Consider the following 72,089-nt stretch of genomic DNA (forward strand, 5'->3'; position numbering starts at 1 on the left):
TCTCACCATTTACAAAACTTGCAATGAAAGCCACTGAAAAAAGTATCTGACTTTGCAGCTTTAAGGCACAACTAGGGGCTGCATTGAACAGCATTCGCTTTTAGTAAAAGGCAGCATTCATGTTTACTCCTGGTATCGGTAGCTCTAGACTGTAGTATGGATATTGGAGTGGGGCATGGAGTCCAAGGTGATGGAAGTAGACTGGTTACGGATCCCTCATTCTCTTCCACACCTTCCCATAGTGTTCCTCCATGCCATCCTGATACAGCCATGCAGGGCTCTTACCTCTGCACTTCTAACATATGTTGCATGCTTAAGATAATACATGTGAACGAATGACCCAGTAACAGAAAACCACAAAGTCATCTCAGAGATTACATTTTTAGTGTCATTTCAAGGTAAACAATTCATTTCACCTACACCCCAAGACGTATATAACCTCCTCCCCAGCCGCTCCTCAACACTCAGGCCATCATGTCACCCCCTTACCACGGGAATCGATAGATGCTGTTTGCCCTTATACTCCCCGCCACCCTGCACAGCTGCACCTCTCCTCTGTGCCTCTCTGCATCCTACCCACTGCTATATCTGTTCTGTTGTTACCTCTGAAAAGAACACTGTTGTGCATCTATACTGTTGTATACCTCTGTAAAGCGTTCCATTGTGTATCTGTATTGTTGTATACCTCTCTAAAGTGCTCTGTTGCTTCTCGAAGCAAAGTTTTGACCTATTTCTCTCCTCCTAGAGTGTGGTCTAAGTACAGATATCTCCCCACTTAAATTTACACTCACATCTGCCTTTTCTTCAATCTAGTTTCCCTCCTGCACACTCTACTGAGACTGCCCTTCTGAGCATCACCAACTCTCATCTCTCTGCATGTCACTCTAAGCAATCCTCTATGCTTATCCTTCTGGATCTGTCTGTGACTATGACATTGTTAATGACTCTATCCTTCTGTCATCACTCTCCTTCCTCAGGTTCTCTGGCTCAGGGTTCTATGTTGTTTTGCCAACAGCCATTCCTTCGACGTTATTTACGTCTTAGGAATTCTGACAAAAATCATCACATTTTTTCTTTATTTGGGGGCGGGGTTCCCCACATGTTCCCCCTTTCCCAACACCACTCACCCTTTCCCTACAATAGCCCGGCCCTTTTACCCCTCTGCCGCCATGCCCATATATTTTAGTGAGTTTTAATGGAATTCTATCGAAGTAAAGTACTTTGATAGAATTCCCGTCAATTAAAGGACGTCGTACCCAGCCGCAGTACTTGGATGATACATTTGTATTTGTCGGACAGCTGCTACTCAATCACCTCTCCCCCGGGCCTTTACACCATGGGTCCCCTCAAGGCTCAGTTCTTGCCCCCTTCTTTTTTCTCTTTATACTAACCCACTATCTAATCTAATGTCTTCTTTCAATCTATCATGCCACTTCTACCCACAAGGCACTCAAATCTTCTTTTCTTTCTCATCATTCCCTGACTCTCTCCAATCTACTGTCTATAGCTGCCTCTCTGCCATGCAATCTTGGATGAACTCCCACTTTTCATCCCAACTCTACTGAAACTCTACTCTGCAAACACTCGGCCATCCCATCTTAATGTATCTCCTTTGCTTTTCCCTCCTACCTTGCTTGTCTTTTCTATTATCCCTTCTTGCTTATCTATCTATCTAGTTTTTTCTATTGCGCGACTAACCCGAATGCCTCAGGGCGCTCACAGGAGAATCAGATAGAAGACAGTTAGCGGAGGGGCAAAGGCTGAAGCCCTAAAAAGCAAGCCGCATATTGGAGAAAAGGTATATGAGGGAGGCTTAATGAGGAATACATGAATAAGATTGAAACCAGTCAACCGCATTCAGCATCAAACAAGAAAGTGTTCAGATGCTTCTTAAAGAGGACTGTTGAATCAACGTCAGCAACGTTTTTGGGGAGGGTATTCCATAGGAGGGTGACCAAGAATTAAACCAGATACCACCAATTTTGTTGAGGGTGAGGCGTGCTTGTATCAGATGTGTGGTGACATTTGAATGCAGAGAGCGTGCAATGGGTTTCTTTGTAATCCTGGTGATCAAGTAGGAGGGAGCTTCATCATGAAGACACTTGAATACTGTGACTAAGCCCTTGAGTTGTAGTGTGTGTTGAATAGGCAGCCACAGTAAGCTCCTTCTGGCTTCCGTGACATGTGCCTTGTATTTGAGACTGCAGACAGCACGGTTGGCCACATTTTGGATTACTTGCAATTTTGTTATGTTCGTCTGAGATGTGCCTATTAAAAGACTATTGCAATAATCTAGTTTGCAATTTATGATAGTGTCTGGTATCATAGCAAGATTTATTTTAGAAAAGAAAGTGTGGATAAGCCAAAGTAGCTGTATATAGTAAGTTGATAACTGACCTGATGATTGGGGGTAAAAAAAAAACACCCAGAGTCTTAGAAGTTTTGGAGACAGAAATAGCGTGTTGAGCAATTATAAATTTGTTATAGCTAGCATCAAGGTTTTTCAGTTTATGTGGGGTGCCCAAAATAAGAAGCCCGGTTTTGCACTATAAAGAGCTAATGAGTTCAAGCACATCAATTTTTGGATCTCGGTGAAGATGTGGTTGATGTACTTAGCGTCATCTGTATACACACCAGAGAGTTTAAAAACAATCTGTTTGTCGTCGGCATAATTTGAAAAATAGATGCCCATTTTAGCCAAAAGATCACATACGAGTGTTGAAAATACATTGAATAACAACAGGGAAAGACAAGACCCCTAGGGAACGCCACAAGTAAGAATAGAACTGTTGGAGTTAGCATTATCCTTAGTAACTCTCCTTCTTGAGCCCAAAAAAGAACTGAACCAAGCTGAAGCTGAGTGGGAGCATCTATCCATCGTAGATAGTCTATCCGCCAAACGTTGATGATCAACAAGATTAAAGGTGGTGGATAGATCTAATAACAGAAGTAATGCTGTGTTACCCGCCAAGTTGAGTAAAGTCGATTTGGTCCCATGATTCCGCTGAAAGCCCGTCCATCTCTTTTCCTTCCTTTGACTCCCGTCTCTGATTTCACTTTCTTGTTATTGTGTTTAAGTGTTTCTATAGACTTGCTCCTACTTTTCTTTTCTCTTTTAAATCATTAGATACCCTACCCACACTCCATGCTCACAATCCGAATTCTTCCTTGCTGCTCCCTCTGCTCCTTGTGCCTCTTCTTGTTTCCACTCTTTCTTGCTCTTTGAACCTAAACTCGGAACGCACTTGCCTCAAAGCCCATCTTCTCTCTAGACTTTATAACTGATTACATTTGGTTTTGTATCATTATATTTTAAGTACAACACTTGGCGGAATTGATTCATGAGCTCAAATAAATACAAAAATGCAAACACAAACCCATCCAGTGGAATAAGTTCAAATCTCTGTCAAAAGTCTATTGCTGGTCCCTTTCCTCCTTCTGCCTCTTCTCGTTTCTGCTCTTTCTTGTTGAATGAATCTAAAGTGTGGGCCTCTTTCCCTATAATGATCCACTCTAGTCCTTTGCTGCATCAATTATGGCAATTGAATCATTACATACTGTTTTGTACCTATACATTTAAATGCAGCACTTCTGGTGAAGGCGATTTATGAGCTTAAATAAATACAAAAATACAAAACCATTAAGTGGAAAATGTTAAAATCTCTGTCAAAGTCTATTGCTTCTATGAGCTATTCCCCTAAAAGCAATCTACTGACAGGGATAAAAAATAATTAGAGGTAAAGCATTTTACATCTCACTGCCAGGATTTCTTTTCCCTCCATCTTTCGTTCGATGGATCAGCCAAAGAAATAAAAGACAAAAGATAAAAGGGTGACACATTATAGGTAGTTGCAATATCTCACACGATGATCGTTAAATAACGCTTTCTTTCATAGTGTGTACTATGAGCCAAATGCCTGAGTTGGCCCCACTTTAAATCAAAGACAAATGCCTGTGACACATGTAAGGGAGGAGAGAAGTCCACACACTACACTTATTTGTGCGCAGGTCTTGACTTTCAGAGCCAGTGATGTTATCAGTTTTAATTTGGTCACAGTATTGCTTTGTAATTGCGATTATAATATCCAAATTGGACAAAAGTTTGACTCCATATAACTTTTATCTTCTTTTATCCTAGTCCTTCTATCAACTACTTTCAGAGTATTTTGGCTTTTATCTTTGCAGTAGAGGAGATCAACAGAAATCCTGAAATCTTACCAAACATGACGGTGGGTTACCAGATTTATGACTCTTGCTCCAGTGAGCTAAAAGCTCTACAAGGCACTCTGAGTATAATCTCTCATAAATCAGAACCTTTCCCAAACTACAGCTGTCAGGCAAAGGGTGCACTGGCAGGAATCATTGGAGACCTGTCATCAGCCACCTCCTATATAATCGCCCAACTTGTGGGACTCTACAAATATCCACAGGTAAGAGGACTGATGAGATTATTATAGTCAGAATATAAGGATTATTGGTGTATCTTAGTTCAGAGGATATGTTATTGTTTCAGTGAAATTAGACAATTAACGAGAATGGATGCCTTTATAATCAGAACTACTAAACATTACAACTAAATTGAACATGTGTGAGAAGCTCATTTGAACATTAATTGTGGGACTGATTAAAACGATCTGCAGTGACTCACTAATGCAGAATACAGGTGGGGTTGATGGCATCTTCTCAGAGGCAATCACTCTTGTTTCACAATTTCCATTCTTGCTACTCTAGGCGGGTGTCATCACTCTGCTCCTTTCCCACTTCAACACCTCCCCGGAGACAGCCAAAGGCATTTCAAGTGAAGTCAAGTCAAGCTTATTACTATGTCCACAGTGTGGGATGTTTTTACCCATGCATCCAAGCCCTACCTCAAAAACTGTGCAGTACTGGCATTGAAAACATCATGATGGCCAGAGCTTCCCAGAAAATGCCCAAGGAAGGGCATGAAGAATAGGCTGCCACTCATTTTTGCCGATGTTATGGGCACAGAAGTGCACTGCCTAAAACCACCATTGGACTACCTACACAGTAGTCTGAAACCATTGGGAATGGCAATGCTGATTGCCAAAAGCAACCTAGAATTGTGGGGAAATTTCTTAAATCCCAAAAAGGGGTGCAGTACCAGTACTCTCCACTATCAGAAAGCCGGTGTTTTAAAACCACCAGATGTTGTTTAAAACTGAATAAATGAACCCAAGGCAAGCCAAAGAAAGACTTACTGAGAGGTGGATACAATCTAAAGTTATATTCTGAAGTGACTTGAAGGTTTATAACAAGACTGGCTGAGTTGTGGATTTCAGCAGTTTAAGTAAATTTGGACTGAAAGACACTAAACAATCTAAATGTTTAAAAGAAATGAGTGACCTACTTTTGAGTGTCACATAGGTTGCAATTGTTTAAACGTCATAGTTTTAAACTTAGAATCAGCCTCCTAGCTGCATATGTAAAAAATTGTCTTGACTTAAACTGGGGAACAAAAGTGACATTAGCTGGGGCCTGGCTTAAGGAACTGAATTCTGCCCACCAGCTACCCCCGACAGGAGTTAAGACTTGCACAACAGCTGTGTTCCCAGGCCGACCTGCATTTTGCTGCTCCCACCAAAAGGGATATGACACTTCTCTGATTGAATTACCTGGGCTCTGCAGGAAATTGAACAAAGCCCTGTCCTGACTCAGGCAAATGTTTTATTATGGGGGCCATAAATGGCTTCCTCTTGAACAATGGGCCTTCCAGGGCCCAAGCAGATGGTTTATTGCAGGGGTAATAAAAATGGCTTCCTCTTGGCAGAACTGGAAAAACCAGAAATTCAACCTTGTGCTGGGGGGAAACCACACCCCTGTGGCCAGAATATGGTTTTAGAAAAAGATGAATAACTCATAGTACGGACTTGTCATAATTATTTAAATGATACCATAATTCTTGTGATTTTTCTGCCCACATTTTAAGAGGTTTTTAGAACCGGTGGCATGATCTGGGGGCAAACTAGCAGTTAAGAGGGTATTACTTAAAATGTATGCAAGTTAAAAGTCTGACACTTCATCAAGTAATGTCCATACTCCTTGCGCACATGTGTATAAATTTGGGGTAATGTCCGATATTGCGAAACCAGTTAAAAAGTGCAAATGTCACCATTTCTGAATGCAAGCTCCCAGGAAGAGCAGATTTGGACAGGGTATACCTCCTGTGATACGTGAAGGGTGCATGTAATTTTAAACAAATGTGTACCTGTGCAAATATGTCTTTTGGGTCAAAATATAGATTGTGTGTAAGTTGACAGGGGTGGGTTCTCTGTACCATAAACAGACCTCATCATGATGACACTTCATTTCATTCCCCCAATCAAGGGGAAGCGGATGAAGTGGCCAATGACAAGTGGAGAGGGGTAGAGCTTAGTGATGCTGCACACACACCCATTTTCAAAACACATAAAAGCAGACAGACAGGACAGATAGGGACCTTCAAATCCATTTGCTGCGGGACGCTCTGCCGGGAAAATCCATACTTTACCTCCATCAATCTCTAGAGAAAGCTGTGCAGAAAGATCCAGACTTCAAATCCATCAATCTCCAGAATCCAGAGAGAGAGAGAGCTGACCCAGATCACTGTGAAGTGCAGAGACCAGACCAGAGTCCAGTCTAAAACCGGACCAGATCCGTGGCGAGGCCCAATTAATTCAAGAATATAGTGTGAGTACCTAGCAGAACTGTGCAGAACCAATCTCTTAGTTAAAATAATCTAATCCAAGCTATTTTAATCTAAGTAGAACTGCCTTCTAACTGTCACCTGTCATTTGTAAAGCTGTCACCTGTCATTTTCTAGTTGCAAGCTGCACTTGTCACTTTGAATTTTAACATTCCAAATCCGAAAAACTACCTTTATTTAATCGCTCATATCTCCGTAACCGTTTGTGCTAGAGACTTGCAGTAACTTTCCTCTGAAAGCAAAGCTGGGAATCGTGGCTTTTCAACGAACCTAGAACCACGTTCCTACCCCCGATACTTTTGCCGCAATCGCAAAAAACGCACTCGCGAATTTGCCACGATTTGCAAATTTCTCAACGTGTGAAAACAGCAGTTTTCTTGCTTTCAGTTGCCAAAAATTCGTTTAACCTGCTAGTTACTCCTAGATCCTTGCTAAAGTGAGCCTGGACTAATATTAACTTGATACCACTCACCCTGAACCTCTAGAGGGAATTAAAAGCATTTTAGCATATTTTTCACTTCATTGCCAGCACATATAAAAGCATTTTGGGCCTGTGTTTCCAACTTCTGTAGTCTAAGCTTGCTGGGGTGAACTGAATTACAGTTGATTTCATTTCTGAGAACTGTGTGCTCTCCTTCCATTTCCTTGCATTGCATAAAGGGGGGAGGGGATTGCCAGAGAAAAGTGATTACATTGTTTTGTTGAACGCATATTGAGTATTTTCTGTACTGCATTTTTCATTCCACCTTGCATCCATTTGAAACCATAAAGTATTGTTGCTATCTTATCCATCCTATAACCACTCATCATTGATTATAAAGAAGTGTGCTAGTGCCAGACTATCCATTATTGATTACTGCTCAGATTCAGTGTGATATTCAATTATTAATTTATTATAAAGCGTGATATATATATATCTATTGTTTAAATTATCAAATAAACCTTTTAACTTGCAAAACAGAACTACTTCTTGGCTCAGTGGGGTCAGGGGGATTCCAAGGGAGGGGTGTTATATAGGGGTAGTCATCCAGAACGCATGAACTGGACATAAAGATATTTCAATAAGGGTTTCCATTCAGTATCCCAGACTAGGCATTGACTTAGCTGTAGTGTTGAATTGAATCCTCTTACAAATTGGGGGCTCGTGCTGGACGTTTGGATTAGATTTATCACTTGTGCAGATTAATACAGCGTGCCAGCTGACCAGATACACATATCCGGTCGGATCACATGCTGTGTTACGCTGTAAAGCACTCCTCAAAGGAACGCTCTAAGGAAAAGGTCTGTTTTGCTAAAATAAAATACTAATTTCTGTAAGTCAGGACAGAGACCAATCTCTAGAATGACGACCTTAGTAGACATGAAAATAGCCAAAGAGCACTTCTTACATAAGTTATTTGTGAGAGGTGAGTGGACTCACCAGGACCGCATGGTCTGGTTGCAGGCCATCACGCAACAGGTCACTGAAACAGGGTCAGATATATGGGGAGATCAGGGTCCCCTACATGTGGCCCTGAGTGAACTATACATGGCTCCTAAAGCTAAGGATGAACAAGACAAGATGGTTAGGATAGCCGCATACCTGTACCTATATATGGGAGACATGCAGGATAAATGTACTGAAAGCCAAGATCTGGCGAATAAGCGACAGATGGCGTTAGAGAAGGTCCAATCTGACCTGGTCTCTTCTGAGCAGAGGCTGCAGGGGAGCCAGGAGTCAGAAAATGAGAGTAGACAGCACATCATTAAAATAAAGAGGGATATGGACATCCTGCAACAGGAAAAGGCTGACCAGGATACCAGATTTCTGGCCTTGCAGAAGGAGTACCAAGAAGGTTTGGACTCCCTACTGCAGAGCCAGAAAAAGCTGGAGCAACAATTAGACTTTAACAGGGCATGCACAGAGCAGGTAGCCACCCCTGCAAAGTCATCTAGATAGAGTGAAGGCAGAGAGCAACAAGCTGATTTTGAAAGACCTGGATACCCAGGCAGAGTTTGATGAAGAACGCCAGAAAGCTGGTGCCTTTCAAAGGCAGAGGGACGACCTGGCGGCACAAATGCAGGCTCTTAGCCAGGAAAGAGACGCCTTAGGCCAGGAAGTCTGCCATTTAAAAAGAAAAACAGAAGAAAATCACCTGGCCCACCAGGGACTGGGTGACCTCCAAAAAGAACACCAGGACTTGCTAGAGCACACCAGGAGGGTGGAGGAGGCTCTGGCAAGACAGGAGCAGGCCAATAGGGACACAGCTCAGGAGGTAACCCTCCTGCAGCAAAGACTGGCCCAGTGCTCCAGGACCAATCAGGAAACACAGAGAGAGAATGAGGCTCTCTGCCAGCACAATGATAGGCTCCAACAACAGGTAGCGATGCAGGAGAGACTGATAGAGTCTAGTAAGGCCTTAACTGAGGAACTGAAGGCGCAGGCTCTTGCATTGCAACAGGGAGCAGGGGTGGATAGAGACCAAGTTCGCTGGGAAAGGGAAACTCCTGAGCATAACCTCAGGAGCCCTAGTACCAGAGGCCTTTATTTCTCTCAGTCCCTGGACTCTGCCACCCCCATGTCCCCTGGCGCACATGAGCACAGGGCCACAGGGATGGCAGATTACTATCCAGCCAGAAGCATGGGGCTCATAGGCCAGTACCACCCAGGAATGGAGGGGCGGGCATCCGGGTATGGGCACCCAAGCACAGTGCAATTTGATGGGGAACCCCAGGTGAGTAGGCCCATTAAGGACATCCTGAAAACCTCTGCGCAGTTAGGTCAGTGGGGGGGTACCCATCAAATCCTGGCAGCAAGGAGGGATCTGAAGACTCCTCTGAGCGGTACAGGACACAGGAGACCAGGTCCCCACATTCTGCCAGCCATTCCCAGGCTCACAGAATCCGGGAAAACCTGGAAGAACAGACGGGAACCTCTGGGAGCAGTGCCTCTGAGTCAGAAGATGAATGGGCAAGGGTTACCCGAACCAAAAAGACCAATAAGGCAAAAAGGGCCTTGATTAAGGACCCATTGAAACAGATTAAGGCAATCAGGAGTGTCATCACGCCTTATTATAAGAACGCCAAGTAATCTGTTTGGGAACACTTGGAGCTCTATGAGCAAATGATGGAGACTTTTCATTTGAAGGACAGCCAAAGCTGTATCCAATATGTAAAGTGGACATTCTCCCCAGAGTACTCCAGTTTCTTTGCAGGGCTGGAGGACCAAAATCATTCCAGGTGGTCCACCTATAGGGCGGCCATATTAAAACATTTTTCTGTTCACAGAAATCCCCAAGAGGCTCGCAAGGCAGCCTACAATTTGCAGTGTGGGGAGGATCAGGCCCCACAAGAGATTGTGCAAGAACTGAAACGTGCCTTTGCGCAGACCACCAGAAGGGTGCGCACAGACAGCAGAGAATTTGTTAATACATTTTTCCATGCCTTGCCCAAATACATAATGACCCAGCTCGTGAGAGATTTTCATGAGAAAAGATCTTTAGAATGGGTCATTGGACAAGCCACCCGCATCTACGAGGTGCAGAAACCGGTGGAAAACAAAAACCAGCCCAAAAACCCCAAAACTAACAGCACCCCTGCTGCTGCCAAGGTGGCAGAGGTAAAGGTTGCCCCCGTTTTGGATTTGGAGATGGGGGGGCCTAAAAACCTACCTGCACCTAATAATGCTAGGTCCAGAAGGTCCTCGGGCCAGTCACAAACAGGGAGTCAAGGAGGTAGTCCCACAAATGGGGTCCCTCGCTCTCCTGACTATGTAAGTCCCTGTTACAAGGGAAATCGACCCATCCTGGGTTATGTGTGGACTCCTCCAGCCCAAGGGGGGGGATCCAGCCAAGCACCTAACCCAGAGAACTTCCCTCCCAACTTCTCACAGGGGGGCAGAAACTCACCAAATCCTGGGCAGAACTTTTTCCCCAGGTATCCACCCAATTTCCAGCCCCAAAATCCTCCACCCTTCTTTCCCCAATTCCCTGAGCCCAGACAACCGAATCCGGGAGAGGGGAGGCCAAGGGCGGAGGGGTACCCAAATCTTCCCAACCAGGGGTACTACCAAAGAAGGGATAGCTACCCTTCCCGGGATCAGCCCAGGGGAGAAAACAGGGCCCCGTATCAGCCTGAGCGGGTTTCCCAGTTAGAGCGCCAGGTCCAAAATATGGCACGGGATCTGGGTCACGTACTGAGGGCTCAACAGAACCCTCAGATGAGCGTGCCACCGCAGAATGCCCCAAACTCTGGACCTGGTGCTCCAGAACAATGACGGGGGCAGCACCCCGATAACTCACCGGTTCCCAGGGAGGAGGCACAAAGGGAAGGGGGGTGTAAAGCCTTGGAGGAAGCTTCCTTCCTCACTGGTAAACAGCCCCTGGAAACCCAGGAACCGGAAACAAGATCTCTTGCCCCTGAAAGTCTGCCTCCTAAGGAGCAGGGGGGGGTAGGAGAAACAAAAGACCCAAACAGACTCAGTTTGAGGAGGAGGTACAGATCTTCCAATCTGAGGGAGAGGGATCCTCAGAAGATCCTGGGAAAAGGATCTTCTCCTTCAGAGAGGGGGGAACTCCTCCCAAAGAAAAATGGGTCCTTAGGGATGCAAATCCAGACTGGGGAGATGTGGAGACTGAGCTACCGCCGCCCACCATCTCATCCCAGAACCAACAGCAAGAAAATCCCCTGGTTCAAACCCATCCTGGTGACTGCCTCCAAAAAGGGGGGGGCGGCCCGGAACCGGAGCCAGGGGAACCCACAATGGCTCTGATCTCCAGCTGCCAACTTTTTCTTTCAGATTCCCAAGGCTCTCCACAGAATTCTGCCCAAATCTCCTCGCTAGCGAGATCCAAAATCAGAAAGTTAGCCCACCAGTTGTCCAAAAATGTGCATTATCTGTGCCCCCTTGAGGAGAAGGAGCGAAGATACTATGCCCCGGTACGAGTACAGGGGCAGGGTACAATTTTGGCACTGGTGGACACTGGATCTCAAGCTACCCTTCTGTCCAGAAGGGCCTTTGATGAACTGAATGCAGGAAGGGGAGGGAATTACCAAATTCCTCTCACCTAACGTCCTGGACAACTCCAGAACTTCGACGGGAAGGAAATTCCTGTTGAGGGGACTGCAGACTTGGACATTAAAATTGGGCGACACAAGTTGAAACACCCGGTCATAGTTGTGACTCCAGAGGGCACCCCTTGTTTACTAGGGAATGACCTCCTGAGAAGGTTGTCACCCCTAATAGATTGCGTAAACAAGGTCCTCTGGACCCAGACTAGCCGACCAATAAAATTAAAACAGAGTGTCAACCATGTTAGTTTAAACGGCACCTGCCACATGGTTGAACAAAAATCTGACCAAGTAGAATTTCACTTCCAGAATAGCCAAATTCCAGACGTGACAGTAATAGCAGTAGGACAACAGACTGGTGATGGGGGGTCCTCTCTATTTCTGAAAATCAACCTTCCTTCCAGTTTAAGGTGGTATTCCACACTGGAAGGAAACACCCTGAAATTCTTTACTAATCCATAATCAGAAACTCCCACTCCTATAGTCCAGAAAGATGTGAAATCAGCTCAGTTGTTCATCCCTGTTCAGTTAAATGATGGGAAGGACTCTGTTCTCGCTCGAGTGTGTGTGAACAACGGTAAGAGCTTCATCAGCGAAGCCACGTTCCGCCAACTCCCAAAAGATCCAGCCATTCCAACCTTCAAACTGATAGACAAATGGGAAATGGACCTGGAAGCACCTAATTCCAAACATCTCCTGCCAGGCAGGTGTATGCTCAAAATCTCCATTGGCAACAAGAGCAGAGTCCATAATTGTTGGGTCGTGCGAGACGTCACTGCCGCCTTTTACTTAGGCAGTGACATTCTCAATCGCTTTGCCATTAGTTTGGACCTAATAAACTTCAAAGCTTGGTCCCGATTAGCGGATAATCCCATGGGCTTTGATGATCCAGAAAAAGCAATTAGGTCAGCTCAATTGCTACCTTATGCAGTTGAAATTCAGATCAAAGAGGAAGTCACCATCCCAGAAAGGACCCGACAATTCTCCCTGGAAGTGAAAGTTAAAAGAGGACAATATTTGCAAAACCCTGATGCTTACATACATCTAAACGCTTCTCTCCAACAGCAAGGGTTGGGAGTAAACCCAACTCCATTAGTCAACATAGAACATGACACCATTCTAATAGAGGTGGATAACAGCGACTTAAAGAGTATTACTCTAGCCGCAGGCACCATTATTGGAATGGCGGTTGATGACCGACATTTTTCCATCGATTTAGGTAATGAACTGTTAGGGCCAATCCGCAAGGAATGCTTTGACAGTGACAGTGATGACAATCCAACACCAGACAGGATCTTTACCCGCCATGGGGGGAACTTCCTTGTGTACACTTCTTGCCCTTATGGTAAGGAAGATATGACTTGTGACTTCAGGAGGGATGAGGTGATTTTCCAGGTCCATGAGGGCTGCCTTTCCCACCTGAAGCCTCCAGTCCAAATCAGCACTCTGACCAGGGACTTCTCCACCCAGCTGGAGGAGGCCGCGGAGATAGCCAAACCAGAAGTCTTTCCAGGCTTCAGGCAGATGGTGGAAGAGAGAGTCAACCTAGCTGATGCCTGTGTGACTCTGGAACAAAAGCAAAAGTTGAAACAAGTTTTCTTGGATTTCCAAGATCTCTTTGCGGTAGACTCATATGACTGTGGTCGCACTGACATCCACACAACAACAATCCCCACGGACCCTGGCATGACTCCTGTGTTTGTGAAGCAATATCGCTTGCCTCTCGCATAAATGGAGTCCCTTACTGAAATAATTAAGAACCTTGAGTCGCGGGCAATAATCCGTCCAGTCCACAGCACCTTCAATAATCCGGTGCTGGGAATATTGAAGCCTAACGGCCAGTGGAGACGCTGCGCCGACCTCAGGGAGCTCAACAAACGGGTCCATACTACCCGATGGCCTCTGCCCTACATTGACGAAGGGCTGGCCCAGATCCAGGGGTCACAGGTATTCACTGCAATAGACCTGACCAATGGATACTGGACTGTGCCTGTCAGTAGGGAGGACCAATACAAGCTGGCTTTTACCTTTGGGGGCCAGCAATACACATGGACCCGGACTCCCTTCGGATGCCTCAACTCCGGCAATGAATTCAACATTTTCCTACATAAGGCCATGCCCGACCTGGGTGCGAGGGGTAACCTGGCTTATGTAGATGATGTCCTCATCAAAAGTTCATCTGTGGAGGAACACATAGCGGAGATCCGTTATGTTCTGACGCAGTTGAGGGCCGCTGGAGCAAAACTTTCTTACTGAGATTACTCCTCAGGGTCTCTGTCCCCAGGAAAAGAAGGTGGAAGCACTCCAAAAACTGAAAGACCCCACAACTCTGCGGGAACTAAGGAGCCTCCTTGGACTGACTAATTACAGCAGAAAGTTCATTGAGGGCTACGCAGAGATCACCAGACCCCTGATTCATCTCTTGAAGCGGGGGGTCAAGTGGGAATGGGGTCCAGAACAAGCCGAGGCAGTAAAACAACTCAAAAGAAGCCTCTCACAAGCGCCTTGCCTAGCTTACCCTGTCAGAAACAAGGAGTTCTTCCTGGAGACGGGGTTCTCTAATACGTGCTTGACAGCAGTATTATACCAAAAGCATGACAAGGTCAATAAAGTAATCTCCTATGCGAGCAAAACTTTATCCTCTGTGGAGGAAAAATTCAACGATTGTGAGAAGGCACTCCTGGCAACGGTGTGGGCATTGAAGAATTACCGCCCGTTTATCCAGGGGGAACACATCATAGTGGAGACTCCACACCAGCCTCTGCAATATCTCCAAAGTGACAGAATCCGAGCCCGGAATGTGAGTAATTCCCGAATTACTTCCTGGATTCTGTCAATGCAAGGCTTTCCTGTGGAGGTCAGATATGGCCAAAACAAGAAGAGTCCCCTCGCGCAAGGTCTGTCTGACTTGCATGATTGTGCCAAAGAAAACTGTCTCGAGGACGAAAGTCTAAAAATAAAGGACAACATGGAGGCATACCTTAATTCCCCCCACAAAGTCTTTGTAACGCTCACCTGGTTCCCTCGGAGGCGCTGGTCTTGGGCTGGGCGCTGCAAACGTCTTCAAAGTTAGGCGTAGGGTTCGTTTGGCTCCCGGATTTGGCCCCTTACTCACCGAAAGCTTGACCTGCAGAGTGAGGTGTCTGCAAGTGGAAAATCAAGGTATTAGTGGCTGGAAGGATGGGAGAAGTTCCTAGCCCCTCTCTCCCTTTCTCCCCGTGGTACTCAGATGATTGTTGTGCTCACCTTAAGTAAGTGAATGCTGAGCTCTCCATCCTGCGTCTTGTGCAGGGGCGCTGGGTCCAGTTACTTCACTGGATGTGCGTTCCGCCTCTTGATTGCAGAGGGTAGGTGAGAGCGATGCCGCCGTTTTGCTGCACGAGCGTGACTTGTAAGTATTAAAGTTCTCTTTGCATTGCTCTCTTTAAATGTCTTTTTCCTTATGTCTATGTCTTTTGCTTTTAGGATGCTGTCGATGCCAAAGAAGATGCTCTCCCAGATTCGTGGCAGAGAGCGTAACAAGAAGATGGTGAATTCGAAGGCACGTAAGTAGGAAGACTGCTTTAGGGCCGTAGAATGCACCTTAATGTCCCCTTTTGTTTTTACAGGTGCCGGAATGCAGCGCGAACAAAGTTGGAGCAAGCGCAACACAGGTAAGCAGTATTGTAACTGAACGTTACTAACCAATGTTCTTTGTCTTTGCAGGCCCGATGCCGGACGCGGAATGCAGAAAAGAAAACGACTTGGATGCTGCCGATGGCTCGGGTGAGTTGAAGCGCTAACTTTGCCTTTGTCTAACCTGTGCCTTTGGTTTTGCAGGAGCTGCTGAAGATTGAAGATTGGTTCCCAGCAGGTAATTTTCGTAACTACAGGATCCGGAGCTGAAGATTCGCTGGAGCTGACACGGTGAGCGTCCTGCTGCAGATGCAGAATAACGCGAAGCATGTGGTACCAATCGGGTGTGGTTTAAATAGCCCATAGGAGTACTTAGGTGTCTTCTTCCACAGCAGCCGCGCCCAGGTAAAAGAGTTCCTGCTTCCAGAAGAGTTCCAGTATCAGTGATCCAGGGAGTGGTGCCTGCCCCACCCAGAAAGAAAAGTAGTTCCTGTTAGAAGAGAGTAAAGCATCATCTGGCTGGTAAGTAAGCAGCATGGTCTGCTTCAGGTAGGTTCACCCAAGCACTTTTACACTTGATATGAGCCCGGCGCTTCCTGTGCCGGGACGGGTCCTTACTATGAGCCTGGCACCACCGGTGCCAGGACAAGGTCCAAAAGGTCCCTATTGGGACTTGCTGGTGCCGATAAGGCATGTTATGAGCCTGTTTCCAAGGGTGTTGGGTAGGTCCTGACTCCTTGAAAGCAGTGGTCATGACAGCACCCCCCCTCAAGGCCCCTCCCAAATTTGTTCCCTCCGGGGGTCTTGGTTTATCAGGAAAAGTTCGATGAAATTTCTTAACCAGACGGGGTGCATGAACATGTTCCGACGGTTCCCAAGATCGTTCCTGGGGGCCATAACCTTTCCAGTCAATCAGATAGTATAATTTAGATTTGGAAATCTTGGAGTCTAATATGTCTTGTATTTCGAATTCTAGTTCTCCGTCCACGAGAATAGGGTCTGGAGATTTTGTCAAACGGGTTCCAGGTTGCATGGGTTTCAGTAGTGAAACGTGGAAAACTGGATGTATTTTCATATGAGCAGGTAGGCCCAATTTTACCGCCACTGGATTGATTATGGCAGTGATTGGGTAAGGCCCCAGGTATCGTGGATTGAAAGTACGCGGTCCTTTTAGGGGTAAATGTTTGGTGGATAGCCAGACCTGATCTCCCACAAGATATTGAGGAGCTTCCTTTCGATGTAGATCCGCACTCTTTTTATATTGTTCCTTGGCCTGCTTAAGGTGAGATGTGGCCTCCTTAAAGGCTTGAGTGATTGTTGAATGCAGATGATCTACAGCGGGTGTTCCAAGAGTCTGAGGTGGGTCAAGATTTGAGGTGCGAGGGTGGATTCCATATGAAAGAAAAAACTGAGTTTTTCCTGTTCCGGCGTGGACTGAATTATTATAAGCGTACTCCGCAATCCAGAGAATGTCTTTCCAAGTGCCCTCTGATTGTTGTAACATGCAGCGTAGATACTGTTCCAAGGTTTGATTGGTCCTCTCGGTCTGCCCGTCGGTCTGGGGATGGTGGCTGGTCGAAAGCCTTATGTCAATTTGGGCTAGACGACAACAACTCCGCCAGAAGTGAGAAATAAATTGACTCCCTCTATCTGAGATTAAAATTGAAGGAAAGCCGTGCAACCGAACGATGTTTTCGAGGAATTCTCGGGCCAAAATTGGAGCTGTAGGTAACCCTTTCAATGGGATGAAATGAGCCATTTTCGAGAATAGGTCCACAATCACTAAGATTGTATTAAATCCGGAGCATGGTGGTAAATCCGTGATGAAGTCCATGGAGAGAGTATGCCATGGATGTGGAGGAATGTCTATTGGATGTAGGAGGCCTGCTGGTTTCTCCTTCTGGCTTTTGCTTTGAGCGCACACGCCACAAGAATTAATGAAGTCCTTAATGTCCTTTCTCCAAGATGGCCACCAAAAATGTCTCTTTATCTTTTCCAACGTTTTGGTAATGCCGGGATGTCCTTCCATTAAGGAGTCATGGTAACAAGAGATCACCTGTCTTTGTAAATCGGTACATGGTAGATATAATCTTCCTCGAAAGTATAATAGGTTCTTATCCATTGTGAAATCATTTCCCTTGAGCTGCCAGTCTTGCACTTCTGCTGGAGTCAGAAGATCTTTAACTTTAGTTTCAATGTCTTCAATGGATTGTGCATCTATTAAACCCAGGATTCTCTGTTCCGGAATTATAGGTACGGGTTCAAGATTGGTCGTGAGTTCATCTACTCCAATTCGGGAGAGAGCGTCTGCTTTACCATTCTTGTTGCCTGGTCGGTAAGTTATCACAAAGTCGAATTCGGCGAAAAACAATGCCCAGCGAAGTTGTCTAGAGGATTCAGCTTTGGCTGATTTAAGGTACTGTAAATTACGATGATCCGTGATGACGGTGACTGTGTGTCGGGCTCCCAAGAGATAATGCCGCCAAGCTTTAAAGGCGGACTTAATCGCCAAAAGTTCCTTATCTGTAATGGTATAGTTGATTTCAGGAGCTGAAAATTTGCGGGACCAAAATGCCACTGGGTGTAACTGATTTGTTTCCGGGTCTCTTTGCGAAAGCACTGCTCCCATTGCGAGACTGGAAGCATCAGTCTCTACGATATAGGGAAGTTCCGGGCGAGGATGTTTTAGAACTGGAGCCGAGGTGAATTTTGTTTTTAGTTCCAGAAAGGCTTGTTCAGCCTCTGTAGACCACTCGAAACGTTTATTCTTTCTGAGGAGGGCTGTAATGGGTTGGACAACTCGAGAAAAATCTGGGATAAATCTTCGATAAAAGTTAGCAAAGCCCAACATGCTTTGAACTCCTTTCACTGACGTTGGTGAGGGCCACTTAATGATAGCGTCCACTTTTCTTGAGTCCATGTGGACTCCATTTGGTGACAAAATGAATCCCAAAAATTCGACCTCCGTGACGTGAAAAACGCATTTTTCCAATTTTGCAAAGAGTCTGTGTTTTCGGAGCCGCTCCAGTACTGCTGTGACATGTTTTCGATGTTCCGCCTCAGAGGACGAGTAGACCAGAATGTCATCAATATAGACAACTACACATACATCAATGAGCTCTCTGAGGACGTCATTCATAAAATACTGAAAGGCTGCCGGAGCGTTGCAAAGCCCAAAGGGCATTACTTGATACTCGAACAGTCCATATTTAGTACGAAAGGCCGTCTTCCATTCATCGCCCTCTTTTATTCGTACTAAATGGTAAGCTCCTCTGAGGTCCAGCTTTGTGTAGATACAGGCACTTTTAACTTGGTCAAGAAGTTCAGGGATTAATGGTAACGGATATCTGTTCTTAATCGTAATCTGGTTCAGGGCACGGTAATCTATGCATGTTCTTAGGTCTCCGTCTTTTTTTGGCACGAAGAACAAAGCTGAAGAGGCTGGGGACTTCGAGGGACGGATAAATCCATTAGCCAGGTACTGATCCAAATACTGCCTTAGGTGAAGATTTTCAGGTTCTGTGAGGGCATAAATTCGACTGCATGGAGGAGTGGATCCTGGAACCAAGTCTATTTGGCATTCGTATGATCTGTGAGGAGGCAGTGAATTAGCTTGATCTTTTCGAAAGACATCCTGAAATTTCCGGTATTCAGGAGGCAGGTGAGGACTCTCAGAAGCAGTTGCAGCCAGTTTCGTGGGGGGCTGCAGATAGCAGGTAGGTGCGCATTCTGGAAACCGGATTGTCTTTGCTCGCCAATCAATTTGAGGATTGTGTTTTTCCAGCCAAGGGATTCCCAGGATAACTTGAAACTGTGGAGCCTTGATCACGTCAAACACGATTTTCTCTTGATGTCCATCTTGGCTTACCAACGTCACTTCCATGGTGGTGTGAGTAACTGGTCCGGAAGCTATTTCCGTACCATCCACGGTGGTGATGACGTCTTTCACCGACTTAGGACAAAGAGACAGATTCATCCTGGCGGCCAATTCACAGTCCGCGTAATTGCCGATTGCGCCACTATCAATGTATGCTTTAATGGCATGCATACGATTGGGTTGTTCCGGACTCACGAGGACCATGGGCATGGTAAAATGCGAGGTCAAAGAACTGGTTTTTACGCTCGGCAAGCGGACCTCTACACTTGTCGTGCGAGGTCGTTTTCCGACTCTGAACCTTTGGCACCCTTATCGGAAGCTCCTACTGTCTTCTTCTTTGGTTTCACTGGGCAATCTTGGAGGAAGTGCCCTGAGTTCCCGCAATAGAGGCACAATTGTAGTTGTCTTCTCCTTTCTCTTTCCTTTTGGGTTAGAGGTCCTTTCACCACCCCAATCTGCATGGGTTCCACGGTATCATTTCCTTTAACGGAGCTCTGTGGTCTTGAAAAAACTCGATTTTCAAACCTGGAACGATCGGCTTTTCGATTTTGTATTCTATGATCTAATTGCACCACCAGATCAATGTATTCGGAACAGTCTTGTGGTGGATTCACCACCTGGGCCAGAACGTCTTTAAGTTCTCCACGAAGGCCTCTATAGAAAAGGGTGATTCTCTTATCCTCAGGCCATCCGGTTTCAACCACTAGTCTGTTAAATGATGCAATGTAGGCCAGAAGATCTTGATTGCCCTGTCGTAGTGAAAGAAGTTCATTGTCCAGAACCTGTCCCTGAGAATGCCTTGCGAACAATCTTTCCATACTAGCTTGGAAGTCCTGGAAATTATAAAGGATAGGGTTATCCTGAGTCACTAAAGGAATAGACCAATCTGCGGCGCTGCCACTAAGATATGAGAGCACAAAGGCTACCTTAGCCTGGTCTGTTGGAAAAGCGGCAGGTCTACACATAAAGTGCAAACGACACTGATTGATGAACACAGCAAACCTTTTCGGATCACCTGAAAAGCGTTCGGGCGGAGCCAAAGGTACATTTCCTGGTAGATTAATTTGCACCGGATTAGAGGAAGCCGTTGGGGCATGGCTTCCACCAGGGGTAGGCAGAGGAGTCTGTCCCGCTTGGGCTTGTAACAATTGTCTAGCCAAGTCGTCTGTTCGCTCCTTAGAAACCACTAGCTCTCTCCTTAGGGCATTTGTTTCCTGGCGTGCTGCGTGTACTTCTGCTCTCAACTCCCCGATCAACTGGGCCAATTGGTCTGTGTCTGAAGTCTCCATTGCGCCTGGGCGGGAAATGTTTGGGAGGCTTCGCGTTCTGTAACGCTCACCTGGTTCCCTCGGAGGCGCTGGTCTTGGGCTGGGCGCTGCAAACGTCTTCAAAGTTAGGCGTAGGGTTCGTTTGACTCCCGGATTTGGCCCCTTACTCACCAAAAGCTTGACCTGCAGAGTGAGGTGTCTGCAAGTGGAAAATCAAGGTATTAGTGGCTGGAAGGATGGGAGAAGTTCCTAGCCCCTCTCTCCCTTTCTCCCCGTGGTACTCAGATGATTGTTGTGCTCACCTTAAGTAAGTGAATGCTGAGCTCTCCATCCTGCGTCTTGTGCAGGGGCGCTGGGTCCAGTTACTTCACTGGATGTGCGTTCCGCCTCTTGATTGCAGAGGGTAGGTGAGAGCGATGCCGCCGTTTTGCTGCACGAGCGTGACTTGTAAGTATTAAAGTTCTCTTTGGATTGCTCTCTTTAAATGTCTTTTTCCTTATGTCTATGTCTTTTGCTTTTAGGATGCTGTCGATGCCAAAGAAGATGCTCTCCCAGATTCGTGGCAGAGAGCGTAACAAGAAGATGGTGAATTCGAAGGCACGTAAGTAGGAAGACTGTTTTAGGGCCGTAGAATGCACCTTAATGTCCCCTTTTGTTTTTACAGGTGCCGGAATGCAGCGCGAACAAAGTTGGAGCAAGCGCAACACAGGTAAGCAGTATTGTAACTGAACGTTACTAACCAATGTTCTTTGTCTTTGCAGGCCCGATGCCGGACGCGGAATGCAGAAAAGAAAACGACTTGGATGCTGCCGATGGCTCGGGTGAGTTGAAGCGCTAACTTTGCCTTTGTCTAACCTGTGCCTTTGGTTTTGCAGGAGCTGCTGAAGATTGAAGATTGGTTCCCAGCAGGTAATTTTCGTAACTACAGGATCCGGAGCTGAAGATTCGCTGGAGCTGACACGGTGAGCGTCCTGCTGCAGGTGCAGAATAACGCGAAGCATGTGGTACCAATCGGGTGTGGTTTAAATAGCCCATAGGAGTACTTAGGTGTCTTCTTCCACAGCAGCCGCGCCCAGGTAAAAGAGTTCCTGCTTCCAGAAGAGTTCCAGTATCAGTGATCCAGGGAGTGGTGCCTGCCCCACCCAGAAAGAAAAGTAGTTCCTGTTAGAAGAGAGTAAAGCATCATCTGGCTGGTAAGTAAGCAGCATGGTCTGCTTCAGGTAGGTTCACCCAAGCACTTTTACACTTGATATGAGCCCGGCGCTTCCTGTGCCGCGACGGGTCCTTACTATGAGCCTGGCACCACCGGTGCCAGGACAAGGCCCAAAAGTTCCCTATTGGGACTTGCTGGTGCCGATAATGCATGTTATGAGCCTGTTTCCAAGGGTGTTGGGTAGGTCCTGACTCCTTGAAAGCAGTGGTCATGACAGTCTTTGAAGAGGACAAGTGTGAGGGAATGCTCACTGTCTATGTGGATGGATGCTCTTACCATGTTGACAACAACGGGGAGAAAGAACTGGTGGCCGGCGTAGGGAATGCATGGGTGAAGGAGTTCCCAGAACCCTCCGCTGGGTACAAAATTGGTCCCTGAAGTAGTCAGGTGGCAGAATTGATGGCTGTGCATCAGGCCATCCTCACTGCTGTCCAGCATCAACTCCGCGAACTGGTCATAATCACAGATTCGGATTATGTACGGAACGGGTTCGTGGAGCACCTGGTTAATTGGAAAACCAGAGGCATGTTATGTGCTAACAACAAACCCTTGAAACATGGGAAGTTGATCCAAAACATTGATGATCTGGTCACCTCGAATGAGATGACCATCTATTGGAAAAAGATCAAGGGTCATTCCAAAGTAGAGGGACCAGACAAAACTGGAAATGACTTAGCTGATCAGTTGGCCAAAACCGGGGCCATCCAAAGGGATATAATTGAGATTGAGTCCCTGTTGGGGGAAATCCAGGTCGCTGCTATCACTAGGTCCCAGACAAATGCTCACAAAGACCTTTCAATTGCCCAATGGAGCAAGGAGACACCTGATGCTGATTTGATTACAGCTCAGAAGGGGGATCCAATTATTGGTAAGTTTTACCAACACCTTGAGGACCCTGAGAACTTTCCCCTGACGGATACCGATTACATTGGGAAAGAGGACCTAAGAGTGTTGATGAAATGTCCAAAAATGTTCCGAATCCAAGACGGTTTGTTGGTAAGGAAATCCAAAGCTGGCCACGATCAGTGGGTGGTTCCTACCTCATTCCGAAGCCTGATGTTAAGTCACGCCCATGATGCGGCCACGCCGGTCATAGGGGGTTTCACACAACATTGGAAATCTTAAGAGAGGTTGCATACTGGCCACACATGGGACAGGACCTCGACCAATACTTGAAGGGGTGTCTTGTGTGTGCACAATTTCAGCCGACGTCCCTCACACACCGCGCGCCTCTCCAAAAGAGGGGGATGACACTGCCATGGTCAGATTTGCAAATCGACTTTGTAGGCCCTGTAATTCGCTCGTCTAGAGGAAACAAGTACATGTTGACCGTTACATGCTTGTTTACCAAGTGGGTGGAATGTCTCCCAGCCCCAAATTGCAAGGCAGAAACTGCAGCTGCCCTGATGATTAACCACATCTTTTCCCGTTTCGGTCTACCTCAAAGGATTGAGTCAGACATGGGTAGCCTCTTCACCAGTGAAGTAATGACAAAGATGTGGGAGATACTGGGGGTCAAAAGGAAGTTGCATATTGCTTACCGGCCAGCTTCTTCTGGGGCAGTTGAGAGATATAACCGAACCATTGTGAGCATATTAAAGAAGTTTGTGGCAGATTCTGGGCCAAGTTGGGATATCCGATTACCTCTGGTCCTAATGGCCATCAGATCTACCCCTTCATCTGCAACCAAAATGTCACCATTCGAGTTGATGACTGGACGCAAGATGGTGCTTCCTCAGCATTTGCTCTACAGGACCCAAGAGCAGACACTAATAAATGCCTCCACAACTCACGAGTATGTGGAGAATTTAAGGAAACACCTTCAACATGCTTTTGCTTATGCTCAGCGGAATCTAGAAAGATCAGCTGATAGCATGAAGACCCACTATGACCTGAAAACTTCCAGGAAGGAATATCAGGTGGGGGACCGGGTCTATCTATACAATTTCCAAAGGAACCAGGCCAAACAGCGAAATGTTTTGCCTACATGGAAGGGACCCTTTGAAATTATAGACAAAATCTCCCCTGTGGTCTACAAGATGCGCATCCCCAAAGGCGGTTTGGCAGAGGAGGAAGACAAGTGGGTCCACATAAACCAGTTGAAGTGTTGCCATCCCAGGCACACTCTGCAACAACTGGAGGAATCCTCTGGAATCCTAGAGGGTACTGTCTCAGATTAATTCAGTTTAACTTAAAATATCCTACATATCGCCTATCAAATTCTGAGTCTCTCAATGTGGGTGTTTTTGTTGTTGAAGGGAAAAAGAAATGTGCATGTTCATATGTTTTGACTATAAATTTATATGCCACCCCACTATATCAATGGCGGGGGAAAAATGTCTATGAATAGGTATTGCCGCTCTTCCTTTGTCGTCCTAGGAGAAAGAAAACCGGGAGACGGGCAAAGGAGGACGATCCAGAGACCGGGAGCAGAGACGCAGGGGGCCCAGGGTACCGCCCAATATTCCCATCCGGACTGGCGAGGAGAACCGATCGATTAGTACCGGATAGAGGAAAAGATGCTGAACTGTGCAATCTATTGGAAGAAGATGAGGAAACATCCCAGGTCTTGCGAGTTCCATTAGTGAAATAGAATGGCCATCGCAAGAGGGGGGCTTGTGGGATGTTTTTACCCATGCATCCAAGCCCTACCTCAAAAACTGTGCAGTAATGGCATTGAAAACATCATGATGGCCAGAGCTTCCCAGAAAATGCCCAAGGAAGGGCATGAAGAATAGGCTGCCACTCATTTTTGCCGATGTTATGGGCACAGAAGGGCACTGCCTAAAACCACCATTGGACTACCTACACAGTAGTCTGAAACCATTGGGAATGGCAATGCTGATTGCCAAAAGCAACCTAGAATTGTGGGGAATTTTCTTAAATCCCAAAAAGGGGTGCAGTACCAGTACTCACCACTATCAGAAAGCCGGCATTTTAAAACCACCAGATTTTGTTTAAAACTGAATAAATGAACCCAGGGCAAGCCAAAGAAATACTTACTGAGAGGTGGATACAATCTAAAGTTATATTCTGAAGTGACTTGAAGGTTATAACAAGACTGGCTGAGCTGTGGATTTCAGCAGTTTAAGTAAATTTGGACTGAAAGACACTAAACAATCTAAATGTTTAAAAGAAATGAGTGACCTACTTTTGAGTGTCACATAGGTTGCAATTGTTTAAACGTCATAGTTTTAAACTTAGAATCAGCATCCTAGCTGCATATGTAAAAAATTGTCTTGACTTAAACTGGGGAACAAAAGTGACATTAGCTGGGGCCTGGCTTAAGGAACTGAATTCTGCCCACCAGCTACCCCCGACAGGAGTTGAGACTTGCACAACAGCTGTGTTCCCAGGCCAACCTGCATTTTGCTGCTCCCACCAAAAGGGATATGACACTTCTCTGATTGAATTACCTGGGCTCTGCAGGAAATTGAACAAAGCCCTGTCCTGACTCTGGCAAATGTTTTATTATGGGGGCCATAAATGGCTTCCTCTTGAACAATGGGCCTTCCAGGGCCCAAGCAGATGGTTTATTGCAGGGGTAATAAAAATGGCTTCCTCTTGGCAGAACTGGAAAAACCAGAAATTCAACCTTGTGCTGGGGGGAAACCACACCCCTGTGGCCAGAATATGGTTTTAGAAAAAGATGAATAACTCATAGTACGGACTTGTCATAATTATTTAAATGATACCATAATTCTTGTGATTTTTCTGCCCACATATTAAGAGGTTTTTAGAACCGGTGGCATGATCTGGGGGCAAACTAGCAGTTAAGAGGGTATTACTTAAAATGTATGCAAGTTAAAAGTCTGACACTTCATCAAGTAATGTCCATACTCCTTGCGCACATGTGTATAAATTTGGGGTAATGTCCGATATTGCGAAACCAGTTAAAAAGTGCAAATGTCGCCATTTCTGAATGCAAGCTCCCAGGAAGAGCAGATTTGGACAGGGTATACCTCCTGTGATATGTGAAGGGTGCATGTAATTTTAAACAAATGTGTACCTGTGCAAATATGTCTTTTGGGTCAAAATATAGATTGTGTGTAATTTGACAGGGGTGGGTTCTCTGTACCATAAACAGACCTCATCATGATGACACTTCATTTCATTCCCCCAATCAAGGGGAAGCGGATGAAGTGGCCAATGACAAGTGGAGAGGGGTAGAGCTTAGTGATGCTGCACACACACCCATTTTCAAAACACATAAAAGCAGACAGACAGGACAGATAGGGACCTTCAAATCCATTTGCTGCGGGACGCTCTGCCGGGAAAATCCATACTTTACCTCCATCAATCTCTAGAGAAAGCTGTGCAGAAAGATCCAGACTTCAAATCCATCAATCTCCAGAATCCAGAGAGAGAGAGAGCTGACCCAGATCACTGTGAAGTGCAGAGACCAGACCAGAGTCCAGTCTAAAACCTGACCAGATCCGTGGCGAGGCCCATTTAATTCAAGAATATAGTGTGAGTACCTAGCAGAACTGTGCAGAACCAATCTCTTAGTTAAAATAATCTAATCCAAGCTATTTTAATCTAAGTAGAACTGCCTCCTAACTGTCACCTGTCATTTGTAAAGCTGTCACCTGTCATTTTCTAGTTGCAAGCTGCACTTGTCACTTTGAATTTTAACATTCCAAATCCGAAAAACTAACTTTATTTAATCGCTCATATCTCCGTAACCGTTTTCGCACTCGCGAAATTGCCGCGATTTGCAAATTTCTCAACGTGTGAAAACAGCAGTTTTCTTGCTTTCAGTTGCCAAAAATTCGTTTAACCTGCTAGTTACTCCTAGATCCTTGCAAAGTGAGCCTGGACTAATATTAACATGATACCACTCACCCTGAACCTCTAGAGGGAATTAAAAGCATTTTAGCATATTTTTCACTTCATTGCCAGCACATATAAAAGCATTTTGGGCCTGTGTTTCCAACTTCTGTAGTCTAAGCTTGCTGGGGTGAACTGAATTACAGTTGATTTCATTTCTGAGAACTGTGTGCTCTCCTTCCATTTCCTTGCATTGCATAAAGGGGGGAGGGGATTGCCAGAGAAAAGTGATTACATTGTTTTGTTGAACGCATATTGAGTATTTTCTGTACTGCATTTTTCATTCCACCTTGCATCCATTTGAAACCATAAAGTATTGTTGCTATCTTATCCATACTATAACCACTCATCATTGATTATAAAGAAGTGTGCTAGTGCCAGACTATCCATTATTGATTACTGCTCAGATTCAGTGTGATATTCAATTATTAATTTATTATAAAGCGTGATATATATATATATCTATTGTTTAAATTATCAAATAAACCTTTTAACTTGCAAAACAGAACTACTTCTTGGCTCAGTGGGGTCAGGGGGATTCCAAGGGAGGGGTGTTATATAGGGGTAGTCATCCAGAACGCATGAACTGGACATAAAGATATTTCAATAAGGGTTTCCATTCAGTATCCCAGACTAGGCATTGACTTAGCTGTAGTGTTGAATTGAATCCTCTTACAACAGTCAGTAAACATACATGAAATGACCATCAGGACATCATCATAAGTTAAAAACAGTAACACTGTGCATAAAAGCAATATCCTAGGTTGATTCACAAGGATGAACATTACTAAAATACGATCATTAAAAATGACTAAGCTGCCTATCCTTGTAATTGGATCAGAGCCAAGTATCTCTGTATCAAAGTTAATATTGTACCTACTTAAGAGGTTTTAGGGGAAGCCATGGAGGTGCCCAGACCTCTTTGATGTTGTAGATTCTGTGGGGGAGGTGAAGTTGGGACTGTTAAACATCTGATGTTAGAATGTGAAGCACTCCTCCAGTTAAGAATTCATATGTTATTAATATATGGTGATGCTTCCTGTGACCCTAATCTTTGCGAATTATGGGCAGATTATTTTAAAGGTGATGATGTGAGGCTGGTTTACCACCTAACTAATATGTGGGGTAAAATTGAATCTATTTTCGGTATCTTATTTTAATTTTTTTTAAATGATTGTGTTAATTGTGATCTCTCTTCTGTTAATTGACTATTGCCTGGAGGCAGTACATCAAGCTATTAATTAGCATGCACCGTGGAGGAATGCTGCTGCAATATTAACCAACACGTTGTCACCTGTTTGGTAGCACACAATTAATGCATCTAATGAGCCTTGTATTCTGGAGGTAAAAACCAGTGGTTTTAGATCCATCTTTCTCAAGCTTAAATATACAAGACAGATTAACATAACATGAGTGTCATCCTCCCTAGTGCCTTGACGGTAGTAACAGTTGTCAGATACTTGAGGGTCCCAGCTATGTATCCTATGTACCAACAGGAACACCGTGATCCTGAACTTGATGTACAGGGGGCTCACACATCTGGGCTTGAAATAGTCTAGGTAGCTTTCATAGCCTACATCCTTTATTTTAGCCCAGTAGTTACTCAGTAGGCTTCAACCATGTGTCCTTGATATGGTCGTCATGGCCTCTATTTTAAAAGTAGCTTTTTTTAATCACATTCTTTGACTCCTTAGGCAATAGATCAGGGGTGGCCCTAAACTCCATGTGATGAATTTCAGAGCATAGCTTTCTCACATGTTGGCATCAAGGCTTGTTTTTCCCCCGTCGTGGGCTAGTATAGCTTGCAGGGTATTTCTCTAATTCCCCAGCTCAGGTGAGCTCCACACTCTTGCCCAGTACAACCAAGGTTGCATGCTGGCCATAGAACCAATACAACGTAAATTAAGCTCTATGAACCAAGGGAGAGTGGGGCTGCCCGTTGGGAGACCCATAAAGCTACTTTCAGATGTCGATAGCGATTTAGCTTTCCTGAAGCCCCAAGTTTTGCACCATATAGTGCCGCCTACCGGACTTGAGGTTTATGTGCTTCCAGGGTATCTCTAACAGCCCCATCCTTTTTTGTCCTTACAAATCTTGCTACTGCACAGCTATCTCGGGAGAATAGCTCAGCGGCAACATGCTCGCCTTGGAAGCAAGACGATACAGAGCAACACAGGTTGGCTCCCCGGGTCTGCCCTTAGAAACCCCTGGGTATTAAGCACGTTATAAATAACCCATCATATCATATCATATATTTAGTCACAACCATCCCTTCCTTTCCGCCTGTTCCGCCCAATACCACATAAAGTGACCCTCAGACCAAGGTACTCATTGGTTTCTACCTGATCTATCTGCTAACCCTCTATGTTGAATGATAATTTGATTAGTTTACTCCCCATTTTTTATTTGGTGTAGCTAATGACAAGGTCATTTTCATCCACATATTGATTAAAGCAGGTGCATTTTTAGTGGGGGCCGGCAGGGGTTAGGGTGAACAATTTGACATCATCTGCACACATTAAGACAGGAAAGGTTGCTTTGCTTGGGACGGGCGCATCAGTGTAAGTATTCATTAATTTAGTGATCACCTGATTAAGGAATACGAAAACGGTTTGGAGGCGAGTATGCAGCCCTGTCGTACACCTTACTGGATTGGGAGGGTTTGTGTAAATTCTCCTGGCAGCCCCCATCTAACCATCACATGTTTTCATTGTATATGATTTGTAGTGTGTACGGTTCCATGTCACTCACCCAACATTCCACTCATACTTACAATAGCAACAAGGAAACCAAATCACTACATAGTGCTGGAAAAAAGAGCCAGGGGATTCCTGAAGCTTCTTCGGTACGACAAAAGCTTTTGGCGAGGAAAGCAGGCAAACGCAGTCCCCAGGTTGATGAACATTAAATTTGTCTTAATGAAAGATATGGAGCAATTACTCATGCCACCCTAAAGCACTGGCCTATGATACTAATCCCTGGCTGGAAGGCTGTGTGAAGATGTCTCATGCTCACCAATTCATACTTCAAGATGAGTTAAGACCGCTTTTACAAATAATTCACCCCCTACATCTAACAGCAATATGGGTCGGAGGTTTGTGGGGTACTCCCGAAACCCCGTTTGAAAATAGGGACTATTTCAGCACGTGGCCATGTGGCAGAGGCAACATTTAATGTCCTGCCTGGCATTGAATACCCGTGTTAGATAGGGTGTCCAAATAGTTATCTCTTTTTTGAAGAGATGCACAGGTCATTTGTCTGGCACAGGTGCCTGGTTGAATTTATGTGTATCTATTGCTTTTGTCACCTCCGAGACTGAGAGGACGAGCGGAGTGAGCTCCATCTCACACCAAGGCTCTAGGAACCGCTTGCCTACTGCCTCATCTGCGGATTTTTAAAGTGGCTAAACCACCTATCGTCAGTGATATTGCCAGGTAAAATGTCTTCTTCATCCTCTAGCCATTGGTTAATGAGTTGCCAGAATTTGGTAGTCATTTTTTGGGATATTGCATCTTGGTTATCATCCAATAGCTTTGTGGTATAGCCTGTTGTCTCGGCTGCAAGAACTTCCTTATAGAACCGCTGTGCTGACCTCAGGGTTTCTTGTCCCGCTCATCCCAATTTCTATCACATTGAATTATGTGTCCTTTAGCTTGCCGGCACTCTCTATTATGATAACTATTGGTCCATTGGTGCTCTGCCACATATTATTCCAATAAATGTTAAAGATGCTTCATAGATCCTTGAAATTACACCCTTTTTTATCTAATTTGTCACATTTGACAGCCCTTTTGAAAGTGCCACTAACATCTATTGTTATTCCCGTATTATGCACTTCGGGTTTACTATAATCTAGCTGTAATGAGAGCCCAAGAGGGTGGTGATCACATTCTTCTCTCTGATGCACCTTGTACCTACTGACCAGTCTCCAGTTCTCCATGCTCACCAGCATGTAGTCAACGGGACTACTGCGTGCACTACAGACACATGTGGGCTTTGCTGGCTTGTCATCCTCAGTTTTTCCATTACAGGCTCTGCCGTTAAGTGATGTCTATATTTGGGCTAGCTCCACAGTATATTTATTCTGCTTTTTAGGTGCGCCGACTATGAGATCTAGGAGGTCCCACGCCAGATCTTCATCCTCAAAGACCCCTGCAGAATAAGTCCAGTGGTATGTATTTGACGTGCCCCCGACTATGGCTTGTATTTCTGCAGGATTCCAGTTGGGCTATGCTTAAGTAGGACTTGTTTAGCCCTTTTCCATTGTTTTGCCAGTTATAGACATTGCATAGCACCATTACATGAGCTGAAGATGCTCAACAGGCCAATCGAAGGATCTTTGCATCTGCTCCTTCCTAAGAGGGTTGCTCTTGGAACTACCTTTGAGAAATCCACTCTTGTTTTTTTGCAGGGCTTTCATAACCTGTGTGGATTGCAGAGGGTTTGTTGTCGAGGGGCTAATATTCAACCAATTATTGGCCTCTACTGAGGTAGGTATACTGCATGATGTAACATATGGCCCCTGTTGTATTTCAGAATTTAAAACTGACCTTGAGGTGAAGGCAGCTGTTCCAAGGCAGAGGCAAGCTCTGCCCTTTAACCATCCCCAGGGATCACTGGGGGTGAACTCTAGTGCTGGATGTATATCTTCATCTGTGCCAGCCACCCTATTGCCTAGGACCTAACTGTGTTGCTGGATCGCTGAATGTGTGTGCCAGCTGCCCGAGTGTTTGAGAGCCTGAGTAAAGGACTAACCGTGGCCCTTGAAACCATGGAGTGGGACTCACAGCTACCAAAAGCCTGAACAGCCAAGATCAATGTGTTTTCAACGCTGATCCACTGTGAGCCGTGATTCAAGCATGTTTGACATAGAGCGATCCTCCGGGACCCTTTGAAGCTGCCTTTGGTATTCATCACTCTCGGAACCACTGTTTTCAGTTCAACTCCATTTGCCCCCACACCAGCACAAACACTCCGATGCCTCGGCTCGACCAACAAAGTACGGCTGACTTGCATTGCTTGATTCACCATTCAACGCACCAGCTTCTTTATCGCTGCTCCTGTAAATTGATTGACTCAACCCTGGTGTCCCCCGAACTGTGACTTTTGAGCCTCCGCATCGAATAGACTCGTCTACACATCCTGGTACAGGCGTAAACCGCCATCGATCCTTGACCGCCGAACTGAAACTGGTGACTGACCAATCTGCACAGCTGGAGCAGACGTTTTGAGGAAACAGCTATCTTCCCGTTGACCCAGATTCAATGCCAACTTGCCACTGGACCATCGCACCAGAGAACAATGCTGAGAAGTCTGGTTCAATGTTGTCGAACCGCCAAGACATTCGCATCTATTCTATCTTTGAAAATTCTCTTCTACAGAGATGGGTCTTTATAGTATTATCTAGTTAGTTAGTATTCCACATGATGTATTTGATTAAATAATGGAACAAATTACTTACTGTAACTGTTGTTCTCTCCAGCATGTGTCTGGCATGGATTAACATGCTCATGAATAGTCCCATTCTTCAAATCAAGACTCTTCGGTAAGAAAAGAAAGCAGTATCACTTTAAAATCTTGAGAACTGCCTTTCGTCTTGTTATCCAATCACTGTAGACCGGGTCATATTGCACCCATACAAAGATGATCATCTCCCTGAGTCCCGCCCCTGGTACCTATCTTGAAGCACGTAAGTGCAAGTATGAATCCAGAAGAGTCACAGAGGGGACGGAGGGACGGAGGGAGGGTTTGCATGTGAATCCATTCCAGACCCATGCTGAAGAACAACAGTTACAGGTAAGTCACTTCTTCCTTCTCCAGCATGGGGTCTGGCATGGATTCACATGCTCATGAATACGATACACTTACCCCTGGAACAAACTTACCTCAAACAAACAGGTTGCGCAGTGTTAGGCAGAATTATATGCAGTACCCTTTGGGAACACTACACACAATTAGGACTACAAGTGGTAGCACAAATGAACCTTTGGTACAAGCCTGTACTAGGCAGTAAAGTGGTAGCAATGGCTGAGCAGCCAGACTTATCTAATGAGCAAGTTAGCAGTATCATATAGTTACACAAAGGACAGCGGTTACAATGATTCAAACACTGACTCAAGGTTTCCAAGTAAAAGAATATACATTTATTTACTTTTTAGTTGTACAACATTTCACTAAAGCTCTGTACAGCGAATTCGACCAGAGGAGGGAGTCCTGGCTTGCAGTTTGGGCAAACTGATTGGTCCCACCAGCTCAAGGGAAGAAGATTCCTGGAGGATACTCTCATCATTGGAGTTAAAGATTCTGACATGCAGCAGGGCTTCACCGGGCTGCTCAGTCGTTGTAGGGGTCCTCTTCCATCAGCTCCTCATCCGTTCTTTCGTTCTTCCTGACCTAGAGACCTGCTTTTTATGCAGTTTTCCCCCATTCACACAGCGTGGCTGTCAATCACACAGCAGGGTGGCTGTCCTGGCCGGACAGTCACCCAGCCAATCAAACAGGAGTACAACTTGGGTTAACAAGGGAACCATGGCAGGGGTCCTAAGACCCCTCCCTCACAACCTGCCTACCCAGACTTTTAGGCGCCTAAAGGAGGGCTTCTGTGGAGAAGCCTGCAAAAAGACGGTGAACAAAGGAACCAAACCTGGTTTGGCGTGTAGAGACGAACACGAGAAAGACTTTACCAAAAAGAAATGGCGCCTAATCCCAGCCGGAACAATATTAAAAATCAATATGGTCAAGAGGGTTTAAGTTTGAGGCTACCAAGATAGCCTAAAACAGTACCATGGTTATTTAAGATAACCGCGGTAGGAAAAATAGGGTAGTTACCACTGCCACCAGCCAAGTCTTACTGGAAAGGGAGCAACACAGGGCTCCAAGAGAGACAGACAAAAAGGGATAACAATTAACCCTTTCCAATATTCCACATAAGTCTGTGGTTTAAAGAGACTATGTAAAGTTAATGGTAACTTTACAAGTTTCTGGGAGACAGTAGGCAGTCCCAGGAACTGGAGTCAGTGGGAAGTCTGAAAAACAACCATGTGTCACTGCACTGAGGGTGCTGTGTAACACACATGAGAAATTGATGTCTATGGAGTAGGTGAGGCTCGATAGCTCAAGATCACACAAAAAGGTAAAATACACACAGCAAAACCCATGTAAGAGTGGGATAAAAGGCTCCCACTCATACCAAGTGAAAACATAAATCCTAGAAATCCAGCAAAGCTGCTGAGGGACTCAGTAGGTAAGGGAAATCAGCCATTTTGGAAAATTATCCCTAACACGCAGCATTGCTTGGCTGACACTGGACCCCTCCCTGAGATCCCTGTCGACACAGTAGAATATTGTGAAGGTGTGCATTGACCTCCACGTTGCAGCCCTTTAAATGTCCAGCAGGGGAATACCAGAGAGAAATACCATCATATCAGCGATGACTCTGGTGGAGTGGGCTCTTGGCCGGCCTGGATGGGGTCTGCTGACCAGACGATGACAGTGCATGATGCAGCCAGAGAGCCATCTGGATAAGGAAGCCTTGGACAGGGCCTTCCCCTGATTAACAGGACCAAAGTTCATAAATATTTGAGAAGTCTTCTGGAAATCCTTCGAGCAGGCCACATAGAACGGTAAGGAAGGAGCACTGTCCAGCATATGCAGTGAACAAGGAGGCAGTTTAATGGCCAAGGCCACTGATAGGCAGAGTAGGTCTTGGTACCCTATCTGGTGGGGCCACACGGGGGCGATGAGTATCATCTTGCAGTTGCATTGCTTCATTGTGTTGATGACATGTAGCAGGAGAGGAATTGGAGTAAAGGCGTGCAGGAATCGACCCTCCCATCTGAGTGAGAAGGCGTACCCCAAGCTCCCCGGTTGAGGCAACCTGCTGGTGCACTGCTTGCATTTGGAGTTTGCTGCCGTGTCAAACAGATCGATTTGGGGACATCCCTACTGGTGGAACAGGACGGATACTTGGTCCTGCTGCATCTCCCATTAGTGATCGGACAGCAGTTCACTGATGAGGGCAACCGCTACGCTGTTCTTTATGCCTGCTAGGTGAAAGGGCACAAGGAGCATGTTTTGAAGGATCGCCCAGTGCCATAGGGTGTGTGCCTCTAAAGACAGAGCAGGGGATTGGGTCCCGCCCTGTTTCCTGATGTAGAACATTGTGGTTGTGTTGTCTGTGAAGATCCTCACCACCAGACCTTTCAGATGAGGCAAGAATGACTTGAGGGCCCAGTTCCAACACATTGATGTGCAGATTCTTCTCCTACGGCAGTCGAACACCTCTGGTATGGGACTGTCTGGAGTGGGCCCCCCATCTGTCTAGCGAGGGATCTGTGGTGAATATTGCCTGGAATGGAGGGGTCCAGAATGGAGAACCCTGCGTGAGGTGCGAGCACACTCCCCACCACTGAAAGGATTGCCTGAATTCCAGTTTGAGCACCAACTTGTCTGTCCAAAGCCCATGGCTTTTAGCATGTTGTACAGAAACTCCTGGAGAGGCGTCATTTGCAGTCCGCAGAATGGGATCAGGTGTGTGCAGGATGACTTCGTGCCCTGCAGCTATTTGATTCCTAGGACGGTTGCTCATTTTATGGTGGATAGAGGATGCACCTTCCCCAGGATGGTCAGAACTCGGTCTTACGATGGAAAAGCCAAAGACGCCACTGTGTCAAGAGGGGACCCTAGTACCAGAACATCCTATGATGGTGTTCTGCAGGATTTCAGATAATTGATAGAGAATCTGAGTTCTGTTAGTAGGGGTATGGTTTCCTGTGTGTGTTGCGTTGCTAGGCTCTGAGAATGTGTCCGGATGAGCCAGTAGTCCAGGTAAGGATAAACATATATGCCCTTGAGACGTAGATGTCCCGCTACTGGGGCCAAGCACTTCGTGACTACCCTTGGTGCTGACTTCGGGGTAACACTTTGAACTGATAGTGACACCCCAGCACTATGAAGCATAGCCATTTCTGATGTTTTTGGTGAATAGGGAGATGAAAGTAGGCATCTTCCAGATCGAGAGTTGTCATGAATCCCCTTCCTCCAGTTGGCCGAGCACTTGCTGCAATGTGATCATCCTGAACCTTTGGGATTTTAGGTTTTTGTTGAGGTGTCATAAGTCTAGGATTGGGAGACCTCCCCCCGACTACTTTTGGACCAGAAAGTATCTGGAGTATGCTCCGTCGCTCCAGAGGTGCAGTGGGACAGGCTCTATTGCGCCCCTCGCTAGTATGGCTTGCACTTCCTGGAGCAGCTGGGTAGTATGTTGTTCATTTCTCATTGCAGGTGGAATACGAGGGCACCTGTGTTGAAACTCCTGTAACCCATTGGCCATCTACACTATCTCTAAAGAAGAGGCACTACATGAATGCCTAGACACAGGTAGCAACAGCCCTGTAGGTATAAAGTTGCCAAAGCAAACAAGCTCAGTGAGGCATGCTAGTCCTCATCGAGTGGGCCCAGGGTCCCCTCATCAAGCCTCAAGGGATATATCCCAATACATCTTCACTGTGCTCCGTTCTCTGGTATCATCGATACAGCAGTGGCCACCTCCAATAGTGGGCCCGTCAAGGAGCGCCCCCAGGTACAGACCTCCAAGACCTCCGTACAGGCATCGTTCAGCCCCCCCTCCCCGAGATGACCACTGTCACCACCCCCTGTCCCAACACTGCCACGAGACACACGGTAAACTGATACTGCAACAGACACAGATACTGGCACAACGGATACGCATGAGTGCAGAGCTTGGGGTCCAGCTGGATCAACAGGATGGTGCTTGGCCTTATGGGTGCCCTGTGGCCATGCCAGTATTTAAAAATACAAATATCCTCCTAAGCTGATGCTTGTTAGGGATGTGTGGCATAGCAATCGCCATCTACCGTCTCCCCTCTGGAGCACCCTGCACACCATGCAGCAGCACTGCAGTGGTCCCTGCAGCTATTCTGTCCTCATTCACGCAGCATCACATTTCTGAGACACTTGGGCAATTCTGATTTTTGAATATGCAGCTCCCTCATTTGTAAGGTCAGAGCTTTGAGTATTCCCTGCTGTGATTTAAATGTATTTAAAACTCAGTTGTTGAGCCAGTTCACATGAGTGTTCCTGGTATGTGTGCAACTCTATGCAATTTGTGAGGTGCAGTCTCTGAAGGGATTAAGCAATTATTTTTATCCCATAATTTCACCCTTGTTGTGGCCGCTGGCAGGAATACCAAATCAGGAATAAAGCAATGCTTTTTTTTCTGGCACCAAACCATTATCTCTTGTTTAAAGTTAGAATAATGCATCACTTCATTCCTGATTTGGGCTGGATGCCAGGTGGTAGGCAATATGGAATTTATGTGTAATTCCTAAAATGTCCGACATCATAGTCATTACTTCACAGGTGAAATAACAACCTCGCTCAAAACCAATTATGTTTTTTTTAAACCAACATGAGAATGGATAAAGTTGATCAATAACATAGCTTCAGTCTTCACCTTGCAATTTGGGGTGGGAATGCATTCATTCCACTTAGTAAAGAGGCACGTTACGGTCAACATGTATTTGTTGTTGTGTGCAGAACGAATCACTGGACCAATAAAGACAATTTGTAGATCACACCAGGGAGATGTCATGCCTCTCTTTTGCAAAGGAGCCCTCTGAGTGGAGAATTGGGTTGGAACTGGGCACACTCTTAGACACCTATTTAAATCCATATTCAGATCCCGATCGCTTCATCTGAGGCACGATTTAACATTATGCTTCTGAATGAGGTAGGGTCTACCCACTGATGGTAACCAGATTGGGGATTCCTAAGCAACAATCCATCTGGATTCTTGAACATTTTCTGAAATGTAATTAATATTTGAAGATCTTTCTTTCCCAATCATGGTTCATATAAGTGACATTTTTGTGAGCCTTCTAGATATTGAAAAAGCATACCATAAATCAGGTCTTGTTTATGAGCTCTAATTAGATTGTGATCTGGAGCATCTCTACTTCACTGAAGATCAGAAAGATTGATTTGTGACAAAGTTGCTGCTGTTATTTTTATTTCTCCATGAGAATGGTCCATAACAGTATGTTCACGTGGAAGTGCTCCCATTTTGGCCGATCAAATCATTTCTTGCCTTATCCGGGCCCTCAACTTTTGAGTGGCCTTTTTGTTTCCTTCCAGAATAAGGTCATGTTATTTGATGTCACTAAATCATCTATTGTTTGGATTAACTTCCCATATTTCATGGGTTTGTTATTGGCACAAACCATGTATCTGGCTTTGAAGCTCACTAAGTGCTCAAAAAACCCATTTCAAACATAATCTTGTTAGTGACGATTACCAGTTCCTGCATTTTGTGATTTACAGCAGTAAGAGCAGTTTTATACATGCCCATTAATTTGACCTCCTGGCTGCACTGGGGACAAATCGTGTAGTCGGCTAAGGACTCTCAGATGTCATTCATACAAACAATCCTGACGCCAGCTACTTATTCATTTTCATCATTTTCTTTAATATAGTAGGAGCCTCTATCCACTTAAACTAGGGGCATTTCCTGACCCGTGTTTTTGACGGACACCTTATGCGGTAAGCTTGATATGCCTACATATTGTTGGTGGTTCTGAGTTCTTTACCATCTACACAGTTGTCTTGGATACAATCATGTACATCAGCTCATTCCTGATCCATTGGACTCTTTTTATTTTGACCATATCTGATTTCTGATGGATTATACTGCATTCAAAGAATCCAGCAGTAACACTTGTGTTAGAGACATTCCCCTGCAAGTATGGTAGAGGCTTTTGGGAGGTATCAACAATTATATGTTCCCCATGGATTAGTGGACAGTAGTTTTTCAATGGCCATATGCTTGCCAGCAGTGATTTTTTGCATTGATTACATTTGATCTCAATGGTAGATAAACTTTTGCTCATGTATGACATCACTTTATTAATCTGGTCATGTTACTGATATAAAACCGTGGTTGAACAGGTGTCGGAAAGTCCTGTTCATGGGTAAAAATTAAGATTTCATGAGTAGGAGCTAAATCCAGCTCCTGGGTATAGGGTATTGCCCAGTAGTTGGGAGCTACCTCTGGGGAAGCAGGAGGTAGTACATTGCACGACACAAATCGAACTTCCACATGAGATAGAGATATTTTGTCCATTATATATGATATATTCTGCTTTAAAGGTCTTGTAGATGAGTAACTGCTTCTTTATGCAGGTTCCCAAATACACAAAGTTATTATCACATTAGAATGTTTGCATGGCGCCAATTGGCCTGAGGAGCCATAGGTAGCTCCTAGTAGCTCTTGGTGTCAAGCTAAAAGGCTTTTCTGAGTGAGAAGCTAAATAGCTCCCAGCTCTAAGCAATTTCAAACCAGGAAACATTTATTTTTAATGGGATAAACCAAGCACAGAGCTTGTGAAACACTTCTTTTCAGTTGTTTCACAGCTTCTATTTGAGCTTCAACCCACTCCTATTTGAGCCCTTCCCTCAAGAGATGGTCATGGGGCTGAGTGGTCTCTGCGGACTCCTCTATTAATTTATGACTGTAATTAGTCAATCCTTAGGGTCTTTGCAATTCCTGTCGATGTATGGGTTCTTTAATTTCAGAAGCGCCTCAGACTTCTTTCTCTAGGGATTAAGAGCCTTGGCTGTGATTTCATGACCTAGAACGTTTAATAACGTTCTGCACCACTATGCCTTGTGAAGAGGTAGCTCACACTTGCGTTTCTTAGTTGGGTAAACACGAGGCAGATCCCCACCATGGGTTCTTCTACCATTTTACTTCTGATTGCCACGTATTCTACATAGGCCCAATTCCCTCTTTCTACAAGATCAGGCATGGCTTTATGTAAGAATATATTTAACCATTTCCGTTATTACCATGCCCGAAAAGAGTTTGGGTCCAAGTATAATGCTGGCCCCCAAATGTAAATGCAAGATTATATTGATTATATCATACGATATTATCGCTGCATTTAAGGGTTGGCCCAATCACGAGTCTAATGGAAAATGTGAGTTTTACCTCCAGCTTTTTGATGGAAGTAAAAATCTCAATTTTTCAGGCCGTTTTTGGTGCTATTAGCACGGTGCTATATGGGGAATCACAAACTTACTGCTACTCGTGCTCTGGCACTGATAGCGCCAGATCGAGTTGCGTTAATGCTATTTGTGTTGGCGGTATCCTGCTGCAATTAGCACGGGGATATGGTCAACCATGTGATGATGCCCCCAAACATTTACTTTCTTCAATTTCAAAAACAGTATTGGTATTAGAGAAATGTTGCATAGAAAAATGGCATTTGTGTATGTAGGGTTGTGAATTTCTAATATGTGCATGCAATTTAAATGTAGACTATGAGTTTCATCTTATTCTGCAGGTTTGGGTTAGAAAAACAGTGCTATCAAATTAAAACACATCTTTGTTTCCCCCTCAGTTGCTCAGTCTAGGAGAATGGTTTTGGAATGCTCAGATACATGGTTTAGTACCTCTCATCTTTCACTTTGCACATCTCGTCACACTGCGCACGGTCAGGAGTGAGGGGTGAATCAATTATATTTGTATTTTCACTCAGCTTTAGTACAATGAGAGTAGGATATAACTAACACTGGCAAACTGCAGTATCCTATTCTTCTGTTAGTAAAGATTTATAAGCAACAATGCTGTGTGCGCAGACAAAATACAGTGAGAAAGTGCTTTTACATTTCATATAAAATCTCAAGATATTCTATTTGAAATTAACACCACGTAGTGGCAACCACCACGACAATTCCCTGTAGCCGAGAAACTGAGCAGGGTAATGATGGTAGGGAGCTTATCTAATTACATTTGCGGTGTTTTCATACTCACTCTGAAATATGCTTTAGTATATTGAGTCAGAAGCTTTTAAAAGCAATCTCTCCTACCTTTTGGAAAGCAAGCCTGTTCCAGGTAAAATTCTCTACATGATAGGGCCCAATTATGCAGTTAATGTCTTGAGCACTCACCCCTTTCAACCAGATGACATCCCTTCTCTGTAGCTTTTGATTTTAGAATCAGCTCCTCCCCTATTTCCTATGCATTTTATAATGGCTCATAGTCCCACGCTTTGTCAGAATTAGCTCTCCCTTTCTGATTGGTCATCTTCTTGATTTGGCTTACCTAACAGTCAACTCTCCTACCTTACCAACCCCCTTAATCTCCATTGGATTTTCATATGTGTGAATATGAAACATTTCATATTCACACATATGAAAATCCAATGGAGATTTTCTTGGGGTAATATGGAATTCTAAATACACTTTTCTTTTATATTAATTTTTGCAACATGGGTCTCTGTAATTTCCAGGTCCACATGCATGTCTGGATAAGCAACATCATTATCTGGCCTTAATATTCATATTGGTAATAATATTAATAATATTGTTAATTTTTGATCAATGTAGAAAATTCACATTTAAACACATTATACAGAGGGGAATCTCACAATGACAGGCAGTTGTAGGACCAATCAAGGGGTGTCAGAGTCAACAGGTACAACATCCAAGCTGTAAGGCAACCCCAAGAGCAGAGCCTATAAAACAATCTCAATTCCAGCTAACGAAGGACACACATGTGAGCTCCATCATAACAGAGAGAGGCTCTAAGGTGAGATAAAACCCCTATAAAAGGCAGGGTCAGAATGCTGTGGGATCCAGGAGGTAGATCCCATTTGCAGCTGGATGAGAGACCCATATGACTTAAGTAAGGAGGAGACAGGAGGCTGAAGCGGGTTGGGGACAGACAGACCATTGAGATATGTAGATGCAGCATTTTTTTTTCAAGAAATACCTTAGGGGCTGGGCAGAGAAAGGCAGAAAAGGTTCAATGGAAACAGCTCTAGACAGCTAGAAGCAGAAATACCCAGAAGCCTGGGAGGAGAAAGACCCAGAGTGACGAGGTCTGAGTCAAGAAAAGCCAAAGGGTTTAGAAGAGACATAAGAGAAGCAAATGTGGAGGAGAAACAGAGTTGGTGGAAGGAGGAGATGGTAGAGGGAAGTGAAGAAGAGATATGGCAGCACAGCAAGGTAGTGAATATGGAGGTGATATAAAGAAGTACAGAGACGGAATGGAAGAAGGAGGAGGGGGAACTTACATCAGCAGAGAGACAGATGAATAGTGGCAAGCAGGAGTTGGTGGTGAACCCTAAGGCACCAAGTGATGTACCGAGAAGGGGTGAAAATGTGATCTAATGGGGCATGGGGGGCAGGAGATGTTCAGAACAAAGAGAGAAAGAGAGGAAGGCAGAATACTGAAGGAGCATGACTTGAGGTTTGACACTGCTGGAGACTGGATTAGGAAGCTGAAGATTGACGTCCCTTACATGGAGGAAAGTGCTAAAGGGTCTTGGTAGTACCATGATTCGATCTTAGGGCAGCCTTGAATCTCGTTGTGGCTCTGGATATAAAATGAAAACCAATTTCACAGTGTCACCACCCACTGGGCCTACCAACAGGCCCGCCTCCAGAGCTAAGCCCCAGGAGAAGGATCCCACTCCTGAAAGCTAGGAGCAGGGTGCAGGGGACTCTTACAACTGGGATCGAGAATCGAATACAGCATCTCCCAAGAGAACTAGAGAAGAAGGGTGTATAACACCCTTAAAGCTGAGACAGCGAACAAAGCTGAGACACACCCAGAGAAGACCATAGAAGCAGTATATGTGATTCCATTCAGCCGGAGTCTGAAAACCACAAAGAAGAAACACCAAGGAGACCAGACAAGAGGGTGGGGGGAGATCCATCAATCTGGAGACAATTTGTTTTTGTGTTAACCTGAAAGACAAACCTGGCCCTGGAATTACGGAGAACTAGGGAACTTCTTATTTGGACCTTCTTTAACTTTCCTGAGAGCCTCTTTCATTTTGGTTGGCCCTGAAGAACTGCCCACATGCTGGCATTTCACTTTCCAGACAATTTTGTTTCTGTTAAAAGCCTCCTTGTGTATTATTTTGGACCTATTTGTGCCCTAAACTAAAAACAGCTTCTGTTAATCACATCATTGTGTCAGATCATTTGTATATGGTTCAATGTACACCATGTGAGGGATGCCAATGTGTTGAAAAACAGTATCTCTCGTCAATTGCTTACGTTCAGCCATCTATTTTGCTGTACAGTGCATGGGCGCATCACCTCCATATCTATCCAGCCTCATGTTGACCACCTGATCCTTGGTTGTGTATCCTACATTGTAAAATCTGCCATGGTGATTGTTGGCAGATCGTCTGCCGTGGTAATCTAATGGTCTATTTTAGCCAAGTTCGATGTGGACTCTTTTAGTTATCTGGTTCTGAATGTGTCAATGCTACATGAGTGAATCCTGTGTACACTAATATTATATTCCCTGAACTAACTTATTTTGCACACATTTATTCATTACTGGTGATTTCACTGCATGATTTTCAGGTCTTTTGCATTGACTTAATCTGATGACTTAATTTCCTCTGTCTTTTACAGTTACAAGCATGTAACATATTTTTGGCACATTTATCAAGATATTTACTTCAATCATTTTTCTGTTCTCACAGATAAGTTTTGGGGCTGTGGATCCCATCTTTAGTGACAAAAAAAGATTTCCATCCTTTTACCGGACCGTCTCAAATGAGCGCTCCCAGTACGAAGGAATTGCTGAGTTGTTGAAGCATTTTGGCTGGACCTGGATTGGGATCTTGGCCTCAGGGGATGAAAGCGGAGAGAGAGCTGTGCAAGAGCTGAAAAAACTGATCACGATAAGTGGGGGTTGTGTTGAGTTTTCCTTTATGTTGCCCATAGAGGTTTCTTTTTCTGCATTTGACAAACTGCAAGCAATTAGTGCGTCCCTCAGGAAATTCACTGCTAAGGTTGTCATTCTCTATGGAACAAGGGCATCAATGGATCGGTTCTTTTTGTATAGCAAAATCAACAAGGTACCTGCTAAAATCTGGATTGCATCAGGGACTACATCTGCCCTGATGCAGTTGCGTTTTCAAGAGCATAGAAACATATTTAATGGGACTCTGACATTCTCACTAAAGACTGGGAGCATTATTGGATTTAAGGAATTTCTCCACAATGTCACTCCGTCCATGTTCCCAGACCACTTTCTGGATGAGCTTTGGGAGGACATGTTTAGGTGTATGTTAAAGGATGAAGTGAATCTAACACAAGTAAACATGTCCTTGTACCCGAATACATGTACCGGAAATGAAACCTTGAAAAGTTTGGAGACATCCATATACAATCCTTTCAACTCACAATTTTCCTTCACCATTTATACAGCTGTCTACGCTTTGGCCAACGCCTTACACAACATGTTTGAAAACGACCCTAGACAGGGAACTGCTGGTGAGGTTGGGAGCTTCAAGAAGGAGCTCATACCCTGGAAGGTAATGTTTATTGCATAATCAGTGTAAGTCAAACATATATTTCTTGTTACACAATTACTCCTCTACGGATGCAGGATTTGGAACTGTGGTTTCAGGTTAGTAAGTGGCAACATAATGCAGGCTAAAATACATATTTCCTATTTTAGGAGTAATGCCTCTAAGATCTTTGCTTTAGTTCACTATTGCTTGAAGAACTCATGATAATACTTAAATACCTCCATTGTGAAATGTAGGTTTCCGGTCAGTAATCGTGAACGTTTGCAGAAATGATGTGAATGGGGGGCGCTGCTTAGCACCAACAAAGATGGCGGTATAGCGCATGAGCTCCAGCCGCAGTGAAATATTTTTATTTATGTTTTTATTCCGTTTATAATGCGCCGAAGCCTGCAGGCATCAGGGCGCAGAGAAAAGCAGAGACTAAAACAGAAGAAAGGGTCAAATTACCCAGACAAAATACTAAAAAAGAAGAGTTTTGGAACGTTTTCTAAATGTCAGCCCACTGGTTCCTTATGAAGTTTGTTCCAAGCCAAAGAGGCCTGCACCAGCTCCTCTAACACGTTGACTCGGTGGCACAGTCCAGCGCACCTCTTCACTAAGTCGCGTGGCTCTCATAGCAGAGTGTACTTTCATACAATTGTTCAGATACCTAGGCGCTTGTCCATAGCAGCAATTATGTACAATGGTTAGGGCCTTAAACTGAATCTTGGCCTTCGCCGGGCGCCAGTGGAAACTTCTCCTATGCTCTGATATAGGCTCTCCCCTATTCACGTTTCTTAATAAATTGACAGCATCATTTTGCAAGAATTGGAGAGTGCCTACACTAACATTGTAAGTGCCAAGATGGAGGGTGCTACAGTAGTCTATTTTGGGAATAATCATTGCTCTCACAAGGGGTTCACAGTTAGATTCTGAAACGTACGGTTTCATCAAAAGTAACAGTCTCAAGTGATACTGAGTTTTATTCACCGTATGTTGGGTCTGAGCCTCTGAGCTAAAACCAGCTTTAAAAAAAACTCTCAAGGTTTGCACCATAGCAGAGACATAGATATGGTGGTTGTTAATAGAGAAGCTGACATACAAGGTCTTAAGCTTTCTTATCTGTTCATTATCTTAGCAGGACTCACAGCTAGGTCTTCCTGACTGATGTTATTAAGGTTCCTACTACATATTTTTTCAAAGGGTTTGTCTTGTCCCTGAGTAAAGAAGGAAGATTAAAGTCAAATGATACAAAAAAGTGATCAGACCAAATACATGGCATAATGGTCAGAGGGGTTACATCCAAATTCTTATCTAAATCCTGTTGCACAAGAAATCCTCTACTGTGCCTGATCAGTGTCTCAGCAAAGGTGGGCTACATGGGACAGGTGGGTTAGGTGGAGATCGGGGCCGTAGGAGAGCTGCGGGATGTGATATTGCAGGCTGCAGTGGAGGTTTGTGACCGAGCCCTGCAGACGTTGTTGTACACCTCGGCAGGCGTAGCTGCTGGAGCCTGTGGAGGGGGGGGGACCTAGGCGATCCTATCAATCGCACCCCAAGCATGGAATGCATGATCGTTCCGAGCCCTGACTTTTTGACGCTGGGACACTAGTGCAGTCGGCACTGTGCTGTGGTCAGCAACGCGTTCATGAATCGCTGATACAGATGTGGGGTGCATGGATTGGGAAAACATTGCGATGGTTAATCCTGACACCCCTGAGTGTTGGCTGAGCACAGGGAGCAACGTGGTGACTCTGGTGCAAGGACTGCATTACTGGAATTGCTACTGCTGGGCTGACCCTGGGACTCAGGAAGCTGTAGAGACAATCATCAGTTACTATATCTACTGGTAATAGGCCTGAAGAATGGGGGGGCATGAATTACTTTACCAGCACACTGATGGAACCTTGTGGCCTGAGGGCCCTATGAAGAGCACTGAGATACATTTGCTGGAGGACACAGTGCAGACAGATCCACTTATGGTATTCATGCAAAATGGCTTTACTTCAAATAATGCGACAATAGATGATATAGCGGCTCATATAAGCTCCCTGTGCTCCAACAGGATAGGGAAAGTTACAGAGGCTGAAACCAGAATTGGCCGGGTGGAAGACAGGATTGAGAGGCGTTGCCATTATATATCAGTAACGAAGGCGGAGGCGGAAGCGAAGGCGGAGTTGGCAGCAATCCGATTGAAATACAATGATCTTGTATTACGCTGCCTCTCTAATAAAGTGCATATCGTTGGGGTACCCGAAAATGATCCAGTTAAGTGCCTCCTCTGTTCTTGGCAGATTCCATATGCCTTTATGTTCCCAGCAAAATTGTGCATATATCATGGGGTTGGGCACACATTTCTGAGAATCCAGCAGACGCTATTGAATACATAGAGGCGTTGATACTGCTTCCCCCGCAAGGAAATCAGGACAGGCCGGACCTAGCCAGAGCTCTGAATCCTTGCCACAGACACCGGAGAGTGAATAAAGTGACCGTCTCATATGAAAATTGATCTGGCCAAATATATCCTCAGGCACAATATTTTTCAAATGGTGTTATGCTGGGGCACATGGTTGAACTCTATGTAAAGTTGCTGTTCGCACTGCACCCCTGGAAAGTTCCAAGGATCTTGATGAGGGTCTGTATCATCATGTTGGGTAGATGGTGGGGGTGGCTATGAAAGGTAGGGGGTGGATGAAGAAAGGGGATGATTTTACCATGGGTATTGGTCTACAAGTGTGTGTGCTTAATATTTTGTTTGGTGTATTGGGGTAGTGGATGAGGGTTGAGGGTTGAATGTGGGGTTTGGGGAGTTATGTTAAAAAGCTTGTCATGCACACTGCTTTGTGTAAGGCTACAGTACGCTCAGATTGTATTGAAGCAGCTGGAGCAGATTTACAGACATGGCATTAGTAGGCTTAATAGGACTGGAGACAATGGGCCTCATTACGACCCAGGCGGTAAGGGATTACCAGTACCGGTAAGGGCACCGGTACCGGTAAACCCTTACCGCCCTATTACGGGTTCCCTTTGTGGGTCCTCTCTTAACGGCTGGTAAAACCAGCCGTTAAGGACGGGACCCGCAAAGGGACTTTAGAGGTAACAACGTTACCGCAAATTGCGGTACGGTTATTACCGCCTTCCCCATTCCCATTGAGCCCTATGGGGGCAAAAATGGGAATGGGGAAGGGCCATGGTGAATGGGGAATTACCGCCCCTGCCAACCTTGGAATGTGGCGGTAATTACTCCATTCACCATGGCGGTATCGGTAGAGTCCTGGAGGCAACCATGGCTCTAATAGCGCCATGGTTACCGCCTGGGTCATAATGAGGCCCAATATAACTCTGATTATGTTGAATGTCTGTGGACTGACTAATTCAACAAAGACCAGGAATGTGTTAGCTTATATGAAATGGCATTCCCCTAAGATCACAATGTTACAAGAGAAACATGCATTGGGGAGGGTGCATGCAGGATTTGCACCTCAGTGAGGTTAGAAGCAATTCTACACCAATTACGTGTCATAAATGAGAGGTGTGTGTAACGCTCACCTGGTATCCACAGGGACGTCACTCAGCCTGCTCTGACCTCTTATAACCACGAAACCCTTCCATGGAGGCTATTCAACTGGAGACTGGGCCTGAAACACAGGATTGGTAGAGTTTAACTCCCTATTGTCTCTGTGTGCTTGAACCCCTTCTTCCCCGGGGTCCAACCCTTCCCTTTGATCCACAGCTCACCTTGTTTTCTTGGATAGTGTGCTCTCCATCCTGCTTTCAGAGAAGAGGCACGTTGATTGATGCGGGCTCGTTGCTGTCTAGTTACTTCACTAGCAAGAGTCCGACAGGTAAGTATAATCAGTCTTTTGAACAATTCTCTAACTTCGTTCCTTTCCTTCCTAAGATGATGGCCGGCGTCCAGAGATGGCGGCGTGCTGCTGAGATGAGTAGGGCTGAAGGTGAGTGAGAGCGCGATGCGCGATGCACCCCTTTCATAATTGCATTGAACTGAGTTCTTTTTCTGTGTTTTTTAGGTGCCGTGACATTTTCAGCGTGGATGTCGGTTATGAAGAACAAATGCGGTGGGTAGGCACGGTATGCTGCGCCTCTAGGTGTTTCCACGCTAACCTGGAGTGTCTTTTCCCTCTTGCAGATGGATGAGAAGTTCCGGAGACAGAGTTACCCCAGAGCGGCTGGGATTCAGGTAAGCGTTTGAAGTTCGTACAGTCTTTGAAAATAAGCAAAGATTTGCAGAATGTTTACTAAAGCCTTTTTTCTGTTCTTTTCCCTTTTCCTTAGGAAGCAGCGCGCCGGGGTGGGAATGACACCGCCGAAGATGCCCGCAGAACAGAAGGAGCGATGAATGATGGGCAGAAGCGCTGCAAGGTAAAGCTGTTCCTAACATTGTTCTTGTCCTTGCAGGAGATGAGCGCAGACGAAAGATGCAGGCCTACCGGAGACCGATCCGAACATGGTGAGTGTCACGCTGCAGGTGCAGAGAACGCAAAGCAAGGTTCTCAGCCTGGGTGTGGCTTAAATAGTCTCTAGGTATCCCAGGTTCTCTGGGCTGAACCACACCCAAAAGACTAGACCTCACATGCAGTGCTGGGAACGGAAATATGTGGGGGTATCTATCTTGTCCTCATCAATGCACTACAAGTCCAATCCCCAATGTTATCCTATGGGAGTGAGTGAGTCTGGTGCCACAAGCGCCAAGTCTGACTCCAAGTGGGTCTTTGGATGGATGGAGAGGCCCTTGAGGGCCATGTAGGTGATCGTGGCCTGGCTCCAGCCTGACATCTTGGAGGGCTGGGGACATAAGGGACAGGAATCATGACAGTGTGTTCCCCCGTATTCATCATTCGTTGGGCTTTCGGTTTACTAAGAGTTGCATTGATCCAATGGGACGATATGTGATAGTATGAGGTAGGATCTTTGGTGTACTGGTTGGTTGGGTTAACATGTATGGGCCCAATATGGATGATCCTAATTTTACAAACAAATATTTGAAATTTTGGCGAGGGCATCAGATACCCTGATCATATGGGCGGTGATGTTGTACTGAACTGATCGACTACTGCCCCACCTAGTCTTACTGGCTCAGCGCAAATGGTTGGACAGATAATGTCTCACTTAATGCTGGCCAATGTTTGGAAGTGCAGAATCCCTGGTGTGAGGGAGTACACTTGTTACACACCGGTCCATGATACAATGTCCAGGATAGATTCCTGATTGCTCTCTGCTGATTGGATGCTGAGGTTACAGACATGTAGGATTCATCCACGAACCTTGTCTGGCCATTCTCCAGTGGCGATGTTTGCGGCCCTCCCAAACCAAGACCACTGTGGAGGATGGCACCTTCTGTGCTGTTAGATTCTGATAAGATAATGTGTGGTCAGTGCCAATATGTTCCACTGTATTGGAGGAGGTTAAGGGGTGGGTATGAGGTTAGCTACTGTCAATATCTACTGGGGTGTTCAAGGGGATACAAACTGAGCTCCAGGAGGTGGAGGAGCAATTGAGGAGATTAGAAAATGAATATGGATTGATGATGCACAGAGCTTTTCTGGGGGTAATTAAGGGGAATTTATTGACATGTCAGGAGGTGGCAGATAGGGAGGTGCTCTATATTACTAACCCATTGCTTGCTCGAAAAAACAGGGAGGTAGAGGTTTTTGGCCAGGGCAGCAAGGATGGAAAGCAAAGCACAACCAATTGCTGGTATCTTGGGACAGATGGGGGAGTTATTAATGGCTGAGAGTGACATACACTCTGAATTCCTCCACTTCTACACAACCTTGTGTGCTAACGCAGATAGGTGCTCTGATTCGGACAAGGATCAATATTTTGAAAATATAGATCTCCTGTGTCTGCCAGAGGTGGTGTGCTGGGCTTTGGACCAACTTGTGTTGGTAGAGGAGAGTAGTAACGCAATAATGTGGCTGGCATCTGGTAAGGTGCCTGGATCAGATGGGCTGGGGAGAGAACTCTATAAGGAATTTAGACATACTCTTGCACTGGGCCTGCTGCAGCTATGGGAGGAATCGATGGAAACGGGTACACATGCAGCATCCCGATTATAACGTGCTGCTGAAGCCCGGCAGGCCACCTCATGAGATAGCCTCGTACAGACAACTGTCTTTGGTTACTGTGGATGCCAAGGTGTTCGCAAAATTAATGGACACCCGACTTCTTCCCGATATATCGCTCTTAGTGCACCCGATAAGTCGGGTTTTATCCCAAATAGATCCCCTGTACTGACCTTAAGGAGGTTATTTTGTGTAATTTCACAAAAAACCTGCAGGCCAGGTCAGTTGCCGTGTCCTTCAATTCCTAAAAAGGTTTCCACTGACTGTCCTGGAGATACTTATTTAAGGTACTGCATCAATTTCACTTTGAACTTTATTTCCTCCGCTGTGTACAGCCATGGAATTCTGCTCCAGTAGCTGATGGTCTGCACTAACAGCACACTCTCTCAGGCCATTCACTTGGGACAAGGAACACGACAGGGCTGCCCTCTATACGCTCTATCATTTGTGCTCACGATTGTACCCCTGGCAGCCATTATGAGGCAGAGGTACAGACATAGAAGTATCGCCATGAATGAGCCCCCCCATGTAATCTTGCTCTATGCTGATGATACTCTCTTATATATCCCTGACCCAGAGAAGAAACTCGGTCCGTGATGGATGAGGTGTGTGAGTTTACATGATACTCATGTTACAAAGTGAATAGTGCTAAATCATAGTCGTTTTCCCTCACAGATGTTACGTCAGAGCCAGGAGATCTCTTGGGATTTAGGTGGGTTCTCCTTCGGTATAAATATTTAGGGGTAATGGTCTCTAGATCACAACATTCATTATACGCTTACAACCACAAGATTTATTTACACAGCCGGATTTCCCATTTCAATGTAAGGGTGGCTTTCTATTCTTAAGATGATTCCAATAACCCGATATGGGCTAGTTGAGTATTCTTTACCACACTGCATTCCCTGATGGGGGTCTGATGCAGACAGAATTAGCTGTGAGAAACTTGTAGAGTCCTGTTATGCTCACCTGGCTCCCACATGGGCGTCGGTCGGACCCAGACAGCTGCGGTCTCCACCCACGTGATGCGTAGTGCAGCGATGACTGACTGGAATTGCCCTCCTAATCTTGTCTGCTTAACCCGTAGAAATATTCTCCTGCAAGCGGAGAGATGGATTTAGCCACTTGTGGATTCAAGTGATGGCACCCCCACAGTCCTCTCCAACTAATCACCTCCGAAATGCCCTCACAGCAATCTCACCTTGTATTCTTGAAAGATGAGCTCTCCATCCTGCGTGGAATTGCAGGGGCGCGTCGATTCCAGTACCTTCACTGGTTTGAAGGCTCGGGAGAGTTCCGGAGAGTATTGACTCTGAGGTTCCTGGTGAGGACCAGTAAGTATTAAGTTCATATAGTTCAATATGTCCAATGTTCACTCTTGTTCCCCCCTTCCTTTCTTGTCTTGCAGCTGGCTAGTGAAAAGATGCTGTTGTGGCAGCTGGTGGTGCTCAGATAAGAGTCTGTATTACCCGGCACTGTCAGGTAAATGTTGCACAAGGAAAACGTGTTGTTTTGTCTCTCTTTACAGATGCGGTGCGTGATAATATGGAGAGTCACAAAAGGATGCCTCTGGTGGTAAATCGGGTAAGTCTATGGTGGTAAGAATTATATTTGTTGGTTCCCTCGGCTCACCTTGTGGTTTTCTTTTGTCTCCTAGGTGCCGAAGTTTGGCGAAGAAATGATGGAGGCAGCGCTGACCCGAAGGATGCTGTGAAGACTGGTGAGTATGGCGCGGCGCTGCAGCTGATGGTGCAGCGCGTGCAGAAATGATGTTCTTTACACGTCCGGAGACAAGATGGATCCAGAATCATGTGTGGAATAGAAATAAGTTTGTTTTCTAACCGTGTCCCTTTCTTTCCTCTTTGTTTTTTTTTAATTTTTTTTTTATTTTTTTTATTGATTTAGTTGATTTTTACAACTTTTCAATAAACAAAGCAATTCATGACATTAATAGACTTAAAACATAAGGACATCCACAAATTAACATTCATAAAAACAGATGCGAAAACTTTCAAATTAAAACAAATAGAATCACAATGAGCATTAATCATGAAACCAGTTCATTGTTCATGCATTCACATGGTTCAATGACCTATATGCATAAAAACTGAGACTTAAGTATTGTCTGCTTGATCTAATTTTAGTGAAATTAAGAAATGTATAGTAGCTACATGGACTCCCAAGGTAGTCGAACCAAAAATGTGATTCCAACAAACATTTGGTTCAATCATAGCAAAACCCGAGCAATACTTGTGGAAATGTAATTGTCTTAGCCAATTTAAATTAGTACATTGTGTAATCAAATGAGCCAAGGTTTCAGGACACTCGATAGATTGACAAAACCGACAAATATTGTGAGTGCAAGGGATTAGTTTACGCGTGCATTGAAGGTCTCTGGTTTCCCAGATATGCAAGCGAAAGCGCAGAATTGAGTTTCTATATTTCAATGAGGGCGCTTTCGAAAAGTATCTTTGTGGAAAACCTCTTTTATGAGGAGGAAAACGATGACTAGTAGCATGTTTGTATGTTAAACATTTCTGGTGATTCAAAATCCATGAGGACTGAAAGAGTTTTGATTTGGCCTTGTTAGGATCGTGTATTAAAACTTCAATAGTAATTTCGGCCTGTGCCAAGGTCTTATAAACTGACAACAGCCAACTTCGGACAAATGAGTGATCTGTGGTGAATATGTAGGTCGAAATTACCTTGAGTAAATTATCAGACTGCGAAGAAATCAGGCACTTTCTGAGGAATGAACATTGCTTCCAATCAAGGGTCGAGGCCAATGATGTGAGACCCAATTCATAGCGTAGCCACAAATGGGTATACACATCGGTAAGTGCAGCACACTCCTCCAGAATTTGGCCTCCCATTTATCGAGAGTGATTGAGGACAGAGGAGGACCTGCTTCCAGCCCGTAAAGGATGGTAGGAATGACTTTCATTTGCCAAAACGTGATGGCCGGGGCTATGGAAAATTTACCAAATTTAGTGAGGAGGATGCGTGCCTGAGAAATGGCAGTGAAGAGTTTAACGTCAATCAGAGCCATATGTTTCATTGACTTTAAGGAAGCTTCGAAGATGACACCCAAATTAGTGTACGAAGATACCATAGACAGTTTGACATTATGTCCAATGGACCAATGTTTTAGCGTGTGAACACCTTGATGGGGATCAAACATTAACACTTGAGTCTTGGTAGTATTAATTCTTAGTTCATTCTCTGCCACAGTCAAGGGCAGCAAGTGATTTCTGGAGGCCACTAGGAGTTTTTGAAATTAAAACTATATCATCAGCGTAAAACAACGCTTTGATGGGAGAACCATTAATTTTCTGTGAATCAGAGTGAATAGGTTCAAAAGCAAATTTGATGTTGTGTATATAATAGTTAAAGATGTCTGAAGCCAGTAAACAGCCTTGTTTGAGGCCACGTGTAGTTGGTATAGGCTGCGAAAGTAAACCATTCAAAGTTAATCTGACTTGAACAGATGTTGAAGAATGAAAATGATAAATAAGGTCGCTGATTGTGGGTGAGCAATGGTCATTTATGAGTTTATGCATTAGTTTGACTCTTAAATTGAGTCAAAAGCAGAGTGCAGGTCCACAAATGCAAAGTAAACCTGCTGTTTTTGCACGTGACACTGTGTTTTGATGGCATTTAACAAAAACATATTGACAACAGTGCCCATCCCAGCAACAAACCCTGTTTGAAACGGATTGCGATGAAAATGAGTGAGCGTCCATGCTGAAAATTCAAGCAGTAAGAATTTTGCAAATATTTTACTTGGTGAATCAAGAAGCGCTATGGGTCAGTAGTTCTCAGGTAAAACACGATCCCCTTTTTTATAAATGGGGACCAAGATGGACGAGTGCCAAGACAATGGTAACTTTTTCGTATGTAAGATATTTTGAAACAAACAAAATAAAATGCGGGCCCAATGGTGTAGGTTATGCTTTAGCATTATATTGCTAATACCGTCGGGCCCCGCCGCTCTAGAGTTTTTAGCCAATTTGATATAGTTGATAATAGAATCCAGGTCACAATTAAGGGACCACTTAGAAACTGGATAAAGGCTGAATCATTATATAAATTAGAGAAGTGGCGAATCCATTGCGCTTCCCTTAGCTTGTACATCCAATTGGTAATTGCAGTTTTTATGTTTTAGCAATTTCCAAATGCTCGCTGAATTTTTGGTAGCCAAAGTATTGAGCATGAGCTCGCTATCTTTCTGAAATAGATGTGCTCGATGAGCACGTATCCAGTTAGTATAGCGAGTTTTTGCTAATTTGGCTGCATCAAACCGTGAAGATGAAGATGAAGCAAGTAAGGATTTTCGCTCTTTTCTGTAACAAATCCTTCTATGATGTAACTCTTTGTCAAAGGAATGTAGGTGAGTCAGAGGCTTCTGTTTGGCAATTATGATGTTGTTATGGAACAGGTGTAACATATCCGTATGTTCAATATTGGACTTGTTCCAATAGGAAGGAATAAGTGAGTGTTCTAGTGACTAGAGCTTACTTAGAGACCACGAAATACGGTTGCCAGATTGGTTAATAGTCAGTTGAGAATGCAACCTGTTAGTGTAATGAGGAGCATTGACGTGTGGTCTTGAAAAATGTAGAGTTAGAAACTTGTGATCACTATATGCCTGAGGAGTGATTGCCAAAGCGGTGATGTTCTGAAATAAAAGTAAATCTGCATAAATATAGTCAATTGTACTGACACTTGAGTCACGTCGCCAGGTGGTAGTGGTGGGCAAGTCACCCGATACCGCACCGTTAACCATATTAAAATTATTATCAGACATGAAGGTGGACCACATGGTAGGTTCCTGTAGAGCAACCTCAGATTTAGGATGGAGACAGTCAAGGTTAATGTCACCAACTAGAAGAGTGGCAGTGGTATCGGACAATTGTGATACTAGTTCAAACAAGTAAGACAATTCTCTAAGAAACATGTTCATAGGGAGTTTTACTGGGTTCCGATATACATTGAAAATGGCCATGTTGCCACCACAGCCGATTATCTTAACTAGTTGTATGAAAATGTCAAAGTCGCACCTCGGTTGATTTTGTAAATGCGCTGACTGATGGCTGCTACCAAGAGACCGGACATTGGGCGACCTTTTTCGCCTCTTATAGCAGGAATCAAGGAAGTAGAGTAATTGGGCCTCATCACGACCCTGGCGGTAAGTTACCGCCAGGGCCGTGACTTTACCGCCATGGCGCAAACTACGTTTACGCCATGGCGGTAAGGGGATTTACCGCCCCATTCCGACCTTGGCGGGGCGGTAAATCCCCAATCCCCATTTACCCTTCCCCATTCCCATTTTTGCCCCATAGGGCATAATGGGAGTGGGGAAGGCGTTAATTACGCCACCGTAAATTACGGTGGCGTAATTAACACCAAGTTCCCTTACCGCCATGGTTTTTTACACCCGCTAAAAGCAGGTGTAAAAACCGCCATGGCGGAAAGGGAACTCGTAATTGGCGGAAAGGGGTTGGCGCAGCTAACGCTGCCGCAAACCCCTTTCCGCCAGGGTCGTGATGAGGCCCATTGTCCCAAACAGGTGGTGTTAAAAGCCATGTTTCTTTAAGAGCTAAGATATCATATGAATGAGCAAATACATTAATGGAATGTTGCAAATGGGCATGTCCTCGAGTATTCCAACATCCTAACAAAAACAATTGACGATCTTGACAGTCTGATGGTTATAAATTGTGGCACGTAGTTTTGTTAGATTGGTAAACTCGTGTGGTGGGGAAGGATTGATCAGTAGTACCAGCTGCTACATTTGTCGGAGTAAATAGGGATTGTGTTCGATCAGGGTCCTGAGTAATAAGAAAACCCATGTCAAACAGTATGAGTTTAGCATTCCATAGCATCTTTGCAACTGTGGCTGATGGTATCTATAGGCGCACAATGGTAAAATCGGCGTCCGCAATGAACTCTACCAAATCGATGTCGGTTGATGAAACATGTTCGAGTGAATCAACATCGTTTAGTATATTTAACACACAATGTCTATTAAGGTCATAGAGTTGATGTTTGCCACCTCTGCATTTCATAATAAGCGAGTGTCCCATTGGAGGACGAGTATTAGAAAATTGAGGAGATGTTTTTGTAGAAGGTTTGCTTGATTTCATGATTTGAGCGGACATGGAGGTGAAGGGGCCCGAGGCAGAATGGTTATTTGACCTAGGCAATGCAGGGGTAGTAATGGGCCACTTCGGACCAGTATACGTAGTACCCAGGAGCTTGAGGAGGTAGAGAGTGACCTGATGAATTGACAGCACTTTGAGCGCTTATACTGGTTGTACCACTATTGTCAGGAATTGGCAGAAACGAAGTTAGTTGATTTTCCAAAAAAGCGTCCACTAAGGATTTAAGCTGTGAAGTCATCAGGTCAGAATGAGTTGCAGGATTGTGGGGCACAGTATTATTTTGAACATTTTCTTGAACAGGATGCATCGTAGTGCATGTTAGATCTTTTCTAAACGGATTGTTTAGTTAGGTCAAAGGGGTGGGAACATTGGCAATGACAGAGACAGCTGGAGAGGGGGTAGGCTGACTTTGCAGATTAAGAAACTGGTCAATGGCAGATTTGATAAGAGATATATTTGCAGTTGAAAGGGAAGAAGAGTCATGAGAGCTCGTTGGTACAGGGATAGTCGCTGGAGGAAGACTATGTGTTACAGAGCTAGGGACCTTTGAGCCTGGAGGAGTCACAGATGTTTCCAAAGCCTTGACAAAGTTGTGTAGGGGAGAATAGCAAAGACCAATAGGTGCCGTTGGGCGACCAGCCAGGTCAGTACTAGTATCGGACGTTGGTAACTTAGGTAAAGTCTTATTAGATAACTGTAAAGGGACTGCGGAAACACTTTTGAAAAAAGAAACGATAGAGTTTTTCGGAAGCTTTGGAGCAAGCATATTTTTGGATTTTTTTATTAATGTTTGTCGAGCTGGTAGCTTCTTTTTTTTTTTTACTTTTGCCTTGTGCCGGCGCCAGTGCGGGACACGACAAGGTGCAATCAAATCATGAGTAAAAGGCATAGGACCTTGAGCTTGAGATATGACCGGTGCCGAGCTACAGACCAATGGAAGAGTATTCACCGATGTGGGATTCCCATGGGGCACTTCTTGAGCACTAGAGATGTTCTCCCAAGAACAATCAGCTGCCAAGGGAGCAACGATTTGGGGCTCTGCCTCAATGGGGTGAATGATGTCAGGAATAGAAGGAAGTGTAGGAAAAAGAGTCGTCTGAGAAAGAGCTGGATGAGAAGATGATTGGGAAGTAGGAACTTGAGCAATAGATGCCTTATTTGAAGACAAAATCCAATCATATATCGTGTCAATCTGGTGCGTCTGCTTGGAAATCTTTTCATCCAGGCGTTCAAATAATTTATACAGGCTTAGGACTGTGGTATTTAAAGCTGCAAGAGTAATTTCCAGCATAATAGGTAAATTAATGGTCTCCGAATTCGGAGAAGGGGGTTGAGGAAGAGCACACGGTGTCGGATGAGCATACATAGAAGAATCACTCGGAGGGTTGCTAATAGAAGAGAGTTTGTGTGGTAAAACATCATCATGAGTGCTAGAGAACGATATTGGAGGGTCGACCATATCAGAATGCAGGGAAATGGTGTCATTATTTGAAGGAGTTTGACATTCAAAAATCGTCTCTGGAAGAGAGACTGACGAAGAAGCATATTTTTTGAAACAATAGCCATCCACTGCAAGTAAAGTAGAATCCGAAATTGATTGCTGCGTCGGGGCTGTCAGAGGGCCTCCTGCCCATGGACAATGTCTAGCAACATGGCCGGGGGCATGTGACATGCGGGAGTGAGGGGCCGACATGTTGGGTTCTGGGAGCGAAGTTTGCTCAAAACTGCTAAAATTAGTACAGTCAAGGTTTAGCGAAGGCATGATAGCCATAGTTCTGCGTCGTGATTTTAAAGGTAAATAGCGCCAGGAATGAGCCCTGCGCATCGCGCTGAAGTTGTTTACAACAGCATTAGCTAGGTTGTTAACAATAACAGAATCATCTGACATACCTTGTTTCAATGAGTACAGATGAGCAAACATAGTGGAAGCCACTGGGGAAGTAACAAGTGAACAGAAAACCCGACCAGCAGATTAAAAGGAATGTTTAGAACCTAAGCCTAGTATAGCACACGCCCTCACCGCTCACTGTTCGCAGTGAACAGTAAACAGTCACTTCAATGTCACTTCCGGGTGCACGCGCGTGGTGCGCTACGCACTCGGCTTTTGAAGGCAGGGGAGGGCGGGGCTGGAGGCGGAACAATAACTTGTTGTTCAATCACAGAGGAGCTGCAATGAGGAGACACAAAACAACAAAAAAGGAAAAATAAAAATGGGGGAGGATCAAATACAGCCGCTCAGAAAATGGCTGAAAGCAGCAGCTGCTAGCTGCTGTTGGCAGCAGAACAATTAAACATTCATTAAGCAAATCAAGCCCAAATTACGTAAGCATCAGGCACGAGTGGTGTTGCCTTTTAAGACTTCCTCCTGCTGCAGATTTGCAAAATCAATGAGCGGACTGGCGAGCGGAGAGCAGAGTCTTGCACAGCCGATCCCACAGCCGAGCACAACAGTAAACAGTCACTTCAATGTAACTTCCGGGTGCGCGTGCCTCTTTGTTTTAGGAGCTCCGGATTCCAGGCGGGCGTGGCAGAAGACTGGATTCAGGCTGCAGGCACGGTGAGTGTTACGCTGCTGGATGCAGAATAATGCGAAGCGTGTGCTGCTGGTCAGGTGTGGTTTAAATAGCCTCAAAAGTAGTCCCATGTAAGAAGTCCCCAGAACCACACGCGAGTAAAAAATAGTCCCTGTAGAAAAATAGTCCCTTTCAGGCTTCATGTTGGATTGGAGTCATTTGCAGCATGGTCTGCCTGAGGTAAGTAATGACTAAGAGCCTAAGGCGCCAGGACTGAAACCAGATATGTCTAGATGCCTGCTCCTGGGGCTGATGGGCTTGGTCCGGATGCCTAGGGGTAGGCATCATGACAGTCCTATGTACAGGGGAGTCTGGTTGAACCAGATTTTGAATTATACTACCTAGTAGCACAGGCGCTATTGGCTGGACACTGGCACTCTCCGGACTCAAAGACGGATCAATCTGTCGCTAGATAAATATGATGCGGCACCAACAGCCCAGAAAACAGTCTTATTTAGTGAGCAATATGTGGATTATTGTACTTCTGACCCTGTTCAAACAACTGTAAATGCATGGTCAGGCCCGTATATAGGTAAGGTTCCTGGTATTACCCCTTCATAAAATGTAGATGTGCAGACATCCTGGGACACTGAGGGACAGTTCATTCTGGGTGATCTGTTTCCTTACTAACAAATTGGGGAACAACCCAATTCAAATATTACAAGACTACCATACGAGGGCGGCGGTTCGCCGCAGATGGGCATTGTTTCCACAAGAACTGGAAAAGCACACCAGCATAGAAGCTAAAGTAGCAGGAGTCGATGCCAGACGGCTGGTTTCTAGGCTTTATGAATTGGTTCAGACTAGGCAAATCACCAAGATTATGGCAAGCTTGAAGTGGGAACGAAACCTTGGCATAGGGTTGTTTCCTAACTAGGGAGGTCTTGTGAATGTGAGATTCCAGTTAATACAGTTCAAGGTGCTAAACAAGCTACATTATACTCCAGCCGAACTTGCAAAGTTTCCCCTGGATATGAGTGATGCCTGTGCAAAATGTGAAAGGGCTATATGTAGATGTTTTAATATTGTCTGTGTAATAGTGAAAACATGCATTTGGAGACACTGGCTCGTGATGGCCTAGGGATTTAGTATACGGCATCAAGAGGGAAGTGGTATATGCTGCCACAATAGTATCAGCCAGACATTTGTCTCGGATAGAACATGGAGTTGAGACTGCCCAAAGATTAATATTGCTGGACGTGGAGTAACATACTGACTCGTGTATGTGATTATGCATATTGGGATAGCAATTTTGTTAGTTGTCCTGTACTTTTGCCTGTGCTACCAGATCCTGTGATGTATGTTATTTGGAGTAACCCGCTCAAACGATGATGATTCCAACAACACCCTAGACTCATGGAAGGCCCTGGTGCGTGACATCCAATTTGCCTCTGACCACAAACCCCCCTCAGCTTTCACCCTCACTAGAGATTTGCTTGTGACTTACCCCAAGAATGGTCAACCTGATAACCAAGCCCCCGTGAACTTGGGTGTGCCGCACACCAGCCCCTTGCCCGCCGCCACAATTACGAACAATATATTGACCTATGAAGACTGTGGTAGTTAATTAGTTAATTTGATTTAGTTTGTTTGTTGTGTTACCGTTTGACGGTTGTGTTGTATTTATATAAATGTCAATAAAAATACTTTACAAAAAAAAAAAATGGTAAATCTGTCTGTTAACTAAATAAAGTTGTTTTAATAAAAGAAATTATGTGATCAATTTTGTCATAGGGAAACACACATTAATTCAGAAAATATATCATCCTATCTGGTCCTGCACAATTATTATGTTTGATTGATTGTGGTCCTTTGCATAGTGCACATTGCAGAATCTACCTCCTCTTGGTGCTGGCCTGCAGCTGATATGTAAATGGTTAGTCTTTTAATGATGTGTGTGTATCTATCTATTTAAATAACCGTAGCTTCAAGCCACTGATTTGTGATGTGCTTGCTAGATTGTGGTGTGTGTGCGACTAGAGTTCTTATTTGCGAATTTAACTTGCATTCAGAAATGAAACTTAAAAATTGTAAAATTGTGCTTAATTTCATTCTTGACATTTGTAAAGTGAACGTTACTTTGATCCACAAGTCATTCCACCTTATGGCGCATCACTTGATATAATTAGCTTATAAGTTACTGTTGGGGGTCACCTGCCATGGACATCCGGCCGGTGCCCCTGGGTGCTCTTCCTGTGAGCACATCACAGGCCCACTATGTGTGGGGGTTGGGGCCTGCCATGGACATCCAGCAGGCCCCTAGGCGGTAGGGACATCACCGCCGTCGGGGTGGGGCACAGCCTGCCAGGCGCCTGACCGTGTGGACCTCGGCCACCATCCTGGCATGCAGGTCCCACGGCATCAGGGCGTGCAGGCCTGTGCCTCCACGTGTAGGCCTGCGGCCTACATCAATGATGAGACACGGACTCAGTTGTTCCTCTTTGGGAGTCTGCAGCCGTTCTGCTTCATGTGCCTGCAGGGGCTCCTTTTATTAACTTGGGCCATGACACAGTCATGACCCAACTTAAAGGGGCAATACACATACGGGAAACACATCCCCTTAAAGGGGCACTGCACACAGGAGGGTCCCACCTAACAGTTACTGAGTTGTTGGACATTTGTAGTTAGCCTTCTTGACCCCGACAGCGGCGCGTGAGCAAGCCGGTTTTCACCAGTCTATTTAAACAACCGTAGCTTTGAGCCACTCATTGCTGATGCGCTTGCTAGTTTGCGGTTTGTGTGTGACTGGAGTTCTTATTTGCAAATTTAACTTGCATTCAGGAATGAAAATTGTAAAATTGCACTTAATTTCATTCTTGACATCTGTAAAGTGAACGGTACGTTTATCCACAAGTCATTTCTCCTTACCGATCATCATTTGAACTGATTAGCATATACGTTACTGAGTTGGAGTTCCCATCATGCTTAGCCTTATTTACTGGTGGCGTGTTTGCAGGCTGGTTCTCACTGGTTCGGGCACTGTTTGTATGGTTGCGTTATGATCAGCTGCTTGCATTTAGGGCACTCCTATATTCTGACTCTGGAATATTCTCTCTGACTGTATTATTCCTGTATCCTTGCCTGATCACTGTCCTAACTTAGCATTATGGCAGCTGTGCTTGCACTCCTGGACAACATGCACACTCCCAAAACGACTATTTCTACCTAGAATATTACCAGCCAACAAACCAGATGGAGATAGTGTCTCGGTACCTGGATATGGAACTCACCGTTGAAAGTGCCAAATCTGATAAAAGAGCACTACCGCATAAAAACATTGACCATGCCGCCGAGCTTGGCAAAATACCCAATGCGAAGGTCTCAAAAGGGGCATAGAATTCCCCAAAACAGAGTGAAGAAATAAGGTAACATAGTATTATGACAAAGCAAGAAAATTACTTAGGATTAAAACCCATTGAGCATACTGTGCTGGCTATTAAAGAGATGACTGAAATAAATAGCCATAGCATCCAGGTGAACCCTATTATATCAGACACTTATGGTAGCGCTCGCAGCTCTACCCAGGACTCGTACTTTAACATATCCATGCTGAATACACAATCTCTCATCCAACATATTCTTGAGTTCGCAGACCATCTCTCTACATCCAAATCTGATGTGTTTGCCATAACAGAGACATACCTCCATGAAGCAGCCCCGATGGCAGCCTCACAGGCCCTTCCTCCTGGTTATAAGATATTTAGATGAGATCGATCCACGCAGTGAGGCAGAGGGCTTGCCGTGATTGTTAAGGAACATTTGAATTGCCATCTAATCACCACTATAAATCTTCACGGTTGTAAAAGTCGGTTGGTAAAAATGAAGGTTAACCAGACTATATCAATGAGTGTTCTCACACTATATAAACCACCTGAGCATATGCCACTGTTTGAAGACCATCTCCTTGCCCTCCACAAAAACATCACTAAACCCCAATCACCAGTGATTGTTTTAGGTGACTTCAACCTCTGGGCGGAGGATAAGCAGGACTCTCAATCCTCATCACTGCTTTTAGCTCTTGGAGTCATTGGCAACATTTAACTAGTGAAGAACAAACCTACAAAGATGGTGTTTTAAGGACCCTCTAGGGCTCGTGATAAAGAAGTTACCAGTAGTAGTCCAAAAAGGAGTGCACACCCGGCAAGAAGTAACACTGTTTATTACAGCTGTGCAAGCACAAATCAAACAGCACAGTGGAATAGAACGGGTTCAAGAGAGCTGATAAACGGGCAAACGTTTGACATCACTGTTATAGCGTGAATACAATGTGTAGGGAGTTAGAAACAGTTGCTCACACAGCTGACTGGTTAGAATATGTCATACCCTTATAGCTAGACATACGTTAGTGAGACATGATTGGAGCAAACAGACTTGCCCTCTCCAAGCTCACCCCCAAGCTCATCTCCTCCCTGTGTGGTGCCACATGGCTTCCTGTTCCACCCTGCAAACAGTTTGCAATTAGTAATAACATAATTGTGCTGACCTCTGGGCCTTTATTCATCTGCCATTGGTCAACACCCAAAAGGAAAGTACACGAGACACCCTGAACTAGTGGGAAGGGAGACAGTCACACAGCACCTGCAAGATAGTGACCTTTGCAAACACTGTAGTGGACATATTGGGGGCTTGTTACTTTCCAGGACACCAAAACGTACTGTCTTATTGGTTCTTCTTGGAGCGCACCTCCATTTCACATCCTCATTCCCATACCCGCTTGCCAAGGGGCAATTTAAAACTGCCTTGGTCCCATGTGAGTGTCTCTCTGGATCAGTTCGATTTCCCCAGCTCCCACAAGTAGGCATGGGACTGGCTCACCGACCTTGATTACATAACCGGTGCTGTTCGTCAGTGACTGCCGTCTACTAGAGATGAGCAGCCTGAATTGAGCTTCCCCCCTCCTTTAGCCACGATGCCCGGGCCATGTGTTCAAAGTGAGTGTTTAAATGTTGTTAATATTGATTCTAGCATGTGTGTGCTCTGCATTACGTCAGCGCCATCTCGCCGTTTTGTGCCCTTTTGTTAAAAATCAAATCTAGCCTGTGTGTGCTCTGCATTACGTCAGCCCCATCTAGCCATTTTGTGCCCTTTTGTTAAAAATTGAATCTAACCTGTGTGTACTCTGCATTACGTCAGCCCCATCTAGCCATTTTGTGCCCTTTTATTAAAAATCAAATCTAGCCTGTGTGTGCTTGGCATTACGTCAGCCCAATCTAGCAATTGTGTGCTATGTTGTTAATAACTGGGGCCTTGTTACTCTTCATACCATTTGATATAGCATGTTGCCCCAGTTCCCTTGTTACTGCAAAGAGCACCCGATTCATTTCTAGCCTCCACAGGCCTGTTATCGCATTGAATATGGACCTTGGATTCAGTATTTAGCCTAGACTGGGTTTTGTCTGTGCCTAGATTTTGCCTTTGATTGTGTCCCTCCTACCTGCCATTGACCCTGAGGCATGTACTGTCCCCTGGTTCTCCAGTGGCATCTACAACACTACACTTTATCATGTACCCTCGCATGTTATTACCTTGTGCCCTTCTATTGCCCTCATTCCTGTCCTTCGCGGCAAGGCTGCCCACCCTTACAACACCTATCCACCTCGCTTGCCCTCCCATACCCACCGCCGCACCTGCATACCTTGCTCACTTGCAGCTACTGCACTCATCTTGTTACATTATGGGTTGTCACCTGCCAGCGGCTCACGAGCACAATCTGAACATTACCTCCACCAACCAGTATCTTAATGCCCCTGCTCTCTGGCTAGAACACTTTGCAAAGAAACCAGCACTGAATCAACCGTGTGCCATCCACATGAGAAATAAGAGACTAGGTACCAGGTTCTGTCATGAGAAGAAACGTTATTCTGCCCACACCCTGCCTAAACTCACCTCACCCAGACATAGCCCCTCTGCCACATGTACGCCCCTCATTAGCAACAACCCTACTACTGTAGCCCCAGCAACCAAAGCTACTCTGATCAAGGGTGCACTTATTAATGCTAGATCGATCACAGCACACGCTCTAGACATTGCTGACCTGATCCAAGAGCTTGACTTCATTGCCATATCTGAGACATGGTTACATGCTGCATCGGGACACACACTATCTCTTGCCATACCTCCAGATTATAGTATTACACACTGTGATCGCAACACTGCCCAATCTTGAGGGACCACCATATCATCACTTTCACAATTGAATCAGCCACTTGCCCTTTACCCACATTGGCACCTGCCATCCCTACTAGAAACAAAAAAGACATAGCTAGAGAGTAGCTGCTCCCTCTTTTAATCCCCTCCCTCAATAAGGTTACATACTCCTGCTCTGATCCTACAATCCTTGCTGATACGTATAACCAAGCAATGCTATCAGCTTTAAACTCTATTGCCCCTATTAAACTGAGAAAGCCTAAACAGCGCGCACACCTTAACTACAGGTTTACACCGCAGCTAAGAGAGCTCCGCAAAACTAAACGTTGTGCGGAAAACCGCTGGAGAAGCCATCAGTCAGATGCCCACAAGGATGGCCTTATCCTAGCCATCAAGCAGACTCGAATACCAGAGAACTTAAAGGAACTGGAATCTCCTGCCACACCTCCTGACACGTGCATTAAAGATAGCAATTGGTGTACTAAAATCCAGACAGCTCTACTAAATAAAATTGCTTCCCTCCAATCTAAAATTAAAGATAAACAAAATGGATTGAAGCAGGATAATTGTCAGCCCACGCCCACTCCTATCACCACTCCTCCCTTGGTACCACCCAATATCAAACAAATTACCTTCTCACCACTTACAATTGCTGAAGTGGAAGTCATTATCAATAGAATTAAACCGTCAAACTGCCAAGGTGATTCCTGCCCTGCCTCCATCATCAAGGAGTCTGTTCATGACCTTGCCCCCTTCATAACGGCATTTATTAACTCTTCCTTTAAAACGAGTACTGTTCCTGATAATCTGAAGGATGCCTGGGTGACTGTTAAAAAAAACTTCCTTAGACCCGAGCATACCAACCAATTACAGGCTTATTACAACTGTCCCGTTCATGCTCAAAATTCGTGATTGTGCGGCCTACCTGCAGATTCAAGACTACTTGGAACTCAATAACCTCCTTGGACTAAGACAATCTGGCTTCCGTCCTAGGCACGGGAGGGAAACAGCCCTGATAGATTTGAAAACTCATATCGAAGTCTTGAAAGACAAGGGGAAACTTTCCCTGCTATTACTCCTAGACCTGTCTGCGGCCTTCGATCTGGTGAACCACAAAATCCTGTGTCAGCACCTCCACTCTGCTGCCTACTTTTCTGACTCAGCTTCTGCATGGATCAGCTCTTTCTCAGCAACAGACATATGAGGGTTTTCTCCCCCTCTGCGGCCGCTGTCCGAGCCCCTATCCAATGTGTGGTCCCACAAGGCTTGTGTGTGTCACCTACACTCTACAATGTGTTCACCAAACCAATCTTTGATGTTCTTGATTATCTAGGTGTCTCTTACACTAATTATGCTGATGACACCCAGATACTCATCCCCATCACTGGTGATCACATTGCTGATACCAAGGCACTGAACGAAGTATACTTGGTAATCCAAGCCTGGATGGCCCAACACGAACTTTGTCTCAAAGAGGATAAGACAGAGCTCCTCATCTTGGGATTCTCTCAACGGCTTAACAAATTAGATCACCTGTATCAGTCCTTCACTATTGATGGCAATGTCATTAAAGTGTCCAAGGATACTAAAACCTTGGGCATCTATCTTGACTCCACCTTGTCCCTGACAAGACAAAAAAATGCTGTCAGATCAGCATTGGCATACACCTGCAAGCTCATTGCTGCCTGCAGACATTTTCTGACCACCCCCAACAGTATCATTCTAGCGAGAATGCTTATCATGTCTAAGATTGACTATTGCAGGGCGGCGTTAAATATTCCAAGAAACCAACACATATCTGATACAAGGACTAACCTGCACTGGCTCCCTGTCAAACAAAGAATTGCACTGAAAATTCTTGTCCTCACCCACAAATGCTTGTCAAACAAGGCCCCCCTCTACCTTTCTAACCACCTCACCCTGCACACTTGCTCCCGGCCCCAAAGAGCTGCACAGATTCATTGCCTATCCTTGCCAAGATTCAAACTCCATAAAGCCAGGGGCGTTAGCTTCCCTGTTATGGCCACTAAGCTATGGAACACCCTTCCATTCAATATCAGAACTGAGCCTTCCTTCAATTCTTTCAAATTGAAAACCAAATCTTGGCTCTTCGCTCAAATCTGAGGAAGCCTCTGCCTGCTGCATACACCTGAGCTATCTGCCTCTTCTAATTTTGCCTAGCCTAACTGTGTTTTTACGATAACCTCACATTGCATTCACTTATGTACTATACTGTTACCCTCTATTCTTATTTTGTATATGGTGTGGAATATATGTAAATATGCCTGTCCTTGTATATGATGTATATTGAAGTATATTGCTATCTATTTGTTGTGAAACCTATGTAACATGCCTACTAAATTCTGCGCCCGGATGCGCCTGGGCCGGCGCACGATACAAATAAAATAAATATAAATACAAATACATGGTGAAGCCCATCTGTGACGCCCCCATGGAGAGCTCGTACCTGTGGTTTCACCTTTCTCGTATTCATGCAGCAGGTTCCCCGTATCCATGTCCTGTTATGTACTAAGTGTCCCCTCTTGTTCCTCTCTATACCTAGTCTGGGGGGCTGGCTACCACTCTCAAAGTCCCTCTTGCTTCCCTAGAAGGTGTCCTGGCCCATTCCCCTTATTCCCGCAATTGGTAGGTGCATCCCCCTGTCTGGTGTTGAATAAAACTCTTTACTGCATTTCCCCTTCGATTGATCTTGCGATCAACACTCTCTTCATCATCATCTCCCTACTTTATTCCTTGGGTATCCATAGCCGTTTTACCCTGTCCATAACCCTTCCTTCTTCATCATACCTTTTCAGTGTGCCCTCAATTATTAGACAATACGTCCATCTAGGAAGCATGATACCAAAAAGCATCATAGTCTTCTGCTTTTGGTGGGGTTACTGCAAAAACCACATGCGCTCCATCTTCCCTTTCATCAACCCTGGGTGGCTGCCTGTCTAGTCCGCTATCATCAATTTTATTAGCAGAGATTATATATCGTACTTTCCTCTTGCAACAACTGCACTGTTTGATGATCCACTGTCTGACACAGAAGGCAACACACATAATGACAAGCACAGGGACACTTATTTTGAACATAGTAGCCAGCCACTCTGGCACACAGGCAAATAGTGAGCCCAGCCAATTGTCTAACGCAGTATCATGTATTTCTTTGACCATTTTTTCATGTAGTGTACGCATCGGTGTCCAGTCAACTCGTCGAAAAAAAACTGGTCGACTGCAAATTGGTCGACGCAATTTGGTCGAAAACCAAATGGTCGAATTTTTTTTTTATTTATATATTTATTTTTTGGGTTTTCGTTTAGTTAAAAAAGGGGTTTTTAGAGAAAAAAAGGGGGTTGGGGGGGTTGGGGGGGACCCCCCCCCAAAAAAAAGGGTTAAAATAAAAAAATAAAAAAATTCGACCATTTGGTTTTCGACCAAATTGGTTCGACCATTCGTCTGGTCGACCAATTTTTTTCGACAAAATGTCTGGCAACCGTACGCATCTCCTTGACAACTTCCATATGTGTCCCACTGGTAGCATTGTTGGCAGGTTGCTATGCAACAGCTGCGTCCTATTGTGAGGCAGACCCCGCCCTCCATTGCAGTCATTAGATCAATAATTAATCTATTCTGTAGCGCCACCAGGTGCAGGGCATGAAGCTCTTCTCGCACTGCGTTCAGTCCTTATTCCGTTGCGTTTGCCAACTGTAGCACCTCGTATCGGGTGGTCTGAAGCAATTTGGCATTGGCAGCTGCTTGCACCCCGGGAAGCAGGAGGGATGTTAAGAAAACTGATGCTTTGCTGAAAGGTTTTAAATGGTGTGGCATTGCGTCCAAACTCTATGCTGATTCAGAGGATATGTAGTTTCTGCTCCTTTTCGTTTTTGCTGCTTGCTTTGGCTGGTCTCTCCCCTCCTTCAGCTCTTTTTCCATATTCTTTTGTCTCAATGTAAAAGGTGAATTGAAAGGTAACATCTCCACCAGGGGCACAGCCTATACAGGGTTGTGGAGGGTCGCAAGTGCACACCCCTTTCCAGTCTGGAGGCAACTTGTCATAAGCTTTCGATTTGCAGGCCCACCACTACTCCATCACTGTCGCCATCCCTTTCTGCAATGCCAAGATGCTCATAGTTCTCTCGTAGTCAGTGTTTATCCCCAGTCCGATCGTCCAAGCTGCTCTGAAACACCAGGAATGCTGGAATGCTGTGTGAGTGGTTTTATGTATACTGGACAGCGTTTTTCATCTATCCATGTCAATGCATGTACATTGACATTCCATATACCTCTGCATTTATTTTCTTTACCACCCCTTTTTCATATCCCACCAGCCCCTCTGCACTGCACTGTCCCCCTTTCCCATTTCCTATTGTGAAACACTGAACCCCCTTATCACATCAGGGTCTGGTGTGGCACCACAGGATATCATGTCCTGGTGAGGTTTTGTAATTCTCTTCTGGGTGGTAACCAATTGTTCCCCCCTCTGCACCCCTTCTATATTATATTCCAGGATTACATGCTTTGTTGTTTCTTCCCTGGCCATGCTTTCAAGCTGTATATAATTATCTGTATATGCTTCCCCCCTTCGTCTATCAATTGCACTTCTACTGTGTGCCCATGAAACAGGCTCTGAGTTCTGCATGAGGACAATTGCATCAGGCATCCCCCCTGCTCTGTTGCTACTTCTTGTGGCACGAATAGTTTTAGTGTCCCTGCAATGAGCGGGATTAGCAAGCATACATGTCAACTGCCATTAGGTCTCTCTCACCCACCCTTTTCATCTTGTAGTACCATACATTTTCAGATGCTGTGTCTCCCCCCAATGAGATCATTGAACTTTTATGCACTAAATATGCTTCTCTTGGTGTGTGTCTCCCTTGCATAATCAGCTGATGCAACTCCACTTCCTCTATGCAATAACAACCAGAAAGAGAAAAGAAGACAGAAGACAAAGAAAGAACATACTCCTATCGCTTTTATTTTCATATCAAACTTATCTTCCCATTCCCCCAATATTCTCTTGCCCATTTTGTTCCCAGTTTGCGGGCTTTCTGTAAAAGGCTAAGCTGTTAAAAGGTAAATGATAACTGGCTTATACTCCCCATCAAGATGCGCTTCTCTCTTCTCCTTCTGTGGTGCTGTTGTTGACCTTGTGGATGTCGGTAGCATGTGACCATGCCCTCCTTTCTTTTATCTTCACCGCACTGCATGTTGCGTATACAACCTCATAGGAGCCAGTAAGCCTAGATTCTTTCCACTTCCATATGACGTTGCAGATGAACACTTGGTCTTCCAGTTAAAGGTGCTGTGCTTGGGGAAAATCCTCCTGTCTGTGTGAACGTTCAACGTTGATCGGCCGTCTTGTTTAACATTGAACCTGGTGGGAAATGTATTCGAGGGCATTTGTCATTTCAGTTAGGTATGTATGAATCTCTTTTCCTAGAACCTGTGCTCTGGTATTAGCATCCGAAATTGAATGTGCAGGAGGGACAGGTGTATGCATCCTCCTAGCAGTTGCAATTTCATGCAGAGTCAAGTGGTGAGCCGCACCAGGTGATTTGCGAAGAGCAAAAAGCACCAATGGGAGGCAATGTAGCCAGTTCTTTCACAATGATGTGGTTAGCTTTGCTAAGCATTCTTTACGCAAGCTGTTTAATCTCTCGACAATTCCATTTGCCTGCGGCCAGTCCACATGCATAGTCTGTGTTGTACTCCCAGTAGGGTTGTTATTTACTTAAAAACGTAATTGGCAAAATGTTGGCCATTGTCTGACCTTATTTCATCACATACCTCCCATCTTGAAAACACCTCCCTTACTAGAAACGTTGCAGTTGACTTTGCATTGTTTTTTGCACAGGGCCCTGCCTCAATCCAACGTGAAAATGGTAGACGACAACAAGCATGTACTATAAGAGGTACACCTGTCTTCCATTTCAACATCGTCAATATGCAAGTGTCCTGGAAGGTCTCTTCTGGTCGTGGCAATATCTCCTTCACAGTTTGTAACTATGACCAGACAAAAACTGCTGACACTCTACACAATGACCTGTAAGCTATACCACTTGTTTTCTCCTGCGGAGCCTCTCCTTGTAGCTCTGTAATCTATACAATAGGTATTGTGTTGAAACTTTCCCTGTTTTCTTTCTCCTGACCCCTTCTTTTCTCTGCTGCAATTGTCTGCATTCTCCCTATCGTACCCAGGTAGTCTCATACCTCCCTCAGGTAAGTATGCTGCTGTCGGCCATTTCATTCCCTCAAGATATTCGTTCCTGCTCACCTGTATGGGCGGCACATTTTATTATGGCCACATCCACTGGCAGTTTCAGTGTTTTAATCAGTTGCCCAAGCAACTCAGCATGTTGTACTGGGTACTGTGAGAAACCTGAAGGTGTCTCCCTGGCTAACCCCCAGGGATCTGTCATGCAGGTGGCCAGGACACAGCCATCTCTATTGGTTCCAGTTCCTGGCGGTGGACTAGTGAGAGAGGATCACCTGGATGGGAGGGTCCTCACGGAGTGGGGGTGGGACACTGGTGGGTGCGACACAGTATCCCTCTTATTTCAGCACCTTTTCCCCATCCTACCACGAAGGATATTCAAAACCACTACACCCCTTTTGTGACACGAACACGTTCACACGTCACACCAGAGACGTTTACCTGACATGTCCCAATATAAGGGTCAAGCAAAGTCAGGCAATTGATCACAATCACACACACCTGACAGCCCTTTCCCTTCCCCACAGGGATAAAAGGTGGAGCAAGAGAGCACAGTACTAGCAACGCAGAGAGCACAATGAGGCAGCTATCCAGACCCAGCAGTTCAAGAGGAGGTAAAAGGCGGGAAATATGGAGAGGCTGATGAGGAGAGATATGACAAAACCCTGTGACCCCTCCGCTGAAAGAAGCATAAGGCTGAGGACAATAGCTCAAGTGTGCTGCAGCAGATGTTAATGGTGCAAGGAGTGTATCAATGTTGATAAGCCAGATAAGCCGGAGCGAGGGAGACTCCTGCTTCCGTGGCACCGCCCCTGACTCCAGTTAAAGAGGAACGCCAATCAGTTCATCGCAGACGATGAGTCGAGGGGAGAGCCGATAAGGACCGGGCTGTGGTGAATGAAAGTTGCAAAGTGGCAAAATAAGAAAAGCTTAAAGAACAGTAACATTGAAAAGGGGAGACCAGTTCCAAAAGGGAGCTAGCACCACGTGGGTGCTGCTCCGAGAAAC

Source organism: Ambystoma mexicanum, chromosome 6p (assembly GCF_040938575.1).
Source record: "Ambystoma mexicanum isolate Mex_15411 chromosome 6p, UKY_AmexF1_1, whole genome shotgun sequence".
In the NCBI taxonomy this organism is placed as follows: Eukaryota; Metazoa; Chordata; class Amphibia; order Caudata; family Ambystomatidae; genus Ambystoma; species Ambystoma mexicanum.